At 50.9% G+C, this 70,653-nt stretch overlaps 1 protein-coding gene across 3 annotated transcripts; it reads left to right on the forward strand.

Annotated features, from left to right (window-relative positions):
- The first annotated feature begins 13,305 nt into the window (after positions 1 to 13,305).
- On the forward strand, positions 13,306 to 48,656 carry Znf831 (zinc finger protein 831). Of its 3 annotated transcripts, XM_069990089.1 has the most exons (3): positions 28,252 to 28,373; positions 45,029 to 45,172; positions 46,044 to 48,656. In XM_069990089.1, exon 3 carries the CDS (start codon positions 46,080 to 46,082, stop codon positions 48,573 to 48,575), a length of 2,496 nt encoding a protein of 831 aa, XP_069846190.1. In that variant the 5' UTR covers positions 28,252 to 28,373; positions 45,029 to 45,172; positions 46,044 to 46,079; the 3' UTR covers positions 48,576 to 48,656. The 3 variants fall into 3 exon arrangements, with proteins under 3 accessions (XP_069846192.1, XP_069846190.1, XP_069846191.1); XM_069990091.1 differs by lacking the exons at positions 28,252 to 28,373; positions 45,029 to 45,172 and adding an exon at positions 13,306 to 13,458; XM_069990090.1 differs by lacking the exon at positions 45,029 to 45,172.
- Positions 48,657 to 70,653: the final 21,997 nt, after the last annotated feature.

Consider the following 70,653-nt stretch of genomic DNA (forward strand, 5'->3'; position numbering starts at 1 on the left):
CTGTAGTCCACTCCCACTTGAGCCAGGTGAGCACCCCCCCTTCTTCCTCTCCCTCCCTATAACTGATCACGTTGAATCTGTGAATCTGTGAAGTCATACAGTATGCACGGCTGTCTTTTCCACTCTGTGTGAAGTCCTTGGCTTCATGTACTCCTCCGGGCACACCATCGCTTGTTCCTTCTTCCTTCTTATCCCTGTGATCAGGATGTCCCATGGTGAGCCTGTTCTCCCATGGGAAGATGTTGATACTTCTTCGCCTATTAGTCAAACTCAGACCTCCTACAGATAATGAGACGCCTGCCGTGTGGGGACCTAGCTATCGGCATTTGGGCTGGGAGTGTGGGTGGACAGCAAAATCAAACTTTGTGGGTCCTGTGTCCTCATCGGGTGCTGCTTGGCGCAGGGATCAGTGAGCTGGGAGGGGTCTGGCGCCAGGAAAGACGTCAACCACATTGCTATTATGAAACAGAAAGGGTCATTAAGGTGCCCAGGAAGTGAGGTGCCCAGGGCTCGTGAGAGACGCTGTGTTGGGGAAGCAATGTTTTTCCAACAGGCTGAGAACTGCTGTGGCTGGTGGGAGACGTGGGTTCTGGCGTGTGAAAGGCCCCTGGTTTCCAGGGTGTGCTGAACTTCTGCTGGTGTCCAGCCTGTTGCGCTGGGCACCCCGTCACCAGATGCACCTGCTTTCATCCTCTGCATTAGTAGGGTGAATGCCAGAAAGATATGTTTGGGGACTTTGGCTTCTTTCCTTTCTGTTGAGGAAGCCAGGTTTTAGATGGGAGGCCTGGGCTGCTGCTGTATGTGGGCTTTGAATGCCGCAGGTCCTCTCGAAACGCAAGCACACTCTCTTTGCCATGCACAGACAGCAACCTTGCTACTCCCAGTAGCTGCCTTCACCCACACCAAGTCTCAGAGATGATCACATGTCCCCAGCTCTCCATGTGTGGTGGCACCGGAGCCTTTGGGATGATCAGGGAATCTCGGGCGAGACACCCTGCGAGCTTGCGACTGCTCTAGTCTCCACTTCCAGAGCTCAGGGCTCTGCCTCTGAGTTGACCTCCCACTCTGCTGTGGACTGATTACGGGACTTGGGTGGTTGCTCCGTAATGCAGGCTCCGCTCTCCCCTCTGAACCGTGGGCTGGTGGCACCTCCGTTGCCGGTTGCTGCTCGGTTTAAACACTATGGCTGTGGATGTGCGGGACAGGTGTGGCAGTCATGAAGAGACCAGACCTCCTCCATCAGACAGCAGGTGAGAGAGCTCCCAGCACTGAGCCATCTGCCCTGGGTCGCGGGCAGGAGATGAAGCCCTGAGTTCCCCCCCGCCCCACCTTCAGAGCATCTCTCTGACCACCAACGCCAAAAGCTCCCTTTCTCAGCCTCCAGCTCCCTCTGAGAGTCCCTCGATGTCTTCTTGAGTGTGCACCAGCTCAGGAATCCTGGAGAACCACGAAGCAGCCTCCATAGACTTGTGTTCATGGAAGAGGGGGTCCATGCTTTGCCTACAGACACATGACCAACTGGTTTGGTTCCAGAAGCCTTGGCCTTGGGCATCTCACTGCCTTCTGTGCCCTGTCGCCTGTGGTGGCTGGGGCAGGGCGTCCCTCACAAGCAGGGGCTTGAAGGAAGGAGCGGACTCAGGGTGCAGCCACAGCGTGGTGTAAGACTTCCCGGCCTCTGGGCAGTCAGCCCTGCAGCGCCTGGGGCTCCTGGCCGGAAGGCAGGTTCGTCTTCCAGCCAGGCGTGGTGAGGGTCTGCAGAGCGCCGTGTTCTTCACGTCTCATCAAATCCCTCTCCTCATAAAATGGAAACTGTTCTTATCTTATCATGATCCATGATCATTGTAAAGAATTCACACCCTACGGAAGCATAAAGATGAACACTGACACCTTTTGGGTCTCTCCACATCAGGATAACTCCGGTGGCTTCTTTTTCAGCGTCTCACCGTGACCCGCCCGGGCCTGTTGAAGGAGCAATTTCCCACAAATGGGAACATCGTGGCAATTTTCCTGTTCAGTAATATGAGAGAGACATCCTTCTAAGTCAGCAGTATGATAGAGACATCTTTCCAAGACCCAAGAGGGCTCTATCGCCTGTCCCCCCACCTCTCCTTCCCTCTCCTTCTCTGTCCTCCTCTCTCCTTCCTGTCCTTTATTTCAACCTTTCCCTTTCCTTTCCTGCCAGTACCTTGCTCCAACGAACCATTCTGTATGTAAACATTGTGAAATTTTCGGATTATGTTCTCACGCACAACCTTCCTTGGTGAGAGGCTGGTACTGGTGGCTCATGCCTGTCACCCTAGCTGTTTAGGAGGCTGAGATCTGAGGAGTGTGGTCTGAAGGTAGTCTGGGTAGAAAAGTCTGTGAGACTCTCATTGCCAATTAACTGGCAAAACACCAGGGGTGGAGGTGTGGCTCAAGTGGTAGAGTGCTAGCCTTGAGTAAAAAAGCTCTGGAAGCACATGAGGCCCTGAGTTCAACCCAAGTACCATGCTGTCTCACCTGCTGGCTTTTGGTGGATGGAGAGGTGAAGGGTTTTCTCCAGTTGGACTCTTGGTCTTCTTGCACAGTGACTGGAAACTACCAGGTGGCTAAACTGGTGAATTAAGTTCTTGGCGAAACTTTAGCTTCACCTCTAGCATCCCTCAAGTGGAAGGAGTGCCGGCGGTGTTGCGGCTCCTTGGCCTGGCCTTGCTGGCCTCACCGAGTCCGATCGAGGGCCCGCTGGGCTGAGGCTCTGCCCTCAGCTGCCCCCTGGGGGCAGACAGGTGCCTCGTGAGTGCGCTGCCGCTCACAGCAGGGCTGTTAGGGCCCAGTCACCCTCGGGGTCCTGCTGACGCCGGGACGTGCCCACGGCCACTGCTGTGCTTGTTTCTCCAGTAGGAAAATTGACTTAAGACAACCTGTGCCAACGCACAGCAGTGAACACAGCACCTCTGAACACAGCACCTCTGAACACAGCACCTCATGCCGAGCCAGACAACCACGCGCACCTGCATTTGGTGGTTGCCAAGGAGAACACTGCACAGAAAGGACCAATTTATAGATGAAGACCAGCAGCCGAGGAAGGCGACGGCACAGACCAAGAATCGAGACTCCAGCACTCACCTCCTCTCTCATCACCGCTCAGGAAACAGAGCAGAGGAGGGAGGCAAGTCTGTTATGAGAACAAGAGCTGGAGGCTGGAGTCCAGCTTCCTCCTCCTCCCCCCTCCTCCTCCCTCCTCTTCCTTCCTCCTCTTCCTTCCTTCCCCCCTCCTTCTCCTCCTCCTCCTCCCTCCGCCTTTTCCCTCCTCCTCCCCCTTATCTTCCCTCCTTCTCCTCCTCCTCTCCCTCCTCCCGTTCAAGGCCAGTCACAGTGGCTAGTGACTTCCCATTCTTGCCCATTCTTGCCCTGTCCCCTGCCTCTCTCTTCTGCTCTGAAGGGTTAATATCACGATACAGATCACAGCGAATATCCAGAATAGTTTTCTGATCTTATAGCCGACTAGTTAGTAACCTTAATTCCGCTCACAAAAACCCTTTACGGCAGTATCTAGATTAAAGCTTAGTAGAAATCTTTGCCGGGGACTCTCGGGAATTCTGTCCTCCTGGATCACCGGGGCCGTGGGTGGCGGGCAGGACCCCAGCTCTCCCTGTGAGCCAGGAGGGCAGGGCGCCTTCTTGCTCTGACTCAGTGCCCTGCTGGGTTCACAGTTAAGCCTTCCAAGAGACTGCAGCTCCCTCTTGGTTTCCATCCAAAATTTCCTTCTTCCTCTGGCTTTTGTCCCAATCAGGCCGTGGCTCTCTAGGGTGAAATGTTGAATCAGGCCACTAGGATCTGGAACAATCTCCCCAGGATCCAAACAGTTGGAAGGCAAACCAGCATGGCCTACAAATTGTCTTCCAGCACCCCTCCCCCCCCACCCCCGTCTCTCTCTGGGGTTAGCTGTACAAATAGGTCGACTAGACATAAACTCCTTAACTTCTCTTGCAGCCAAGTGTGACCATTGGTTAAACTCAGGCTGAAGAACCGTGAGTTATCCCTTTTAGTGTCCAGTCTCTGAGAAGAAGGGTGAGCCCTCCTTCCACCACCCGTCCAGCCTAGGATGAGGCCTTACACTGGGTCATCTGGGAGTCCGTGGGGCTAGCGAGGGAGCGCGGATTGCTGGGAACAGCCCAGTCCTCTGTCCCGGACGAGCCTCTCCCAGGTGCTGTGGTGCTGTGTGCTCCCAGCACACCTCTCGTGGTGCTCAGAATGCACCAGCAAAGCGTTGCGTATGGGATTAGAAGAGCTCACACCTCCCGCCTCCTAGTATGTATTTAGTCCTTTTCTAGTTCTGTTCCCTGGTGAGGCCTGAGGAGAGAGCTACAAATGTGGCAGTGTTACTTGATCCCTCAAAAGGTGGTCAGCCTCTTCTCCCGAGAGCTCAGGCTGCCTAGGGAGGCTGTCAGGTGCGCTCCAGCCGCTCAGTTGTGCCGGGCTGGGATTCTTGGGCAGAGTCAGGGGTCTGACGCCGCAGTCGACCTCCATCGCCAGCTTCTGCATATCCGCAGCAGCCCCAGCACTCACCTGGAGGCAGGATCCCCAGGGGCCATCAACAGTGATCGGCACCAGCAGGGGGCTGGAAGCTGTCCCCGCACCTTCTCTGGGTTTGGTTCGATTATTCAAACTAACTTGAGCTTGCATTGCAAGCCTAGACCTTCGTTGACCTTTTCTTGTTGGGGCCCCAGGGTTGGCTAAGCAGCCGCTCTCCCACCCAAGCTGCGTCCCCAGCCCTTTTGGATTTAGTTATTTTTTCAGATGGCGGTCTCTTCTTTTTATGGACGGTGGCTAGACCGGCCTTGAGCCTCTGCCGAGACTCCTCAGCCTCCTCGCCTCTTCCTTTTAATGCCCGTGTCACTTCTGGCCCAACCCTAAATCCAAGATCCGCCTTCCCTCTTCTCTTACTCTCCCAGAGAAAAGCACAAAAGTCTTTCGGATTTCACCCTTTAGTTACTTGCTCTCAGAAGTGCTTTATTTCCAGAGTTCTGAGCACCAGGTTTTAAATGCACATCAATTACTGAACATATTTAATTGCAGGATTAATGCCGAGACACAGTAATGTATTTAAGGACACGTTACACACATTATTTTAAAACTGTGATTAACACCGATTTTGGAGCATTTCGGAACACTAATTAAACGATCGGAGAACCACATTCTGGCTTTGCAATGTTGGTTCAACAAAACCATTTGTGAGGATTAGGTGTAACTCAACCACCTCATTGCACGATTAGTTGTTTAATTCTATCTGCAGGCATTTGGCGTCTCCGTTAGGACGGGGGCTTCTCTAGCTGGTGGCCTTCCTTCCCTGTGCCTGTCACCACACTGCTGGCACTTGGCGGCTCCTCTCTCTTCTCCTCTTGCGGCCAGCGAGGTCATCATTGCTGCTGTGCTCTAAGTATCTTTGTTTCTTCTCCCAGCACGAGGTGGGTTGCACCTCACTCTCGTACCCTCCCGAGCTGGATATCCCTAGTAACTAATGTGTTGTGGGCAGAGGGAACACGTGTCTCCAGAACCTCGTGGAATCTACTCCTTTCTCTTCACCATGGCAACTGGAGTCTTCCCAGACAGTGGTGCTTGTGTCCCACTCAGTCTTGATGTGGAGAAGATGCTCTGGATGTGGAGTGTATGTTAGAGACAAGCCTGTATTGTTTTAAGCCTATGTTGCTTTAAGGTTTTTTGTTTTTTTGTTTTTTGTTTTTTGTCGGTTGTGGGGCTTGAACTCTGGGCCTGGGCGCTGTCCCTCAGCTCTTCAGCTCAAGGCTAGCGCCCTACCACTTGAGCCACAGGGCCACTTCCAGCTTTTTCTGCTTATGTGGTGCTGAGGAATCGAACCCAGGGCCTCATGCATGCGAGGCAAGCGCTCTACCACTGAGCCACCTTCCCAGCCCCTGAGCTGGTATTGTGTTAAGCTGTTTTTTTTTTCTGGTGAAGACAGCCAGGGACACCTTGGGCTGATACATTGAGCCAGGGTGGTCAGCTGATTGTCCACTCATCAGATGGGCCCCTCTGCCCACCCACCCACAGCCCTCCTTCCCTGGATGTCCTGCTTCATTTTCTTCACAGCGCTCTTCATTCAATATTGTATCATTGATCCATCTCCCCTGCACTTCATTAACTCTAAGAGAGACCTTTTCCCCGTTTGTATTCATCACTCTGCTAGGCCAGGGTGTGTTCTTAAGGCTGTGGTACAGCTGGATTCCTGTGCACATGTGGACACTCAGAGGACCAGTGTCCAAACCTGAACAGGTCACTGATATGTGATGAGCCAATCCCAGTACATGGAAGAAGAATGAAGCTCTGTCTGTGGGAGCCTTCCTTTAACAAACCCTACGTGTACCCTGTGTGGAGGGCAGGCTGGTGTAATGGGCAGATGACAGGTCTAGCCATGTTGTTGAAAGGGGACCCAGGGCAGAATAAAACAAATTATAATGTTAAAGTTTCCTTCAGATTCCAGCACTCTTCTAGATTCCATCCCCAGTGCTGGAAAACAGAACACAAACAAAACCACCTCCAGACTCATAACTCTCAGTTCTGATGCCGATTTCCTGACATCATGCCAGGCCAGGCCACGTCATGTCACAAAACGGGACTGAAGAGGCCGAGAAAGGGAGCACCCTCTACTTGATGCGTCTGAGCTCAGCAGTGCTTTGTCTGAGTCAGACTCAAGAAGGTAGTTTGAGGAGTAACGGTCAATTATTTCACTTGTGCTTTTCATTTGAACGTGTGCACCATAGGAATAGGCGATAAAAATCCGTCTAATTAAGTCTCAAAGAACTCTTTCAATATGTAAAATTTAAAATCCTCTGATAAGGAAGCCTTGCACCATGGTTTAATTGGCGGCGTACTTTCTTTCCTGAGGACTGAGGCGCCGTGGTGTTTTGTCTGAGTCTGTCCTAACACAATGACATCTGCTGTGTCACCACGCATGACATGTCTGCTGTGCAGAAGCCCTCACTGCTTGGAAAGTTGGCTCATTTGTACTTAGAGGCTCCTGGGACTTGAGCATCGACTGACCTGGGCTGGAGAAGGGCTACCGCCCTGCCTCGCTAGCCACGGGTGCCGGAGCCTCTGCTGCCCAGAGCTCTGGGTTTTGAGCCGGGCCTGGTCCCTTGGCACCCAGAAGAGACTTCTTCCCAGATGTCACTTGTGTCTGTGTCATCACCACATTGTTTTTCTGTGTTCACTACTCAGCAAAAGTATTTAATACCCCCCCCCTTTTTAATATAAGTCCTGGGGCTTGAACTCTGGGCCTGGGCACTGTCTCTGAACTATTTTACTCAAGGCTAGCGTTCTACCACGTGAGCTACAGTGCCACTTCTGGCTTTTTCTGAGTTGTTTATTGGAGATCAGAGAGTCTCATGGACTTTTCTGTCCAGGTTGGCTTCGAAATGTGATCCTTTGATCTCAGCCTCCTGAGTAGCTAGGATGAAAGGCATGAGCTGCCAGTGTCTGGCTTTTACAAGCCTCTCTTTCTGGGAAAGTTTTTAGTTTTGAATAATCAGAGGCCCAGGGGACATTGTGAAGATACAACAGAGACAGTCCATGGACCTGTGCCTAATACTAGGCGCCTTGGAAACTACAGTACAATGTCAAGGTAGACAACTTAGACAGGCAAAGCACAAACATGATGCCACAGATCTTATTCAGATTTTATTAGGTGTGCCTTCACGCCCTTGGGTGGGCGTGTGTGTGCCGTTCTATGCCATTTCTCCCTAGAGGGTAGGTTCCTGTGACCCTGAATGGGGTTGCCTAACTGAACTGTGCTGTCCTTCTACATCCCCCTCCTTCCCCACGCCTCCGCAGTCCAGCGCCCACCAAGTGTTGACCCTTGCTACGATTTTGTCATTTAGAGAAGATACACACATTAAGTCACACACTATACATAATTGTTCTCTCTACAGAGCTGTTGAGGTTTGTTCTGTTTGTTGAGTGTATAACAGCTGGTTCCTTTATGCTGGTGAACAGTATTCCAATATCCATTACTCATTTGTCCAAGAATATATATATATATATATATATATATATATAGTGATATACACATATATATGACTTTTGTCCAGCTGTAAGGAATAATATTATAATTATGTATTACATATTAACATAATTGTTACTGTATTTGAATATTATAATAGCATTATATCATTGACAGGAAATGGAAAGACCTTAGAAAAATCATCTTGGGGGGGGACAATAAATGGAGAGAGGAATGGAGGGATAGTGGGTGAATGAAGTGGTGATCGTCAATGTACAAATGTAAAGATGGAATCGGGAAACTTGAGGAATGGGTGGGGACAGGGTTGTGGGGAAAAATGGTGGAAGGGCTGTGGCTGTTTAAGACGCATTGTACTCATAAGTGGGCGTGTTAAACCCCTTTTATAATGATGTTTGAAGATAGTAAAAAAGGAAAATTTATTTCCTTCTCTCATTAGAGAGGACAGTAACAGGTCAGTATCATGTGCCCACATGAGGGAAGAGCACTACCAAAGAATAAGTAAAAGTAAACTCAAATCAAAGCCAAACCAAAACAGCTTCTAGCCAGGCATGGGTAATCAGCTTATCCTCAGCTTTGTGGTTGGTTTTCTTACCCAGCCTTCTTGATAGGAGTTCTGTGATTACCCCTGGTGATGCGCATTGTATTCCCCAAGGGTTTAGTGGTGCAGAAACTTCCTTCGTGTGCTTACACCACCTGCCTATTGTCTTTGGGGAAGGGCTGTTGGTGTGTGTGGGGCTCTGTAATTGGACTCTGTGTTTACTGTTCAGTTTTGAGAATTCTTTATATATTCTGGATACTATCTTTGGTCAGATATGTGGTTTGCAAATATTTTATTCTGATTGAAGTTTTTCTTTCATCTTCTTAACAGGATCTTTTGCAGAGCAAAATGTTTTTAGTTTTAAGGAAGTCTAATTTGATTAGTTTTTCCCTCCCTCCCTCCCTCCCTCCCTCCTTGCCTCCCTCCCTCCCTCCCTCCCTCCCTCCTTCCTTCCTTCCTTCCTTCCTTCCTTCCTTCCTTCCTTCCTTCCTTCCTTCCTTCCTTCCTTCTTTCCTTCTTTCCTAATTTTTTAAGATAGTCTTGTCTGGTAACCCAGACTGGTCTGGAACTTGCTATGTAACCCAGTATGGCCTCAAACTTGTGATCTTTCTGCTTCAGTCTCTTGAGTGCTGAGATTATAGGTGTACATGACTATGTGTGGCATGATTGTTTCCTTTTACTGATTGTCTTTTTGGTGTACCATCTAAGAACTCTTTGCCTTACTGGAAGCTTTTCTCTTGTTTTTCCTCAAAAACACTGTGGTTTTACATTGAAATCTGTGGTCCACTTAGAGTTACTTTTAGGATCCTCTCCGTCTGTCTTTCTGTCTGTCTGTCTTATGGAGTCCACTTGCTCCAGCTCCATGAGTTGCTTCCATACCTTCATCATAGTCAGTCTAGCTCAGCCGTGGGTAGCTGGCCTTCACTCTGCCCTATCAGCTCAGCTGTTTATCTCCAGCAACCCCACATGGTCTTGGCTGCAGTGGCTATAGAGCGAGTCTTGGAATTAGCTAGTGCAATTCTCCCAGTTCCAGTCTGCTTTTACAAAACGATTTTTAGCTCTTCTAGTTCCTTTGCCTTTCCACATAAATTATTATTTTTCTTTAAATTGATGGTTAGATCTTTATTTGAAAGGGTAACACATGGGTTTGATGTATCAGAGTTGTGCTATCAAAGTCACATTCGGATGAACATAGAGCTATGAGGATGTTGAAAACGTACCTGTGAACTGTGCAGTGCACTCTGAATCCTCCCCTCCCAGAGCCCCCCACGTGTGAGAGCCCTTGGGAAGCCATGGGTCTCTTTGGGGGGAACTCACATGGCTCTGCCCACAGTTAAGGCTGGGGGGCCGCTGTGGCTCAGTTCTGCCAAGCAGGGCTGCTCCTCCCGCAGACAAAGGGGACCAGTTAGCAGTGGGAGGCGGTGAGGCCCGCAAGGAGCCCAGAGGAAAGCAGGGCTTGAAAACAGCAGCCGAAGCCAATGGGGAAAGGAATGGATTCCTCCGGATGGGAAGGTCAAGAACTACAGGAGTAGACCCAGGAGCTGTCCTAGGTTCTGAAGGACTTCCTTTCCTTCATGACAGCCATGGCTCCTGGCTGAGCTGGGAGTGTTCTTCAGCAGCCTCTTCTCCATGCTGAGGTGGTGTTCATCTGGCTCAGCATATACAGCCCAGGGGAGGGCAAGGTGATCTCAGAGGGCCCCGAATCTGTCACTGCTGAATGGAAAAAACGAGACCTTCCCCAAAGAGCTCAGCCGAGGTCAGCCGCCCTTACCAAAGATGGGTGACCTCACCTTCAGATCTTCCCCAGACCTGACATGAACAGCAAGGGCGATTTACCTAATTATGTTTTCCTCCTGGTATATGGTAGTGTTGGCCAATGTGCTATTGAGTTGGGTAATGATGATGATGATGATGATGATGATGATGGTGATTTAGAATTTGACTTTTGGCTTTGGATACCAACTGGCTATGAACTCTGTGAAGTAGACACTGTATTCCTTTTCTTTTTCTTCACCATTTTGTTCCTAGTGAAGAGTGGACTGAAGAGGTACCACATTCATAATCACTGCCTCTCTAGGTGATTGGAGGAAACAGAGGAAGGCAGAGCCAAATCCCTAGGCCGGCTCAGAAAGCTGATGGAACCTGCTAGAGTAGCCTTGCCCAGAGGCCATGTGGGGAACTTGGCCAATGGCCAATGGATCCTTAGTCCATGCACACATTTCTTTCCACATGCCTCCTTCCTCCCCTGCCTCCTTCCTTCCTTCTTGGGCTAACACTCACCCCCTCCTCTACCCTGCCTCCTCTGGTCTCACTGAGCTCCCACTGTCTACACTCCTTAATGTCCAGGGAGCAAACTCTTCCCTGGTTTGAACTCTGAGTTGGGGTCAGATGTGGTAGCTGGGGGGAGAAAGAGAGCACAGTGCAACCAGGCTTTCTCTCTGAGACTGGGCAGTAGCTGGAACACAGGTCTTGGCTCTGGCTTTGCCTTTTCCATTTGTTGGTCTCTAATTACTGACCTGCACTGATTGTGGTATTGTAATTCTGCAGTTTTCTTCCTTAAAAGAAAATCCCCGGCTGGGCCAGACACGTCAGGGTTGCCAGCACAACTGCTCATCTCCTTCAGAGTGAAGGTCAACAAATAATTTCCAGCTTTGTGTCAAGTCTCTTTAATGGAGTCTATGAAATGCTCTAATTAGGAACCATTATCTGCTGCAGCTCTTGCCAGCTTTTTAAATCTTTTCTACACCCGCTTTGCCTTGCTCACAGAGAGTTTAAAGTTGCCTGATGTATTTAAGCAAGGCGAGGTGGTTCCTTTTGTTTCATGTATATGATACAATTTGGAGTATTTACAAGGTAGGCAACTCTCTTTCTCCTTTTGGTCAGAAGCAGGGGAGTTTTACTCTACTTTCCATCTGTTTCTATCTTGTCATGCAACAAGAAGACATCTAAATGACATGGAACTCTCCTCTCACCAAATGTGACACAATCACCTCCCAGGACGCACAGAATTCCCAATAGTGGGGCTTCTTTGCCTTCTGTGACCCCCGGGGCTGGATTCTCGGCCGTGGGTCTGTCCCCTACACTGGGAGGGGTTTTACAGATTGCCCGGTCTCTACCCACAGATACCAAGTCTAGGTGTGACAATCAAATGTCTCTGGACATTGTCCAAGGACCCTAGGGGGGAAACACACTGTTGATGGAAGCTCATGTGAAGCAGGGTTTGCCCCAGGCTCACGGTGGTGGCTGTGGCTGGAGGGGTCAGTCTCTCACTTGTGCCGATGGCCATGGCTGACCGCAGGCCCAGGGAAGGCTCCATGCTCTCCTCTCCTGTCCTGCCTCGCTGCTATTTTCCTCATGAGTCCCTCTGAGCTCTGGCACCGGTTCTGGGCACTTCTACCTTTCTACCTTCTTTGAGGGCCGATGCTGACATCACTTTTGGTCTTTACAGTGGGAAGCTGGGTCTATGGTATGGAAGGCCTGTGAGTCTCTACCAAGTGGCCCTGGAAGCTGGTTCCTACACAGCTCTAGGCCGTTCCAAGTCCTGGAGTGGAGAAGAGGAATTGGGAGATGCATAGGCCGGGATCCACAGGTTGGAGAAATCGAATCATCCCCATCTCAGCCCTGTTCATGAGCCAGTCTCCGGTTCATCGGAGAGTCGATACCCAGACCAGGCTGTCCCGCGGGGCTGAGCCGTGAGGCCTGCCTCACTTCCAGTGTCTGTCTTTCCTTGCTCTGCCTTGCTAGAAGGTATAGTTCAAATCACTTTGAGGAGGGGAGTGGGAGGTGGTATGAACATGTGTGTGTGTGTGTGTGTGTGTGTGTGTGTGTGTGTGTGTGTGTGTGTGCGCACGCACGCGCACGTGTTGTTATGATTGATAAGATAGGGTCTCCTTCCATCTAAGGTTTTACACGTTTTGAAAATGTTGGTTTTCACAAAGTAAATCAAGATTCTTATCATTTCTTTTTAATTACAGGACTTCTCAGAGCCTTTAGCGGTTAAGTGTTCTGAGATTATTCCAGACACAGGTCTCCCAAAGTAATTTGACTATGGGGCTCTTAATTTTTTTCTTTTCTTTTCCTAGGGCCATCTCACTGCACTGTTTGCAGAATGTTGTTGTTGTTGTTGTTTTGGCAAAATATTATCTAGACATGGAAGCCCACCTCACTCTACTTCACACTGGTTTCTTTGAGGCCAGAAAGGAAGAGAGGTCTTCCAAAATGGAACCCAGGCCTTCTTTGGTCAGATGGTTCTCAGGGGCTGGATTCTGAGCAAGACCTGGAGGAGAGAAAAATCTTCCTCAAAGTCCTGACTTTTCTCCAGGCGTGGGCACGCATGTCTCGTGGTCCTGACCTACCTGTGTGCAAGGTGGTGTCCTCCAGGGTGGAGTGGCTGGTAGAGTCGGGGCCCCGGGGAGGGGGGGTACGGGGGCGGGGGTGCAGTGCCCACCCTCCCCTCTGCTCTGGCAGCCCTCGGAGGAGAGAGGAAGGAGGAGGGCAGAGAGACGGGGAAGCAGAAGTTTCCATTTGCTTTTTTATCTGTTTGCGAATGTTCAGTGTAATGGTTTGAATCCTAGCCGTGAGCGGCTGCCGCCCACACAGAGCTGCGTGGAGCTGAGCTCCAGAGCACAAGCGTCTTCCCGCGTCGGCCATTACCCCGAACCACACCAGGGCAGGCTGCTCACCGCCCCCCTGGTGTCCTTCTGCCGCCCCCCCCGCCCCCGTCCCCCACCGCTCCCACCACCCTCCACACACACATTCTGTCTCTCCTTACATCTCCAGCACTCGCTTCTCTCTAGAGGAGGCATGAGGAGAAGGCAGAGATGCTCCTAGCCCTACCTCACCGGAGCCAGCAGCTGGCGGGAGAGCGCGGCAGGGCCCCTGCCTGTGGACTGACCACCCAAAGGTGAGAGGAGACTTTGTCATTTCTTTACGCACCTGGAGGTCTGGGAGGCGAGGCCGGGTGAAGGGGGCTTCCTCCTCAGGCCCGATCCGGTGCCTCTGAGAGGCTCCACGGAGCTGGCACCATGATGGCTCCCTCCCAACACACGCCGTTCTCTCCGACATCAGCCCCCACCCGGGGCCCCGCCCGAGGTCCAGACCCCAGGGGCTTCTGACCCCCTCTCCTCCACCCCCAGCACGGACTCCAGACCCCAGGTGTGGAGGAAGAGCCTGCCTCGGGCTTGACCTGTTGATTTCCACCCAAGGCTGCTGGCCCTTCCTCCCTGGAGAGAGAGTGGGGCTCAGTGACCCATACTCTGGGGGCCATGTGGAATGTGCTCCATCCAAGGGGCTTTGAGAAACCTGCTTCCCCAGTGGCCCGGTGCCCAGTCATCAGAAGCAAGCAGACCCAGCTGCCCAGCTAATCTGTACGAGGTAGGCTTCCTTCCGTGTAGAAATCAACACAGTTTAAAATAGATGGGACTGCAATCGGAAACGAAGCTATGGAGGTCTATGTGTGATGTAACAGGCAGAGACGCCCGCACGGACGCTATTCAGCACAAATTACATGACTTCCAACCACGGCAGCCAGGAAAAGACCTGATTTCCTTGCTTATGAAGCGTGTTTGGGGGTCAGAGGGCAGCCGAGTGGGGCCATCCCTTCCGGAAGGCTGAAACCTTTCAACAAGAAAGAGAGAAAGCAAAAGAAGAACAACAAAGATGGAGGGAGAGAGAGAGAAAGAAGGGGGGAAGGACCATAATATAACGTACATTTAGAAGAGGAGAGGAAAAAGGACTCCGAATTCAGTGTAGTCAGGGGATGAATCAGTTGGCAAGGCTCTATTTTTAGTTTCCAAGAGCTGCTGCTACATTTTGCCTGGCATGAATTAATGTCACAGGCATGTTCCTGGCATGAATTAATGTCACAGACATGTTCCATACTAGGGTTCTGAGGGCTCTGGAGTGCCATTCCAGCTTGGAAGCATGGATTCTCAATAAGGACTGTCCACCGTCCTTTAGGATCTGGTTTTGATACAAACAAGTGTCCAGAATGTTCTGCTCTCTGACCTTGTCCTCTCTGGCTGTATCTGTTCATCTCTTGGCTTCGGTCCTTGGATGTCTGGCCCTTGGCCAAGGGAGAATTGCAATTGTCATGTTTTATTTTTCAAAAAGGAGAGGTAGACAAGCTGAAGAGGTGGACAAGGGAAGTAAAAAGATATAGGGTCATGGCTTGGAATAAAAAAAAATGTCTTTGGGGGACAGCTTCCTACCCATCATGGGAAGAGGAATGTGCCTTTCAGCCTCCACACAAAGCTGGCTCAGAACCAGGGGCCATCTTCTGCTAGAGACTAGAAGGAGTAGAGTAGTCTAGCTGGGACTCCTGAAGCAATGGGGTCGTTCGGATGGAAGCCCACGGTACCTAAAAGGTGTGTTCATACCCCAGAGGGGAGGCCATCCTCCCTCTGGCCTGTGGGGCCAGAGCGGGTGCTAGCATGCACTTGGTGCCTTGCTCTCTGAGGTGAGGACAGAGGATGGTGGCCAGCCTGAGTGGGAAGCAAAAGGAGAAGCAGAAGGCCAAGTAGTGTCCACCTCTGGGACGGCTCCTTTTATGAGTTGAAGCCACGATTAGTCAATGAGTCAGCATGGCTATGTCATGGCCCCTATTCGAAGAGCCCTCTCTACACTCTCTTAGGCGATAGAGAACATTCAACTACTTCAGAGTTGGCCTGGGCCAGTGATATTGATGGGTGTGTTAGAACTTCCTGTGGCGCCAGTGTCCTGTCTTCATCAGCACAGATGGAGTTTCCGGTTGGCTCATGCCAGCCGGGGATCTCTTCATAGCAGGCTGGGAGAGTTCCCACCATGCCTTGCGGCAGGGGACTGGCCCTATTGTTACTGTTGACTATAGAAACTCAAAGAGGAGCTCCAGTGGCTGGACAAAGTTGATTTTCAGGTCCTTGAGAACTTCCCACCCCGAGTCTCTGACATGCTTAAGAAGAGAGGTAGAACAGAGGATATGAGTCAGCAGGGCACTGACAGTGGGACTTGAGTCATGACGCTTAGCTCCAGCCTTGTACTTTGGCAGCGAGGTGAGGGATTCTGAGCCCACACATCTCACAGCCAAGGGCCTGGGTTGAGGTCCACCTGCCTGACCGGTCCCCCATTCCCCACCTCCGTCTCCAGAGCATTTACAGCTGGGAGAAGGGTACAGCTGGGGAGATGTGGGTGAAGAACCCTCGTGTCCACATGTCCCCAGGGGTGGGCTGTTTTCATTGTCCAGGACCGGCCTTCTGGCATGGCTCCATCTGTAGCCACAGATCTATAGGCTGGGCTCCCACCTGGGCCGGTTAGACAGGCGAGGGGCTTTTAGACTGCTGGTCCTCTGGAATCTAACCATCACCGGCCACTGGAAAGCCAATAGAAACTGCACCTCTCCCCCCCACTTCTCTGGGTGGGTCACTAGTGTTTCTTGCACGCAAGGTCAGGACACACCAGACTGGATGTCCTCATCACTGGGTTGGCTTCAGTGGAAATCAGAATTCCCAGGAAAGGAAGGCCTATGGTGGCCTTTGGCTGGCTGGTGCCTTCTGGGGCGAAGCTGTCCTAGCACCACTTTACAGAGCAAGAAGTGGAGGCTTACATGTTTTAATTTTGTGTTTTACCTCAAAATATGCACAAAATGTTATAGTACACTCCCTAATATGGCCACTGATTCTACTATCAGATTTAACTCCCTAAACTTCTGGAGGAAAAAAACCATGGAAGAGGCTTGCTTCCTGACAGCACCCAGGGACCGCGGCCCTCCGCCCGCAGGCCAGGCTCCCTTGCCCAGTGTGCAGAGCTCAGGCCGGGCAGAGTTCTTCCTACAATCTCCCGAGGCTCTCCCGACCCTCCAAGGCTCTCTCCTGAGCCTGGCACTGACTATCACCCGTTTGTGAATGGCACGGCGGGGCTTGAGACCGGAGGCTGAGCTGCGTTCCACCCTGCAAGGTCCCCAGCTCAGGTAAAGAGTCTGGCCGGGCTGTTGTCCTATTGCCTTCCGCCATTGCAGGCCAGATGAGTGGCAATCCATCCATGGTTGGATGAGTGGCAGTAATGTGCTGGTAGAACTGGCTGGGCCTTTGGGCCGCGCCTGCTGCTGTGGTTTCCCACCCAGGGCCGGTGGGGTTTTCAGGCTCACAGTGGCCAGGCTTTCTATGAGGTCCTCAAAGCCAGAGTCCCCCTCCCACTTCAGTAGCGAACTAGGCTGGGTCACAGGGCCCCCTGCCACGGTCTGCCTTTTCCTCTTGATCCACTGTGGGCCTCACATCCTGACAGAAGCCCTAGAAACGGGCTGTGTTGATGAAAACACACATGCCCTTTGCCACAGGAAGCCAGGCCTCACGTTTGTAGCGATAACCACGGAGCTCCTCACAGAAACCAGAGGAACAGCGTTGAGACTCGCACCTAACTTAGGAAGCCCAGGGTCGCTGTCCCTCTCCCTTCCCCCAGTGACGATCACATGTGCCTCCTGTCCTTCCTGGACATTTAGGAAAAAGACAGACCGTACTCTTGAGGTGAGGAAGAGCCATGAGGAAACAGGGTATTAGTAATGGCAGTGGGTCTCGGAGGGTCGCGAGGAGGGTGGTCAGACCAAGGACAGAACTCCCAGGGAACATTTAAATTTCAGTTTGACCATGATGCTTCATCGACATAAAAAGATGAAGCAGGACATCAGGACATATTTGTCCTAAAGTATTATTACTTGCTTCTCTCTGGAAGCTCAAATTTCACCAGACGTCCTCTATTTTTTATACATCAGAATGCCTAATGGCTGCGGCCTGCAGGGTTCCATCTCCACCCAACCCTTTAATGAGAATCAACAGCCCACAATGCGCCAGCCATGTGCAGCCCTGGCCACAGGCTAACATTCAATACGTGAGGAGTTGGTCAATGGAGGCGCTGTGTTACTTGTTGTCTAGAGGAGAAACTGAGGCCCGGGGTGAGGTTGGTGTGAATAGCTAGACTGCTCTGCCAGCTCCTGGCCTGCCCCCTGGCATAGTACTCGCTGGCAGTGGGTGGCACAGCAGTGAGACCTACAGAGGAACATTAATAACAGGTTAGCTTGGAAGAGCTCCGTGCAGAGATGGGGAGGGCTGTGTCACACATGCAAATTATATGCAAATATACTTGTCCCACCTGGCAGGCTCACCTACTGGGTGGGAGACCCCCAAGGTTAGCCTCCAGCCGTCTGTGGGGTTCTAGCAGGGGTGTGGGGCGTAGGCTGAATGCTTCTGGGCCCTGGGAGGCCCGAGTTCCGCTGCACGTGGGCTGGGGAGAAGGCACACATGCGTTCTCTCGGTGTGGATGCCGACGTGAAGGGCGGGTGTGGAGGTGGGTGCATGAGGGGGCGGGGCGTGCTGGTGTGTGCGTGACTGCCACCGTGATCGTGGGATCAGCAGGCCACGTGGCTCCCATCTCCCAGGATAACCTCCCCCTCCATCCAGCCCTTCTCTCAGCACCCCCTTTTTCTGGGTGTGCTCCCTGTGGAGAGTCTCAAGGACTGGAGATGTTTTAGAATAGTCTCACCACAGCACTGTGCTGCTAGAATTGACTGGGTGCTTGTGACAGACCTAGCCCTGGGTGAGCCGCGTGAGCTCCTTTCTGCGAGTCGAGTTTGCGCTGCCCTGATGTACAGACTGCATGCTGGGCCTCGCCGAGGTGAAGTCACCTGCCCACCAACTACCGAGACGCTGAACGGAAGCCATGGCCAGCCCCGTGGTGTGGTTGGGCAAACATTGTAGTGGGGACTGAAGTGCAGTCCCGGAGCTTGGCCGTGGACTTCTTAAAGAGGGAGCCCTGTATTGGAAAGTTCTCTCTGGGGACGTGTAGCAGTTGTGATTGGGATGGCTTGGGATTTAGGCTTTTGGAATGAGCAGGTTTGGCCTCCATGGTGGGTGCAAGTGACATCACGTGCTGGGAGACGTTCCCTAAGGCAGGAGGGTGGGGTCACGGGGCAACACGGAGGGCGGCCACCCGGCCTTCCCGCCCAGTGGCGTGAGGACAGTGTCTGCTGACGGTGGCTTTGGTGCTCGGTTGAGCTCACTGGAGGAGAGCCTAGGCTCATGGCTGCCTGGCCGCTCCCTGCCTCCACTCTGGTCGGCTTCCTTTTCTCATCTGTGAAATGGTCTTCCCTCACATAACCCTTGGCCTTCCCATCGGCACAGAGCCAGGTGATAATAACGATTAGCACAGCCATTAAAAGTGGAGATAACTCTCACCCTTAACGGTCTTAGAGTTTAGTGAACTAAACTAGATCCATTGCATCAGAGAGATTATGTCACAAGGGTTCAGGCCTTGGGAGGGTGCTTCTAGCTGAGGAGTGGATTCTGGAGGCCTCTGTTGATGAGGCTGCCTCTTGGTTCATTCGCCGTGGGAAGTATGTAGGCTTAGCTATGTGGATCAAGGAAGAGGAGAAAGCTAGGCTAACAGGACAGATAAGCCAAGTGCACTGCTCAGTTTGGCTGGGAGACCATCCACCTACTCACTCACCCATCCATCCACCCACCTACCTAACATCTACCCATCCATTGTCCATGCATCTAATAGATGCACCCATTGGTCACGTCTGACCATGAACATGAATCCAGGTGAACAAGATAGAAAGTTTCTTGCCCTTATGGGAACAGCATTACTAACCAAGTGATGATTATATATATCCTAATTTAGCACTGTGATGGCTGGGTGGGGTCTGGGCAGTGCATCTGAGGAGCTTTGTTGATGAGCTGATGATGGAAAGGTCAGTAGGAGGCCATGTAGAGTGGACAGTGAAGTGTGGCCATGTGTGTGGCTCTCTGGGGACCCTGACATAGACAGGCGTTTGAGGTGCTGTGGTGCCAGGGTCTGGGTTCTGGATGACAAGAGGTGGGGCTGGGGAGGTGGGCAGGCATCTGCCTGCATTTGAGGTCCCGGGGAATCACTGGAACCTGGGGGCCAGATGTTCACTTTATCCCAAGAGCAACAGGGCTGTGGGCAGGTCGTGAGCGGAGTAGTACTTTGGTGGTTGTGAAGACCCCTTGGCGTTGGTGGAACGTGGTTTTGTGTGGTATGAGGGGCAAGGATGTACACTTTGACCAGAATCCCGTTGGCTACCTGTCCCATCCCCTGCCTCAGGTCCCCCGGAGCTTGGTAGACATGTCTCTGACAGTCCCTGGTTCTGAGCCCTGTGGCCTGCCTGGCTTCACACCACCCTTGCTTCAGAGAACATGTGCATGGGCTGCGGCCTCCAGGCTCCAAGCTCTTCACATCAGAGCCAATCCCTGAGGAGTGGACCCAAAGAGAACAAAAAGGAGTCCACAAGATAGTGTGCCTGAGACCCAGCGCCTTGCTTTCGAGAAGGTCAGGGCCTGATTTCTATCTGGCCCTCCTCGCTGGGCTGGACACCTCCTCATGAGGTGGACCCCGGGGGACAGCAAGCAGTGTGTTGCTCCACCGCCAAAGACTGGAGGCCAAGGCATCCAAGGTGAAGGGCGTAATTGTGTGGGACTGCCCGGGCCATCTGAGTCTCCCACAGCCAAGACCTGACTGCAAGGCTGCAAGTGCTCGCTTGACTGTCCCAGGGGGCATCAGCACACCCCAGGAAGGGAGAAGCTGCCGAGTGGACAGCAAGCTGAACTCCAGCAGGTCAAGGACAGGGTGTGAAGAGGTTTTGGCCAGCGTGGGCTTAGGGAAGGAGTGACCAGCACGCTGCTGCTTTGGTGCCGCAGTGAACTTGGTTTTTGAAAAAGCCACAAGCAGATTTGCTTCCCCAGCATAGCACTGACAATTGCTTACCAAGTCCCTGCTTGGTAGAGCTACACGAAGAAAGTTCGATTATTGTCTACTTTGTCGAGGAGTGCATGGCCTGGCGAGGAGACTACAGCACACACTAGTGTCTCCAGTGCATATCCTGTGGTCTCGAGGGGTGCGGAAGGTGTGGGACTCTGGGCCTGGAGATGCATGAGGCCCCCCCCACTTACAAAGGGTGGAACTTTTAGAGCAGGGCCGGATCTGGTTCCCCCGCCTGCCCCCACCCCACGCCAGGGCGAGGAAACAGATGCATCTAGAAACTGGCTTTTCTCCAAGGACACACACATACATTCCACACGTAGTGAATCCCATAGAACAAGGGCCTGACCCCAACAGAAACGGGCCTCCCAGGGGCCAGCTCTGCCTTTTTCTAAACAGCAGATTCAGAGGCAGCAAAGAGAAGCCATTTTATAACTCAGGTTCTTCACTTGTGAAATAGCATGGCCACACTCAGTAACCTCCTCCCCAAGTTCTTCCTCTCCTTCCTTCCTTCCTTCCTTCCTTCCTTCCTTCCTTCCTTCCTTCCTTCCTTCCTTCCTTGTTTTGTGTGTGTGTGTGTGTGTGTATGTGTGTGTGTGTGTGTATGTGTGTGTGTGTGTGTGTGTATGTGTCCACACGTGTACTCTCCAAATCTGGACCTTGAACTCAGGGCCTGGGGTGCCACCCCTGAGCTTTTTGTGTTCAAAGCTAGCACTGTACTACTTAGGCTACAGCTCTACTTTTGGCTTTTTGGGTATTTCGTTGGAGATAAGAATCTCATAGACTTTCCTTCCCTGGCTATCTAGAATTATAATTCTCAGATCACAGCTTCTTGAGTAGCTAGGATTACAGGTGGAGCTACTAACTCCTTTCTATACCCATCCATGTTTGTCTCATCATGCAACAACCCTAACATTCCTGTTCTTCAAACTCCAACCTCCTGTTTTGAGGCCTTCCTGGCAGGCCTTCCCCTGGGAGACAGCTTTTCCTCTGGTCTGAGAAGCCCTGTGTCCCTTGTGTCCCTTGTGTCTGCTGGCTTCGTGCTCAGCGGCCCTCCTTGCTGTACCCTGCAGGCTCCAGACCTCTGCCCTGCCTGCTCCGTGTGCCTGTTCCCTTTGTCCTCTGATGGGAAGAACCACGTGCCCTTCGACTCCCATCATGCATTACAGCTATTTTTCTTGCTTCAATCCAAAACAGTGTACCTCATGTCTGCCGTTGTGGAGCTGTGGGCCCGCACCACTGAGGCCCTGCCTGCTCTCCCTGGCCTAGGGCCTCAAGTGAAGCCTGGAACAGGTTGGTGCTTGAGCAACTTTGGTTGAGCCAATGAGTAACTGTTGAGTGCAATTTTCCCAACACCTGGAGAGCTCTTGCCGTCTTCTCTCATGGTTTCTTTTGGTTGGACTCTGCTTGTTTGGCCTTTGTCATTGTTTTCCTCTCCAATTGCCTCATTGTGCACCACACAAAAGATGATGGAACAGTCACACAAAGACAAAGCCTGCTCAGGCAGGAGGAAGGGAAGGACAGATTGGACAAAGCCAGAACCTTTTTTTAGCAGACAGGAAGGCAGGCGAAGCTTGGCACACGGAGCTGATGTTTCTGTCTTTGCACACCTGTGCAGATCGCCGCACTCGTGCATGTGTGCTCAGAACACGCTGACACGAGCAGCCGGGAAGCAGTGGTGTGGCCGACCGCAGGGGTCTGGCAGGAGGTGGGTCGGGGGCGACTTCCACCGTGCTCATCAGCAGGTCCACTTCCCTCATGGTGTGATCTCTAAAGGAAGGGGGTGGCAAATTGGTTTCAGTTCCTGGCTAAATCTTACTGGGAAGGACCGCCTGGCCAGTCTGGGCAGGGGGCTTTGGAAGCCCTGCTTGGGGGTGGGGGAGTGACAATAGTGGTAGGGACATGCGTGCTGGGGGCTGGGAGGGAGGGGCGCTGTGCTGTACTTGACCTCGCTTGACCAGGTGAACCCAAGTGCCACCGGCTCCTGAGTCCAGGAGCCTCTCATCCTCCGGAAACGGGAGGAGATGAATCCGGGATCCTGAAGGGAGGGAGAATTCCCTGAACGGGAATGTCTGGTCTTGGAGGATGCTGAAAGGCCTCCTGCTCCATGCTAAGTGACAGCTGACCAAGAAGAGAACCGGCAAGTTCTTCCCTCGCCCTGGTGCTCAACCGAGAGGAAAGCCCCAGTACCGAGTAGCAAGTCTGGCAAAAATCTGTCCATGCATGATACGCACAGCGGCACGCTTGCAAGATAAGTGCACACTCGTGAAACCTTCACTGCCACCAAGGCGGTTGGCATAGCTGTCACTTCCCAGCATTTCCTCTGGCCTCCGTTGTCATTTTTTAAAATTACTCGTGATACGAAAAGTTAGCTTAAGACCCCCTCCTCTGAGAACATTGTTTTGTTAGCAGTGGGCAGCATGCTGTGTACTAGACTTCCAGATTGTATTCATCTTGCAAAACTGAAACCTGATACCCACTGCCCACCACCTCCCCGCCACACCTTCCTGAGCCCTGCTTCTCAGGATCTGTTCTCTACTCAGCCTTTCTGTGCCTGGCCTACTTTGCTTACTGTGATGTCCATGTTATAGGAAAGGCAAATGTTTCTTCTGTTTTTTAAAGGCTGGGTAAATACGGTGGCCTAGGAAAATGGAAGAAGAAAATAGAAATAAAAACAAGTCCTAGTGGAGGCAGGCTGGAGATCCCTGGTACTCAGGAAAGAGTTGGACTGTTGTCACATGAGCTTATACTGTATCATGGGGATGCCATTTTGAACTCTGGCTTTGGGGTCAAATTGGGTGGCTTATGGTTTGAGCTCTGCCATCTGCCAAAGAGGATTTGAGGGGACTTAAGAGGACGAACACACTCAGAGGATAGACAGTTGGATATAAAGCCAGAGGAGAGACCAGAGGCCATTAAGAAAAAGAAAGGGTCAAAGCCCCAGGAAGGGCTAGGGTCTCCAAAGCCAGCTTGGATTCAAGGAACAGAGATCATTTGGTTTCACAAGGACAAACACATTCTTGACTTGGAGAAGCAGCTGGCAGATGCCAATATACAAATCTGTGTCTAATCTGTTTATTGAAATGTTTAAACATATTGTTTTTGTAAGTATATCCACCAGACCCTGGCTGGCCAGCACCCCTGGCCCCCAACCTCCCCTCAGGATGGGCGTGGCAAGGTCTCAGCCCTACACTCCCCATTCTGAGCGGCGGAGCCTTCTTGTAAGGCAAGGAGAAGTGAGCAGAAGCTTCATAGAGAGAAACTTTGGAGGAGGAAGAGGGGACAGCTAGCTTTTCTTGTTATAATTGAAATGTCAGACTTTTCCTTGGTGATGTAAAAAAAAAATTAATCTACAAAAACTGTAGGTGCTAGCAACCAACTCCGTTCAGGTGCTGGGAACAATTTCGGTTTTACACTATATGATTGAAAGTCCGAGAGCTGGGAACTCAGGAGCTCACCACAGCTTCTTGAATTGGGACACAAGATGCCAGTCCTTTCCCGGCCTTTCCTGCTGTCATGGGCCACGTGTGTGCCAGGCGGTGATGCCCGAGGGGTGGTTTGGGCAGAAGGCAATTTCCTTAGGAGAAGGCTGGTGGCTGGACACGGAGAGGCCATGGTCCTATCCCCCAGCGCACAATGACAGCCTGGTGGAAGCACTCCGTGGCTCGACAGCACCGCCTGGGTCAGCATGACAGGAATGGTTCCAGAAGGGTCCAGGGGACATGCGTTTCCAAACAGCCCTGGCCCCATGGGAGAAGGGACGAGGCAGCAGGTCAAGGGAGGTAGGGGGCAGCTGGGGGAAACTGGCTTGCCAGTCAGAAGGACATGGTCTTGGCACAGATGTGGCTGCTCTGTGCCCACTGAGCCACTGGTGACGGCCACACGGCCCCTCCGTCTTTCTTCTTCCCCTCTCAGCGGTCCCCAGAGGGCTTTGGCTGGGGACACCAACCCAGACACAGACGACTTCGTTGCTCAATGCAGCGGAATATTCAGCTCCGCAATGCCTGGCATTTCCCCGGGGCTGGTATGCAAGCCCCCGGGAGACCTCGGCGTGTTTATTTTCCTTCGTTCACTTTTTACCTTCTTTCTTTAAGAGGAACTGTGTGCTCTTGTTTTTCTTCTAATCAACTTTGAAAGCAATTTAGATCTATGGAGAGATTGGGAAATTAGCGCCAGAGTCTCCTCTGTCCCTTTTACCTGGTGACACGCAACGTGACTTTGACCACGCTTGGGAGACACATGGAGAATATTCCTCTAAGCCAAAACTTAGACTTTGGTGTGCCTTTTGTCAGCTGTCCTCAGCTGTCCCTGGATATTCCCAGATGTCCCCAGCTGTCCCCTTCTCTTCTCCAGCCAAGCTAGGATTACTGGAATTTTTTGATATAACTTTGTAGATGAAGTATAATATTTAGGAAGCAACTAATACATATAAAAACATGGGTATCCTATCAACTAGTATTGTAGCATGAGGTGGATTAGATCATAAAGCGTATCTATTTGAAAAAAAAAAACATGTCATAGATGTGAGTAAAGGTGGCATGCAGGACTGAGTGGTGTCACAGACCCACAGGGCAGTCAGGGCCTGCTAATACCGCCTGATGGCTGAGGAGCCCAGTCCTGGTGGGACAGGATGGGGATTCAGAGCCCCACACTCATCTGTGTTTCATGAGCACTTCTTTCCTGGTTTGGGAGCTGCAGAAGGAAGGAAAGAAGGAAGGAAGGAAGGAGGCGGAGAGAAGAGAAACTCTTAGTAGGAATAAAGTTTTCATTTCAATTATTCTGCTGATCCTTGACCCCCACTCCCAGGGATAATCAGAAGCTGGCTGGCTGCATCCTGTTTTAAATAAAATCACCGTTTAAGTGGCTCCGAGGACGTGCGGATAGATAATTGCACGGGGGCGCGTGTCCAATAACACATCAGGGGGAGGCATTTTGCTGTGTGCCAGAAACCAGCGAAACAGCCACCCACGCTGTCACACCTGTGGCTTGCTCCTCTCTGAAGGCCCCAGAGAGCGCAGCCGCACCTCTCAGCACGCAAGGACTGTAACTTCCCATCGTTAGGCAACGGGGGCGGGAGGGGGGGGGTTGGGGGAGCTCTGAGGAGACCAGCTTACAGTGAAGCCAGAGAGCCGGTGCTCCCAAGGCGGGCATTGCCGCCCCACAGCAAGGGCCTGCGTTCCCTGTGTCCCCCCACATTTCTGGTGGGATCCCCACTGCCTCTGACGGTAGACTGTGGGGTTTTCAGTCCTCAAGGCAGTCCCAACCAGCAAGTTCGAGCGTCTCCCTCTGCCAGGGCAGTGAGGCCAGTGGACCTCTGGCTGTTGTGAGGGTCTGCTTTGTGTGTGGCAGCGCACCAGGGACCCCACGGCTGAAGGTGTGGTGGTGGGTGAGCTGGGTGTGTGTGGGATGGACCACACCCATTGCAGATGGCGCAGGTGGCGGGTGACACAGATCTAGAGACACAAGCTGGGTGTCCACCTTGGGAACGGCTCCAGGAGAGAGAGATGACCACCTCTCCTGACTGGACCTAGAGTCCTTTCGTTCTTCAAAAATTGAGTTCCGTGGAATCTCCAAGAGTACTGAACTAAATGGGAACATTTGGTCATTACGTTCATTTTATTTAGCACATACATTTGGGGCCATGGACTCAGTCCTGGGATGGAAGTCAGGAAGGCTGGCAACAAGATGCAGTGACCACACCTGAGCCCAGGAGGAGCCCAGTGAGAGGACATGCGTCTTCTAGACACCCTTGATTTGACTCCCGAAGGCTCCCAGAAGGGCTGTTCAGGCTCTGTATTCCGAGACTGTATGGGGCGGGTCACTGGCCCGACCCTCTGCACACAGCCCCCGAAAGGCAGGAGGCCATGCTGAGTGCATACCCCACATGCTGGACTGAGGAAGGTCCTGGGGACAGAACTCCGGGTCCCCTCTCCCCAAAAAACAAGGGGAGCATTCTGTTCCTCCTAACCACAGCTTCCCACAGGCTGTAGGTCTAATGGTGGAGCCCACTCTGGCTTTCCCTGTGGGAACATGGGTTTTCCCACCTGGGAATCTTGAACAAACAGTGCGTGGCCCCTTCTGTTAGCTGCATGAGATAGTTTCCTCTTAAAGGATGATCTGCGTTGGTTGTAAGTTGCCAGTGTGTGGCTCTCGTCCAGAGAGTGACTTATGTCTTTTGTTTGTTTCCTTGGGATGAAAGGCTGAGAAAGCACATTATTGCTTTGAACATTATTATTACTATTATTATTACTATGACTATCATTTTAGTAGCTATTACTACATGTTCAACTCATTGGTCATCTGTTTTATGCTGCAGAGAACCAAAGTCTCTCATGGTGCTTAGAAAAATTAGTGATGAAGTGATTTATGTGCTTAACCTTGAGTGGAATTCATGGATCATACCACGCACCCTCTCACGGGTTCAGTGGGTATAGGGTATTTGTGGAGTTGGGCAACCATCGCTACAATCCACCCTCAAAATTCTCAACATCCCCAAAGAAATCCAGTGTGCCTGGTGGGCCATTCTTCTTCTCCCAGCTCTTGATACCTGCAGGTATCTTTCTGTCATCATGGATTTGCCTTCTGTGGACATCACGTGGACATGGAATCCTACAAAAGAGGACCCTGTTCATGTCTTCAAGGTTCACCTGTCGTATTCCAGTGGTTAGCATGTCACTCACTTTCATTCCCTAGGAAGGCTACATTTGTTTTCTTCGTTTATCAGTTGATAGTTTGAATGGTCTTTAATCCAAAGGGTTTTGTTTGCTTATTATTTTTTAACCAAGTAGTATTGTATGGAAGACCCTCTCATTCATTGATTCTAATAAGGTACTTTCTGACTATAACTTAGCAGTCTTTTAAGGATCAAGAGTCAAAGTCTTTCCTGAGGTATACTGGGTAAAGTTGGGGTGGGAATGGGGCAACTGACTTGGGCCTTTGGGGGCCAGTGGGCATGTCAGAGGTTTAGCAGACCCAGTCATCGTTTTCTGCTCTAGTCTCTATTCTTCATGACTCTCTGCTCCTGAGCTTTGGGATCTCTTCCCCACCCCTAAGAGAAAGTTTTACTTCTTCAGCTTAGATTCTGGGTGCCTCGTGGGCTGGTGTCAGTCCATACTTACAGATCCTTCAGGAGTATGAGAACACTCATGAACCTTCTAGGGCATCTTTGGAGCTCCTCAGCATGTCTCTTGCCGCCTCTCCTACTATGAAACTTTTATACATCCTGCAATGCCCAGCTCTGCTGCCATCTCTTCAGAAAGACTTTCCTAAGCACAATGGCTGACATGAGGCTGCTTCATTTCAATCAGCTCTGTGTCATGGCTATCCTGTTCTGAACGGTAAGGGAATGCAGATTCTGGGCCTTCCTGAGCCTTCAAGGTCACAGAGGAAGTTCTGCAAGCACTTGTGTCAACCTCATCTCCAGGAAGACATACACCTGGTGTCTCATTCTTACTCATTGGTACGGAACAGCCCCACATTTAATGCAATGTTTTTACACACAGACTTTCTGGACAGCTGCCTCTGGTGTAGGAAGATTTGGTAGATCAATAGACATAACTACTAAAGTTCTGGGCTGCGGTTGTCCTTTTCTTTGGGTCTTTGTTTTTGTCTCTTCCTGTTTTCTGAGGGTTGGTTCTATCATATTAACGCATAGAGAAGAATTTACTTCCTTTTTCTTGCCAGACCAAGCTTCTCTCAGCCCGAGTCTCTCCAGGTTGCTCAAAATGATACTTTTCTCAGTTAAGCATGGAGCTTTCTCACAGATCAAGCCCTGGGGGGCCCTCCACTTTTATTTTATTTTCTAAAGGGGCACAGGGCATCTCTCCTGTGCTCTGAGATGCCACCTGCAGAACAGGACTTGCTAGAGGACACCAGAGATGCTTCTCAGCAGAGAGAAGCAAGGGCTTACAAAGTATGTATGGGGGGGGGGGGGAGGGGGTGGAGTCTTGGGCCTGGTGCTCTCTGCTGGGGCTTGCACAGAGGTCCTGTCTGGATCTGTGGAGTTACCTCAGGATCGTGCCAGAGTACCAGGGTTTGAAGCAGAGGGAGGAAGACAACCCACTCTTCATAAAGGTATGTAAACACCCCATACACTGCATTTAGAAGATGCCAGCGTTTGTTTTCATCAACCAACTCTTGCCCTGTGCTCTGAATATTTGTCTTCAAGCATAAAGTTACAAAGAAAATGCTCCATAAAACTGGGTCTGACCCAGTTTAGAAATTCTCTCCACCACGATAGCATTTGTCAAAATATTTGCTACAACTCGTAATGGCTGTCAGAAACCAGGCCCACAAGCCACCTTCTGCTAAACATAAAAACATTAATAGGGAAATTTATTGCTGTATGAACCGTTTTATTCCCCAATAATGGGCTCAATTAAAGCAAAGACATGCGTTGTTTATATATATATATATATATATATATATATATATATATATACATATATATACATATATATATATATGCCCAAGAGTTTTCAATATGCACACACACAGTATAATCTAAGGATCAAAGTATTTGATAGAGATACTATTTATAACCGTTCTGATCACCCCCCGCCCCCCCCCGTGCATTCCTCAGTGAGATTTACCAGGGTCAATGGAATGGAACATGTATTTATGCATGTATTTGCCTTCCCTGTCTCTAAAATAATTAAGAGCTGGAGAGGGGATCTCCGATGAGCAAGGAAGGCAGGTTCAGAGAGGGAAGGAGCCACTCCCTTCCCTTCGCAAATCTTTCTGTGAGCGTGAAAGCAGAGTTGTTTATCTGCCGAAGTGCATGGAGGGACAGAGGCAACTCAGAACAGCGATGGGCTCAGTTGCTGGGGGAAAAGCAGACTCCATGTCAGGTCACTTTGAAATAATGTGCCTTTTAGCCCCCCTTTCTATCGCATGGCTAGCATGCACACTGGAGATCAGAGGGTGAGGCTAATCAGAGCAAACCCTTGGGCCGGGTGGCGGTTTCAGGGTCTGTGAAGTGACTCTTGAAGAGCAGGGAACGCAGGGTTGTTTCCTTAGTGGCCGTCGGCTGGGAATCAGGGGGGAAAAGGGCCGTCACAGAGAAGGGGTGTCATGTGGGCAGGGTGACCCCAAAGGTCCTGAGTGGGCTCCGCACAGCTGCCTACGGAAATGAGCTCACAGCAAGGGGCCAAGGGTTACCAGCCAGAGAGACGTTCTCCTGGCAGCCACCATAAACATCAGGCACACAGAGAACCAGACTGGAAAGGGGGCGGGGGCAGCTGCTGACCCCGGGATCCCAGTCACCTCGGCCATCCCATCCCATCCACCCAACAAAGGACTCCCAGCCTAGCCATGAGAGAAGCAAAACACAGCCGCAGAGGTGGAGTGCAGGGCTCAAGGTCACAGGGTTTGTAGGTGACAGACGTGCAAAGGAAAATCTTGCCTGGGATCTGGTAGCTGGCTCCCTCCTGCGTCCTGTGGGGGTGGTCTACAGAGGGCTGGGCCATGCTGGAAGGGAGCTGGGAGCGAGGCTCAGGAAGAGTTCTTGTCCCAACCACGGCAGGCCATCGGCACGGTCCTCACAGACCGCCCATTGCTTCGGTGGTCATTTCTTTGTGAGCGCTCGGACTTCAGGGCAGGCGGGTAACAAGGGTGGCCACATACATGTCCTCATAGGACGGAAGGGGGATGCCTGGGAAAGACAGTGAGTTGCAATCAAGAAACTTCATGGAGAAAATGTGGCCTGTGACAAGCCCGTGTTTCTGCAGGAGCCTCTGTGAGGCTCCCCGCAGGACAGTAGCTGTGCGCCTGATAATATGGACTTTGCACAGTCGCATGTCAATGCGAGACATAACACAGAGAACACCCACAATCCCCAGCCAGCCGCAATACCACATTGGGTGTCGACACTGACTGAGTATTTCAATCACGGCCAAGGCCTCTCTGTCCACACTCACTACATTTTGCTCTTCTCTGCCAGCCCTTCCAACCAATGGCAGCCACCAATCTATTCTCCAGTTCTAGGATTTGTCAAATTATCAGTTTCTTTTAGAGGATTGACCTAGTTTGTTCAGCACAGTTTCCTAGAGATTCATCCAAATTATTATTTTATGTGTTAATACTTTGTTCCTTATTTATTTATTTATTTATTTATTTATTTATTTATTTATTTATTTATTTATTGTCAGTCATGGAGTTTGAACTCTGGGCCTGGGCGCTGTCCCTCAGCTCTTCAGCTCAAGGCATGTGCTCTACCACTTGAGCCACAACACCACTTCCTGTTTTCTGGTGGTTTATTGGAGATAAGAGTCTCTTGGACTTTCCTGCCTGGGCTGGCTTTGAACTGTGATCCTCAGATCTCAGCCTCCCGAGTAGTTAGTATTACAGGTATGAGTGCCTGGCTAGTTTGTTCCTTTTGATTGCTGAGTACTATTCCTTGTTATGGTTAAATCACAGTTGGTTTAAGCAGTTATATGCTGAAGGATATTTGGGCTGATTTCTGGTTTGGGCCATCACCAATGAAGCTGCTACAAACATTTGTGTACCACTATTCATGAGGATGTGTTTTCGTTTGTGTGGATAATCTCCCAGACATACCATGGGTGGGTTAAATGGGAATTGCACACTTAATGTATTAAAGAATCTGACACACCTTTCTTTGCCATCTCATCCTCTGTGCATCTAGCATTTTTACATACTTGCCAGCACAGAGTGTTTTATTTTTTGTTGTTTTTCAGGATATGATAGGTCCTTGTAGTTCCAAGTTGCATTTCCTATGTGATATTAATGCATGTGTGCATATACACACACCATATGTACATATGTGTGTAGATGAATACATACATGCATGTGTATATTCACAAGATGTATTTATCCATCAGGGATGTCATTTTCAGGGAAATAGACCCTTACAAACATGAGGTTAAGTGAAGTAAGTCAGCCTCAGGGAGACAAAAGGCTCATTTTTTTCTCTCATACATGGAAGTGAGACCTAAATTACAGACATATATAAGAACACAGACAGGGCCATATGTACAACATGTGCACAAACAAATATGCCGAGGAGGAGTCCAATAGTGTAACCCTAATGAACAACAAACTTATGGTTTAACAAAATGAATAACAGGAAACTGGAACGTGTGTTTCAGGGTCTGGGTTGGGGTGAGGGTGGGTCGGGGGTGCCAAGGAGGAGTGGCAGACCAATGGGGACAGGAGGGATAGATGGATCCAGTCATAAAATGTAAGATGCATATACGAAAACGGAGCCAGGTAACTGGACAGGATGGGTGGGGTTAGCAGAGCTGAAGGAGCCCGAGGGAAGGCTGCCACAGATTAAGACGCAGTGTGCCAACACTGACTTGTGGGATTGAAACTTGAAGATAATAAAAAAGTTTTACATCTCCTCCTTGGCTAAAGTTGTCACATGCCTTTTGTGCACTGTTTTCATGTCAGTATATCTTCCTTGGTGACACACTTCTTACGTCTTTGCTCATTTCCTAATTGGATTTCTGTTGGATTTTTGTTTACTGTTCATTCGTCATAGCTCTTTATACATTCTAGATGAGTCCTTCAGCAGATACGTTGTTTGCAATGATTTTCCTCAGGTCAGGAGCTAACATTTCCATTCTTTTATTATAAGCAAGGGTTTTATAAACCAAGATAATTAAATTTTGGTGAGGCCCCATTATCAGTGTTTTTTGTTTTTTTGTATGGCTCATGCTATTTATATCAACTCTTTCTCATGCCCTCAATTTGGGACTATCTCCTGTGATTTTATTTTCCCCTGAAGCTTTATAGTTTTACATTTCCTGTTTAAGCCTCTCTTACATGTTGAGTTTGTTTTCGTGTAAGAACACTGTGAGCTTTAAGTGGATGTTTCTGGTTTGTGCTGGCCCCTGGGCATCTATTGTCTCCACGCCAGTTGATGGACAGCTGAACACTTTCTCTAGGGTTTTAGAGGTTACTTTGAACCATTGTCAAAGTCAATTGGAACCCTTTTGTACAACTATTTAACGTGAAGAAAAGTAGATCAACTATTCCTAGAAACAATCCAGTTGGGCATATTGTTCAAGTTGATCTCTCCTCTTCCTCCTCTTCCTCCTCCTCTTCTGTTCTACTGAGCTATATGTCTAATCCTCTCCTACTACAGTTTTGATTACTACAGCTGTGTAATACATTTTCAAATCTGGTAGGTGGATTCTCCCTCATTTATTATCCTTTGTCAAAATTATGGAGCATTCCCATTTCCTAATTATGTAAGTTCTAGATTTTTTAGAAAATCTCTCTGGACTGCTAGCAGGAATTGCATTAGTCTGTATATCAACTTAGAGAGCGTTGACATTTTTACTAGGTTGAGTCTTCCAAGCCATGAATGCAATGTTGTTTCTATATTCGTTGAGTTCTTTTATCTGTTTGGGGGATTTCAATATCTAAGTCTTATATAGTTTGTTAGAATTAAACCTAAGTGTGTTATTTTCTGAGCAAGTATAAATGTACCGCTTCTTAAATTTTGGTTTCCAATCACTCACAGCTAGCTATGTAAATATGATTGCTGTGTGTGTATGTATGTGTGTGCGTGTTGTGTGTGTGCGTGTTGTGTGTGTTGATCTTGTGTGTGTCTTCCTGAACTCACTTATGTGTTCTAAGAGAGTATTTTTATAGATTCTTGAGATTTTTCTCCTTAGACCATTGTGTCCTCTTCAAACGGGGACAGTTTTATTTCTTCCTTTGCTATCTCTGTACACCTTTCCTGTTCCGGTGTTTTGTATTTCTTTCCTGATGTATTGTACTGGCTGGAACCTGTTGGCTGTGAACAAGGAGCAGGGCTGAGGGTCCTTGTCCTGTTGTTGTCCTGGGGACAGGCATTTGGTTTTATCATCAAGTATAACATCAGCTTTACTATTTTGCAGGTGCACTTTAACACATTAAGATTTCTTTCTATTTCTTCTTTTCAGGGGGAGTTTTTCACAAGTGGGTGTTGGATTTGTCAAAAGCTTTTTCTACACTAATTGGTGTAATTATGTAATTTTCTTCTTTGTTAGTAGGGTGGATTACACTGTATGCATCTCTGGACCCCTTGGTCATAGAGTGTAATTCTTTTTACAGCATAGAATTCTACAGCTAACACTTTGCAAAAGGTTTTATATCAGGGATCTTGGACTGCAGTTGTCTTTTTTTTAATACTGTATTATGTCAGGTAATATCTGAATAGTATCTTGGTCCATAAACCTAGTTGGAAAGTGTTTTCTCCTCCTCTGTTTTCTGGAAGAGATTATACAGAGTTGGTGTTAATTCCACTTTGAAGGTTAATTCTCCACACCAGGGCCTGCAGACTTGTTATTTGAGAGTGTTAAAATCACAAACTCAATCTGATAATAGTTATCATGCTGTTGGAATTATTGATCTCGGATCGAGTGGCTCATGGCAGCTCACACTTTTCTGACGACTTGGTTGGATTCACCCCAGCGGTCCGATGTGTGTGGGTGGGGAGGCGTCTCCTGTGAGCCTCCAGGTCCACAGGCTCTGTAGTGATAGCCCCTAGTTCATTGCTGATATTGATTTTTGTCTTTTTGTGTTTTTCCTTCATAAGTCTTTGAAGAGATTCTAAATCAATTTTATTAATCTTGTCCAAGAACAAGGTTTTTTTTCCCTTCAATTGATTTTTCTTGTTATTTTTGTTTCCATTTTATTGATTTTCCCCTCTCTTTATTATTTCCTTCCTTCTGCTTGCTTTGGGCTTGCAATACTTTTTTTAAAAAAACTAGATTGAAGTAGGAGCTTAGAGAGTTGACTTGAAGCTCTGTCTTTTCTAATGTAAGCACTCAGTGCTATAAATTTCCCTCTCAGCACTGTTTTAGCTGTGTTCCACAGATTTTGAGATGTTTTATTTTCATTCATCAGTATATTTTTTTGTTACACTTGAGAATTCCCCTTCGACCTCAGAGATGATTGTAAAAGCATCTTGTTTGGGTTCTGAGAATGTGTAGTTTTCCTATCTGTTATCTTTCTGTTGCTGATCTCTGGGTTGATTGTACGGTGGCCTGAGAACTTGCTTGGTCTTAATGCAATGCTTTCATTCTGTTTCGGTTACTTTATGGTGTGGGATAGGGCCTACCTTGGTGTAGCTCTGGATCCAAACAAGGTGAAACAAGAGGCTTACTACAAGAATAATGAACTATACTAAAGAGGAACTGTAAAACACTGTAAGACACAAGGCGGTTTCCTGTGGAGGACCGAGAGGAACCTAAGGAAGGTGGATGTGGAAGGAGATCAGCCATCGTGGAGAGGAGGTGGTGCATCAGTGAGCAGACTGCAGGCTGGCAGTCTGCAGATATGTGCCCTAGGAGCCCAGGTTTCCCAAGCTCATGCATAGCATGATGGGAAGTGGGCTGTGCTTAGTGGACTCTAACCATGGGCAGAGTATTGTGCCAGCTGAGGAAACTCCAGGGGAGTAGCAGACCGGCCTGGGCCCCAGGTGGCGGCCTCAGGCTGGTCTCCTGCAGTGAGGGCTATGGACTGCTGACTTCCAGGCCAAGGCCATCTGGATGCCCAGGGAATGTGTTCTCAACCCGTGGCTAGGGTGGGTTCTGTGGCACGTCCCGCAGCACACGGATGACCCTCTCCTTGGAAAGTTCAGGAAGTCACTTCTTCCTGCAGTGTTCTGCTAGCAGTCTCTGTTGGGAAAACATGGCTTTGTGCCCACTTTAAGGTGAAAAGCTGTGTGGAATTTGCATTGTTTAACCAGATAGCACATCCTAGAGGCGTGTTGCCAACAGAGAGAGAGAACACAACGACAGAAACCCTGCTCCTCCTCCTCTCCTGCACCCTGCACCACAGCAGCTCTTCTGGCTCCCAAGAGACACGCACCTGTCCCACAAGGGACAGTCCTGACCCCACCCAGCCTCAGAACCAGCCGGCAGAGCCACCGCGTCCCGCCAGGGCCGTGTTTGTCACCCCTCACATACAGCCAAGGTCTCGTTGAATATTCTGCTCCCTAGAGATCAATTGTCACGCTCGCCTCCAATAACTCGTGTGTAAACCCTAAAAATAAGAAGCAGGAGAAAGAAGTGACAACCAAACATCTTCCATGTACTAATCATAGAAAGCATGCAACGCCACTGCGCAGCTTTGGCCATTGTGTGACTGGCTGTGAGGCTGTAGGACACCTCTGTGGCTTCCTCTTCAATGGCCGCCCCACATTTTCCTCTGCTCAGGTAGAACCTCACTGCTCTGGCATCTTCTTGGTAAGCCTGGCTTGCCCTGACATGTTTGAGTACTTACTTCTCTTCAAGACCACAGTCATTCTAGTGTGCGCCGTGGGGGCCTCTGAGGAGGGCCACGCGTGGTGGTAGGCTGGCAGCACCATCCCCTCTCAAGAGGACCCGGGTTTCCCCCCAGCAAGTGCCTGTAGCTCTACAAACTGACTTTGTTCCGAAAGCTGGGCAAAAGGCTGTGGGGCTTCGTTGGAGGGTCCAGTCGGATCTCTTGGTTTCTGCACTTAGGGGTTGTCTTTCTGTGTGGAGTGAGCACTATTCTGGAAGGCCGCTGCCTGTTTCACCCTGGGGATGCCGCTGTTAGCACTGCCGGCACTGGCCCCCGGGGCTCCTGAGCCTGCCTTATCGACTGACCATTCAGCGAGGCTGCTTGGCTCTGTGCTGTTCTGAGGTCTGAGGTCCCATTATCACCTGGCGATGAAGGGGCCGCCTCCAGGCAGTGTCCTCGGCAGCCCTCCCCTGCCCAAAGGAAGAAGCACCAAGAGAGCTTCGCAGGGACACTAGGGCCTTGGCAAGGGGCTTGCTGGTCTTCTTGAGGAACAGAGATGGGGATACAGGGAGCCAAATGCCCAGTGTTCCTACTGGCCTTCAGACTCCTTTCTCCCCTGCAAGGGAAGCCCTGGCATTTTAACTTAATCAGCGGTCGGTCACCTACCCATCTGGATTGGCATCAACCAGCAAGGAAACCTGGTACATGTTGGGACCTCTGAGTGTCTACTGGGTGGCACTCGCAGGGATGAGTTCAGTCCAGTCACGGGTGGTGTTTGTTTGCCTCCCCTCATCAGAAACGCCTTAGGTCTCTTTGCACACATTCCTGGCTTCTGGCTAGTGTGGAAGGGCTCCATGTCCTTGGGTGTGCAAGCCGTTTCTTCCCAGGCTGTAGTGAGTGCCTGTTCAGCGGCTGCGCTGGTGATTTCCCCGTGGCCGGTGGGGTAGGGGTGGTGGGTTCTGAGAATCGTGATCTCCACTGGTGTCTTCCTCCAAGGCACACCAACCCCAGCCAAGTGAGATGTTGCCTGGATGAGCAGCAGGATGCTGCTCTTCAGACTCTGGGGGCTCTGTGCAGCCTGGGGGGGTGGTCACAGCAGAGCACACACTACTGCCCTCCCACCTCACTCCAGAAGATATGCCCATCCCAACCTTAGGATCCAATGCTTTCGCCACCCCCTAAGCCCCACAGGAGAAACCTGGCGAGACTGAATCCCCTTGCCGCTTTAAGCCAGCGACGCACACCCGTGTATCCATCCTCTCTTTGATTTTCATCAAGGCCAGCCCTGCAGCTATGGGCAATCAGGGAGTTTTCGAGTCTGCTGTGGAAGCCATCTGACTCTCAGCCTGTGGCCTGAGGTGGGCGTTAACGGAGCCGAGCTTGTCATTTGCTGTCTGTGAAGCGCTCAAGGACGTTTGGAAAAATCCATTTCACACCACCGTCCTCTTGGCTGCTGCACACGGAACAGAGCCACTCGAGTTCCCAAGGCTCGGGCCTTGGGTGTCACTTCATCAAGCGTAGGTGGTGGTTTGATTAATTGTAAGACTGTGGGCTAAAGGCGTGGTATTTCTTATGGGCAAGGAACATCAACATCACTCAGCAAGTTCAAAGGCACGGCCACCCCACTCCCAAATCCTATGCTTAGGACCAGATCCTTTGTCCAGGACCAAATCAGTAGTGGTGGGTGTCCAATCAGGAGACAGAAACCACATAGAAGGCTACTTTGTGCCAGTGTAACCTAAGAACAATTAACTACAATCAAATAATAACTATATACAATGTGAGAGAGCCAGTAGAATCCTGGGGGGGAGAGAAAGAGAGATGGAGAGATAGAGGAGGGAGGGAGAGAAGGAGGGAGGGAGGGAGAAGAAGAGGGAAAGGGAGAGGGAGGGAGATAGAGGGAAAGGGAGGTGGGGGGAGATACGGGAAGGATGAGCTTGGCTAAGGACCATGCTTCTCCAGTTTAAACCACCAGTGGAGGAGTTGGCTGACTTAGCCAGACTGGAACAGGTCTGCAGGGTCTGGGTTGAGGGCCACCAGCTTCTAGAAGGTAGTAGGAAAGCGAGCATTCGGTAACTGGGGACGTGGGAATGCATCTGCGAGTCTGGACACCAGTGGGGTTTGGACCTTGTGGGTCACAGAGAGGGCTGACTCCTTGCCCTCTTGCTCTGGGGTCAAAGATTCCCAATGTCCACCTGTTGAATGCCAGCCTGCCGCTTCTTGAGGTTCATTTAGTGTACACGCCGAGTCTGTGGGAAGAGGCCACCGCGTCCGCCGCCCGGGAGATGAGCCACCTGGAGGAGCCAGCTCTTCTGGGGCTGGGAATTACATCAGCAGTGGAGACTCCTTCCCCTACCTTCGTTTGAACTCAGAGTTGCATCTGTTTGCCATTTGCCTGGATAATTATTGTAATTACATAAAACAACCGTCATCACTGATGATAGAATATTCTGAATTACATTATTTCACATCATAAACAAATCTGTTTATAGCCTGGGAAGCAATTGTAGGTCTCATGGCCATGTAGAGTTTTATTTTATGCGTGGTAAGCCGCGGGGAATGGTGACAAAGCTCGGGCAGGGGCTGACCTGGGCTGAGATCTGGACTCGGGCCGCGTGACCAGCAGCTGAGGTCACGCGCAGTTGGCATTTACCAGAGGAAGGCGGCCAGTCTTGGTGATGGTTTTCTCTCTCACACATGCCCGCCTATCTCTAGACTTTACTGTATTCGAGGAGAAGTAGTCACTCTATAATCTAAACAGGTCTCTTCCTTCTCCTTGTCGTTTAACCAAGCCTGGTACCTCTAGTATCAATCATTTCAGCCCCTTTCGAAGCTACACATAGTCCTCCTCACTTTGCAGATGAGGAAACAAAGTCTTAGAGGAACAAAAGATTTGGCTAGAAAGAATCACAAGCCTGTTGAGCAAGCCAGCACCTGCGATGCAGTTCCTTCGATGCTGAGGGTTCTACCTCAAGCATTCACGCACACGCCTACCTGAGGGTCTGCAGTAGTCTCTGTGGTGGTGCCTGAAACTGTCTTCTCAGCTGCTGGGCTCAGCCCTTTCCAGGTTCCTATGGATGCTATGTAACCCATCCTTTGGAACTGCAGTCCTCGCTTCCTTCCTGCCTCTCTTCCTGTCTGCCCCGCCATAGGCTCTTACCTTCCCTCACCTGCTCTATCATCTGCATGTATATTTTCCAGCTTGCCACACAAGCTATTTTTAAAAGCTCTTTCATGTCTGTTTTCACAACGGAACACGAGTTCCATAATACCTACAAGCTCTTTTATCCACGGGCATCCGTCACCCAGAGGAAGATCCCATGCCCCCTGGAAGTGCCATCTTTAAGATGGAAGTCCTGCCTTCTGGTCGCTTCCTTGGTCCCAGGAAAACAGGACGCACTCACCCTCAACCCACAACACAGCCCTGCCTCGTAGTGAGTGCTCAGTGACCATTAGAAGAGACCCATCAATGAACTTGACAAGAGGTGGAAACTAAACTAGAATCATTGGCTTGTTTTTATAATAGCCATATTCCTCGCTAATGCCATCTTGAAGAGTCGGAATTCATTCTACCACTTTTAGTTTGAAATATTTTACGAAATCAAACCCAATGCTTTATTTACTCTGTTCCAAGCATTGGAACACAGGTCCTGGACCCAGCTTGGCCAGCCGGGCTGTATTATCTAGGCACTCTTATCCACTGTGAGTTCTAGTATGGATCTATGATCTTGTAGACTCTCACTGTCTCTCCACCAAAAAAGCACTTGAGCTAAAATGAGTGTCAAAATGTACACGTGTTTGAGCTGCAATAGCTCAAGAAACAATAGAAGGTAATTTTTTCTGTATATTAAATAAAACTCAAATTAGGAGACTGCATAGGCCTTTCATAGAATGGGATGAGAAAAATCGGATGAAGGTAGCGGCACCCAGCTGCCCGTGGTGGCCATGAGGCCGCACACTGGCCACAGGCTCCAGTGGGGAAGCATCTGTGGTGAGTCCAAACATTGGAATAGCTGAGGAAATGTCACGTGACCGTCATTTGCCCCGGGGGTCTCGTGAATGGTGGCTCCAGTGTCAGCTTCGCATCCTTGGAAAAGTGGGTGCTAGCCTAGAAAGCTGGTGGTAAGGCAAACAATCCCCACTGGGTAAGAGGACCTTTGACATTCTTCAGGCAACCAACAGGCAGAAGTTACCCCAGGCAGCTGTCTAACCAACACCCCCAAAATAGTGGCTTCCGATGATAACTGTTCATCTAGCTCATGAATCCGTGGGTCAGAGGTCAGTTAGCTTCTCTGGGTGTCTCTTCTCATCTCAGCTGGGCTTACAGCTGGGTGCTGGGACTAGCTGGACCAGGAGGGTGTCCCAATGGGACCCCTTGGGCCTCTCCTCAGCCAGTGGGCTAGCCTCGGCTTGTTCTAGAGACCCAGGCAGCCCAGCTCCAGTGCTGCGTGGTCTCCCAGGTCTCCGTGGGAGAAACAGCAAAGCCCCTTGCAATGGAGGTGGGGTACTGGATCAAGGCCAGTGTCCATGCTCTAAGAATGAACAGTATTTCCCGGGACCCCTGGCTCAGCCAGTCTGTCCTTCCGTGTGGGAGTTTCTCTTCTGTCCTAGTGTGGTCTGTAGATGTAGGCGGGGTGTAGTTGGTATACATTATGAGCCCAGGCCCAGAGTCTCGTTTCCTGCTGCCATTTCCCCACCAGCCCAGTACTAGGGGCATGGCCAGGTGAGAGAAATCTCAATTTATTTCTGTATTTGGTTCAACCTGTGAGGTTGACTCTACCTTAGAAAGCCCTGGGAGTTTCTAGAAAACCAAGAGGAGTCACACATGGCTCTGCTCCAGCTGAGTGACGTCCATCCACCTCACACTGGTGGAGATCAGAAAAAGAAAACAAGGAAGGGACAGAACTCATTTCCCGCAGCTCGCTCTCGCTCCTTCTTTGCTGGGATGCATACATGTAGAGAGCACCTGTTGAATCCTTGCATTCCCTGTGTGTGTGCCAGGTGAGAGTCTTAGAGATTTGGACCTGAGACCCCCTCCCCCAGGCCCTCACCAGCCGAAGGCAGCCTGACCTTGGCCTTTCTCCTCCACACATCTGCCCACCACTGCCCGTGGACGGGTAAGGAAGCTGGGCCATTTGTGTATGAAAATGAGGCGACTGCACGGGATGCCTGTGAGCTTGGACTTGCTCAAGCTCTCTGCACGTTGTGTCTTTGCAAACTCCCTTCTGGCCTGTTCGCTTATCTTAATTTGTTTAAGCAAAACATAATTTCATCACCAAACAAAATTAATTTGGGTGAATCACAGTTGGCGCAATTGTTGTGAAGAGAGCCTTGCTGTTGCCCCGGTGAGCGCAGGGCCGCCTTGGGGATGGAGTTCTGCTCTAGGAGTGGGGTGCGGCCCCCATCCAGGAACCCCCACCCCTCATGCAGACTCTAGGCCCTTCTTGACTGTGTCAGAGGTTTGGGGTGCTGCTGTACTGTGGGAAAATTCACCACACGTAATATTTAAGTTGTCACTTCGGGTTGGATCCCCGCAGGCTAGATGGAGCCAGCACCTGAGGGGATGTTGACAGGGCTGTTCATGGAGTGGGTGAGGTTAGGGCGTGGAGGCTCCCAGGGCTACTACCACCTCAGAGCCACAGCTGGGACTTCAGGGGACCTCCTGGCAAATGGGCAGCCATAAGTAGGGGACTGAGGGGAGCAGAGCCACCGCCCACCCCCTCTTCTCCTTTTGGTCCCAGTGTCTCCCAATGAGCAATGCCAGTTGGGGGACCAGAATAGAGAGAAGATCAGTCCCTCTGGGAGGTCTAAACTAGGGGTACCCAGGTAGAGATCTTAGAGAGTACTTCCTGAAGGTGTGAGACCACGTATAGTGTCCCTGATATCTGTTCTGAAATGTTAATGGATGTATACTTATTTTAATTGTCCTTGGAGAAACACAACCTTTCCTTTTTAGCAATGATTTTATACCTTCCTCTCCCCCTGCCCCATGCACTCTAAGTATTTGCTTTGGTCTCTCCCCACCTCGCAAAGGCCAGACATGCAGCATCACGTCTGGGCCTTGTGTGTCTCTGCTGGTGAGGATCAACATCTTTCTATATCCTCCCGCTCTCTTTAGAATTGGTTGGGTTTTTAAAATGTTTTCAGAATCGACCATTTTTAGAGCGGTTTTAGCTACTCAGGAAGCTGAGATCTGAGGATCATAGTTCTAAGTCAACCTAGACCCAAAATGTCTATGAGACTCATCTCCAATTAACCACCAAAAATCTGGAAGTGGAGCTGTGGCTCAAGTGGCACTTCACCAGGTGAAAAAACCAAGCCAAGAGCACAAAGTCCTGAGCTCAAGTCCCAGTACCAGCACATACACACACACACACTACACACCACACACAGAGAAAAGTGCCCACTTAAATCCCTTATTACTAGCTCTAGTCTTTCAGTTACTGAGCTGTCTCACTGGTGGTAACTTCACCACAGTGGGTGAGAACGTAGGCAACTAGCTGAGGTCCATGTTTTACATCAAGGTCCGCTCTCTTGCGGTACGTTCCTTGTGTGGGGTTTGAGAAAAGTATGGGTATGTGGCCCCCATGACCCTCACGCAGAATGTGCCCCAAACGCCTCCCTGTTATTTGTCATCCCATGGCAACCACACTTTGTGCTCTGTCTCCACTGTTCCAGCTTTTCCAGAAGGTCATAGAGTTGGGTTCATCCATCGTGCAGATTTTCAGATTGCCTTCTGTCTCTTAGCAGCATGCATTTGAAGTCCCTATGTGTCTTTTTGTGGCTTGATGGCTCATTTCTTTTTATGGCTGAATAATACACCATTGTAGCGTGTACTGAAGTATGTTTATCTGGTCACTGACTGAAGGACACCTTGGATGGTTCCATGGCTTTTTTGCAGTTATGAATAAAGTTGCTATAAACATCCACATACAGGTGTTTGTGCAAATGTGAGCCTTCTACTTGTGTAATCATAGCATTGGTCCTTTCTCTTTTTAACCTATTTATTGTATTTTATGTTCTTGTGCTGGTCCCAGGATTTGATCTCAGGGCCAGGGTTCTGTCCTTTAGCTTTTTTACTCAAGGCTGGCACTCTATTACTTGATCCACAGCACCATTTCTGGCTTTTTTTTCTGGTTAAATTGAAGATAAGAGTCTCATGGACTTTCCTGCCAGAGCTGGCTTTGAACCATGATCCTCCTATCTCAGCCTCCTGTGTAGTTGGAATTTCAGGCATGAGCCACTGGTGCCCAGCTCTTTTTTTTTTAATTGTGTAGAGAACACGCACCATGACATCTACCTTTCGACTGTTTTGAAGTGTGCCATTCCGGCATTAGGGCATTGAGCAACGTAGTGTGGTGGTATTCCATGCAGGTTTAACGGTACTCACCTGGCACTTGGGATGGAGAAACTTACAGCTGGCTCTGGACCCGTTCGGTTCAGAAGCCTCCATCAAGGTAACATGCTGAGTGTGTTTCTCCATTGCTTCCTCTCCCAGGAGTCTGAAGCTATAAATGCATCTGAGATTTTCATGTTTTCTTTTGGTTCAGGGCTGTTTGGGGTCAAGAAAGCTTTGGTCATTGTCATTTCTTTCCTTCTGTTTTCCCTACCTCTCCAACCACCTCTTGTCCAGAAATCTACCCATTTATATCAAAGAATATGACCAGTCTGGGGAGCCAGGGGAGGTAGGAAAGCTGCTCAGCTGGCAGGTGGAAGGGTAACGGGGCTTCTGTGTGGTAGGCTCTAGAGGGCAACAGAGCGAGCACTTGAAATGGAGTCTCAGTGGTCATTCCCAACCCTAGTTTGTCTTCTCAAACCCTGTCCTCAGTTTGTCCATGAGTTCAACAGGAACGGCACAACATGTACCCTCTCCAAAAGAGCAAAAGAGCTGTCTGCCTGCAGGAAGGGGCCAGTGCCTCCCAATCGGCCTTGGAGGGGATTTCAGTGAGGCCACACGGATCGTGGGGGTGGGTCAGGGATGCCCTTCCTCCTCGTTCCCACCCCGGGGCAGCCATTCTTGGTCTTTTCCTCCCATCCTTCCCTTTTCCCCTCACTCGCTCAGATGCTGGGCTTCCTTTCTCCTCCAGGGTCACGTGGTATCCAGGTAGGATGTAACTGGGGCTCCAGTGGGGCACACGTCCCTCTGTCCTTGATTCCTGGGCAGGTGCTCTCGAGATCCTTCTGGAGCAGGCCACTCTGGGCTGCCTCCATTCCTCCTGCCAGGACCCAGGCAGGACTGGGTCTCTGCTGTGGGAGGGGTGGCTGGGACTGTCCCGGGGGAGGGCGTGTGGGCGCTTGGGCTCTCCCTTCCATGTCTTCCTTGCCCGCACTACCCTCCCCCCAGCAGAGCCCAGGGCTAGAAGCGCCGATTCTTCGCCTCAGTCCTCCTCCTTTGGGTGGGATTTGCTCCTATTCTGCCCCAGGAGCCCCTGCCCACCACTTCAGAGCCCACTGGGGGCCACGTGGCCTGCCAGGGGTCCTGGGCCCTGGGGCCTGAGGTGGCATTCATGTGCCCCGTTGGAATGAGTGTTCCCCGAGAGCAGTCAAGGCGGTGGTTTCTGGTGTCTCCAATGGAATCAGCTCAGTGGTGCAGTGACCCCGGCATCGTCTCTGCCTGTCTTCCCAGTACCCCCCCCCCCCCGTGTCTCTGGGGACAGCCTCCTGCAGAAGATGGGCCTCTCCAAGATTCTTCCCTTCCCACAGGGCTGAACAGAGACTGCCATTGCCGGGAGAGACAAGGGTGGGATGGAGAGACAGAGGGAGTTCAGAAATATGAGGGTGACCATTGAAAGCTCAGATCAGTGCAGTGCTGGGCTGGGCTGGCAGAGAACTGGGGGTTTAACGTAGCTTAATTCTGCCAAGTGCTGGGCAACTCCAACCTAATGATGCTGTTCTCAGAGCAGAGGAAACCAAGGGTCATGGCTGCCAGGAAGTCAGTTCTGCCATTCCCAGAAAGAGGAAACCCTTCTCCTTCCCCTCCTTCATCTTCCTTTCCTTCAGTTCGCATGAGCTCTGGGAGATTTCTATTTGTACATCTTCTCTTCAAAAAAAAAAAGTGCTGGGCTTTTGCAGGTGGTTGGTGGTGTGTGTACCATTCCTGAGGTTTGAACTCAGGGCTTGGGTGCTATCCCTGAGCTGCTTTTGCTCAAGACTAGCTCTCTCCCATTTGGGCCACAGTGTGCCACTTCTGGCTTTTTGTATAGTTAATTGGAGGTAACAGTCTCACAAACTTGGCTGCCTGGCTTGACTTTGAACCTTGAGATTCAAATCTCAGCCTCCTGAGTAGCCAGGATTATAGGTGTAAGTCACCAGGGCTCAGCTTTGATAATTTTGAACTAAATTTTGCATATGGAATGAGGAGGGAGCCAACTTTATTCTTTTGCATGTAAATATCAGGTATGCCATCTTTGCGCTGAACTTCATTTATTTGTAAGCTAATATATATTTGGAGACAAAAATCTCATGCTGCCCAGGCTGGCTTCAGCCTTGTGATCTTCCTCCCTCAGCTCCCCAATTGTTCAGAGTAAAGGTGTACACCACCACCACGACCAGCGTGGTTTAGCGCTGTGTTGAGCGGGTGGCTGGCAAGGTTCCTGCCAACGTAGCAGCGGCTTTCTCAAGTGCGGGCTGAAGGAACTGAGCAGGAGGAGGTGAGTGTGCTGTGGAGCTCAGAGGTGCTGTGGTGGTGGGGTTGTGGGGCGGTGGATGGCTGAGGCCTGTCTGGCCACCAGCCTAACCAGTATTTCCCTGCTGTTCCTGTCCCTCCGGGCTCTGGATGGGTTTTGAGTTGAGCAGAGACCCAAGTACATGCTGAGATTGGAAACACACTCTTTCTCCTGGTAGTGTCGTCAGATCAAATACAGGGTGCCCAAGTAACTCCAGCCTTGCAGATAAGCAATGCACAATATTTTAGTATAAGCATGACCCGTGAGAGATTTGGGATAGACCTGTAATAGAAGTAACCTTTGGGCAACATTTGGGCCACACTCAGGATCAGACATGAAATTTTAATTTAGTAAGTCTTTATTCTATCTTACTAAATGCAGCAAGTGTGCTCTCTGGTCAGTTTTTATTCTTTATGACCTCCATCCTTAGGTGAAATCCCAAGTTTTCGGGATAGAATGGGGTCCCGGTCCATGTCCATTTCCCAGCTGAGCAGCAGAGGTCCTGGGAAGGCAGGAACTTTCCCTGACTATATAGAATCACTCTGGGCTCCGAGGACTGCCATGAGCCACTCAACTCTTGTTGTCATGAAATCAGTGCATTTCCTGAGGGTCTCCTTTGGGTGGGCCTGGTAGCAGGGGATGCTGGTGACAGGCTAGCTCTGAGCTCTGCTCCTGACGGAGCAGGAGCTGCTCTTGGGGACACTAAGAAACACTCAGGGAGGCCGGGTCTGGGTCCTGATTTGCTGAGGATCCACTGCCCAGCAGGCTGATTTCTGAACGTGGGTACTTGGAGACCGTCCCTGGGGTTCAATGAGGGTGAGAGAAGGTGGTAAAGTGTGGGTTTTGTCACCCGTAGGCCGCCTGACATCCTGGGCTGCCCAGGCAATGTGGAATGGAGACCCCAGAACCCAGCTGCCCGGGCCCCTCTGCCAAGGACAAGCCAATCCCGGTGGTTGGCCTCCCAGGGGCCTCAAGTGGCCAGGCCTCCCCGCGCCTGACCCTGGGCCCGGTCATCCTGCCACAAGAGCAAGGCCTGCACTCTGCCGTGTTCCTGAAGGCCCTGCCCATCCCTTTATACCACACGGTGCCTCCCGGGGGTCTCCAGCCGCGCGCGCCCCTGGTGACAGGCAGCGTGGACGCGGGCGGTGTGCCCTTCATCCTCAGCCCCTTGCTGCAGCCCGAGGGGCCTGGCCCTTCCCAGGGGGGCAAGCCGGGTGCCCCAACACTGACGGTGAACATCGTGGGGGCCCTGCCAGTCCTGTCTCCGGGCCTGGGGCCCACGCTGGGGAGCCCAGGCAAGGCGAAGAACGCTGGCAAGTACCTGTGTCCCCACTGCAGCCGGGACTGCCTGAAACCCAGCGTCCTGGAGAAGCACATCCGCTCACACACGGGCGAGAGGCCCTTCCCCTGCGCCACCTGCGGCATCGCCTTCAAGACCCAGAGCAACCTGTACAAGCACCGGCGCACACAGACGCACCTCAACAACTCCCGGCTGTCCCTGGAGTCAGAGGCGGGCAGGAGCAGCCTGGGGGAGGAGGAGAGCCGGGTTCGAGAGCCCCCCACAGCAGAGAGCGGAAGCCAGGGGGCAGAAAGAGCCCTCTCCCCAGGCCTCCATCTGTCTCCTGCTGCCCAGAGCCTAGAAATGAAGACGGAAGCTGCCCCCTGCCCGGGGGCGACCCCTGCCCACCGAGAGGCCCCCGCCGACTGCACCCAGATGGCCTCGCCTGGGCTTCCCCTGGCCAGCCCGCAGCCTCGCCGGAAGATTCTGGAACCCAAGCCCTGCTCCCTGCCCCGGCAGCAGGAGACGACCTCGGAGAAGCCCTGGGACGCCAAGGCCTCGGAGGGCCGGCTGAGGAAGTGTGAGAGCACAGACTCGGGGTACCTGTCCCGCTCGGACAGCGCCGAGCAGCCGCCCGTCACCTCCAGCCCCCTCCACAGCCTGTCGGAGCGCAGCGTGGAGTCGGAGGGGGAAGGAGGCCCCGGGCCCGGGCTGGGGGGTGTGGAGGCCGAGGCGGGGGCCCCGGGGTCCAGCCTGGAGCTGGAGAGGAAGCAGCTAGAGGAACGCATCGCCCGGCTCATCTCGCACAACCAGGCCGTGGTGGACGACCCTCAGCTGGACCACGTGCGGCCCCGCAAGACGGTGCTGTCCAAGCAGGGCAGCATCGACCTGCCCATGCCCTACACCTACAAGGACTCCTTCCACTTCGACATCCGGGCCCTGGAGCCGGGCCGCAGGAGGGCCGTGCACAGCCCTGCCCCTTCCACCTTCCCCCCACTGGACAAGTCCCGGCCCCTCTTCTTCCACTCGGTCCCCACCCAGCTCTCCACCACTGTGGAGTGCGTCCCTGTCACCAGGAGCAACTCGCTGCCCTTTGTGGAAGGCTCCAGGACGTGGCCGGAGCCGCGGGACCTGGGGGACATCTTCCCTAGGATGCAGAAGTCCCCGAGCCCCAGGCTTCCTCCGGCCCGCCTGGGCTGCCGCTCCAGGATGACCTTGGCTGATGTCCCCAGCGGCCACCCCCGGGCTCTGGTGCGGCAGGCTGCCGTGGAGGAGGTGCTGTGTGTGTCCGGCGGGGACACCTCCGCCCCGGCCGAGGACCTGGACGGGTCCGTCTGCAAAGGCCACGTGGCCAGCAGGAAGGGCCGCCCCAGGAAGGGGCAGAGGTTCTCCCAGGAGAAGTGGCAGGTGTATGGGCACGAGACATTTGAGAGAATCTACCAGAAGATGAAGAGCAGCCACCAGGGGGGCCAGAAGTCCAGGGAGGTGAGAGGGGAACAGGGGACCGAACCCCATCTCGCCCCCCAGGAAGAGGCAACCGGGGCGGACAGCGCAGCTCCGGCCCAGGACCCCAGCACCTCTGTCCACACAGCCGCTTCTGCAGAGACCCGGTGGGGGACTGGGGGCAATCTGCCCACCCCGGAGAACTCCTCGGAGGCTCAGCCCGCTCCACGGGGGAAGGCGGCGGCGGGGGCGGGAGGCAGCAACCGGCCCCGGCAGGCCACGATGGCGTCCCCCTCGCCCCTCGGCAGTGGGGTCCCCCCCCCCTCTGGGCACCAGGAGCGCTCTGCTTCCTCCGGATGGGAGGCCAGAGCCCCTGGCAGGGGAGGGCCCACGGACTTCTGGGCCAGCTGTTCCCGACGCCACCAACGCCAGGCCGGAAGCCGACGGGGAGGCTGTGAAGATCAGTCCCTGGGCCCAGGCCGCACCCAGGCGGCTCAGCGGCAGCTCCCGGGAGCCCCCGTCTGCAGAAGACAAGCTCCCATCGGAAAGGAAGAAGCTGAGGGTGGACGGGACAGGCCTGCAGGAGCAGTTAGGGCCCCCGGGAGTGGACACCCCCGGCGGCCCTGTGCGGGTGGCCTCCCTGCCGTCCCAGACGCAGGACAGTGACCCACAGGGGGGTTCAGAGAGGCCTGGGGAGGGTACCGAGTGCCCCGCGGACCCCCTGGCCCACCTGGGACAGACAGGGCCCCGGGGGGAGGAGCCCACACCATGTCCAGTCCCCAGGGTCTCCGGACCCCACCTCCAGCTGGCGCCCCACCCCGGGACTCCAGAGGCCCCAGTGGCCCTGACCCACAGCACCTTCCCCCCCAAGTACCTCCTCAGGTTACCTCAGGGAGAGACCCACCCCCTGCCGCCCATCCCCCCGCTGCCAGGGCAGCACCCAGACTCCCCTTGCTCAAGTGGGCAGCTCAAAGGACAGGCATCTGCTGTTGGGTCAGTACCAGGGTCAGCCCAGCCTCCTGACCCAGCCTTAGGCCCAACCCCAGGGGAAGCAGAGGGGCTTCTAGAGGACCTCAGCAGGCCCAGGCCAAGGGACAGAGGAGAAGAGGCACAGGCAGGAAGTGAAAAGGGAGACAGGGCCAGAGCCAAGGTCCCCGACACCAGGGATTCTCCCAGCCTTGCCCCTGGGCTCCCCTGGGAACCGGCCCCCTTCCCCCCCACACCCACAGGCCACGGTCCCCTGACCAGTGACTCCACCATTCACCTCAGCCAAAACAGTATGTCAGCAGAGGCCCAGGGCCCTGGGGGTCTTCTGAATTCCTGGGTACCCCCCCAGGAGCCCTTGCAGCCTCACAAGAATGCCCCAGAAGACTCTGTTCCGGAGCCCCTGGCCGAACTCCGTCCCTGCTGCCCCTCCCAGTCCAGCTCCTCCTGCACAACCCTCACAAGGCCACAGGGCTGGGCCCCGAGCCTGCCAGAACCATGCCTGCCGGGCGGCAGGGCCCAGAGCCCCTTCCCCTCCCTGAAGGCCGAGCCACGGCTCACGTGGTGTTGCCTGAGCCGCAGCCTGCCTCTGCCTGCCGAGCAGAAGGAGAGAGCGGCGTCGGTGTACTCCACTTGGTTCTGCCCTGGAGGCCACCTGCAGGCCGAGGGTCCCCAGGCCCTGCCCACCGGCACTAGAGGATGGATCAGGACGAGCCCTGGAGCGGGAAAGCCAGCACCACAGACGCCAGAGGTAATCGCAGCTTTGTCTTGGGCCCGGGATGCTGAGAGTAAAAATTCTTAGCAGGCCGGACTCAAGTGACGGGGGACGGACACTGCCCCTCATTGTGTCTTCTCAGCCCTGCTCTCAGGGGAGATGGAGGTTACCATATGCAGAATGAGAGAAACTGAAGGCCCACGTCCAACAAACCTAAAAAAAAAGTCATGACAGTAAATTTCACATAAAGAACAATGCATTAGAGCATCTGGGTTAAGATAGTATTCATAACGACTCATAAAACTGAGCTACAAGCTTCCTAGACATAGAAGCAAAAAAAGGAACATGTCCAGAAAAAAATTCTCTGAGTAAACTAAGATTATAAACTAGAAACTGTAATTGAGAGATAAAACTCTGGGCCCGAGACCAAACCAAACCCAAACTAAAAGTAAACAACAACAAAAATCTGATCAAAGCAAAACAAAAGAACAAAACCAATCAAAATTCCCAAAAGGAGAGAGTCATGACACGAGGGACTCTGAAGCAATAATTGCTATAATCAGACCAGACCCACCTGGGGGCTCCCAGAGGCAGAGGCAAGAAAGGAAATAGGGCAATATGGGGTATTGGGGGCAGGGGTGGTGTTCAGGGAAGTCCAGTTCTCCTTGGTAATTAGATGGTAATGGCCACATGTAGAGAGCAAATCACCCATGAATCAAAGGCTTGGTCCTGCTGTAGGATTCTTGGACCTGGGCTCTTGGGCTGGGTAACCCTTGTAGTACAAGGACAATGCTGCAGTCTGGGTCTTGTGAGTGACCTTACTTCCCTTGGGGTGGGGATTGGGGGGGGAGGGGTGGGGTTCCTGAAGCTGGGTGGGCATGGACTTCCTCTGCATGTGGCCAGTGAATAAGAAAGGTGCTGAGTTCAGGTGAGCCCTCCTTCCTCCAAGGCCGGAGAAGGACTTAGGGGTGGAGACAGAGCTCTGATGTCTATAGCCTCTAGACTCCATCACAGGGGTCCAGAAGGTTCCATCAGGCCTGCTATGCAGGGCTCAGGACTTGGTGGGTGCAGAGTGGCCATCTTTTGCTCTGCATAGATGGGGCCTTATCTGTGGAGAGGACCTCCAGCGTGAGCCCTGCCTGGAGGACTGAGCAATGCAATGCCAACATGCCTGGTATTTTCAGCTCTGCTACCCAGCAGTCCAGGGGATGAGGTGCCGGGGCCTGGTGTCAGACCCAGAGTGGAAGAAGGGACCGTGGCGCAGGAGGGTGAAGGCATCTCGTGGGAACGGCAAACAGAAGAAACCGAGGCTCCATCCCAAAAGGTAGGTCACGCGGCGGCCTTGGCCCTTTCATGTGGGCTTGGGTTCAGAACATGCAAAGTAGGACTTAGCTAAGCCTCGGCAAGACCAAACATGAGAGTCAGATGATGTCTGTGAGCCGGGGCGGGGTGGGGGTGGGATTCTGTTCCGTAGGGTCCCGACTGCATCTGTTCCCCCAGCAGCTCACCCTGCATGACTCCACTGTCCTGGGGTTTGCAATGGCACCTTTCCACAGTCAGGAATCCAGCAAATATTTGCAATAACTGGGTTGAAAACACATCCATCCAATTAAAGTCCTGAAGAGAGATCTTGTTAATTATTTACAGCTTTTATTGCTTTTTTAATTATGCAAGCAATGTATGTCCTTTGCAGAATAATTAGGAGATACAGATGAATGAGGGAAGACAATAAAATCTCCCAGTAATTCTAGCCCTGGGAGAAAAACCACAGGAACATTTGGAGCACTATCTTCCAGCTTTCTGTCTGAGACACCTGTGCCCATAACGGCCCAGGGAGAAGCACACAGTTTCCGGTCACTCCTGGGTCACTTCTTTGTTCAAAACCCTCTAGCCGCCATGGCATACAAGTTAAAAATTCTAGAATTCTAGAGTCTAGCCTGGCATCAGTGGCTCACTCTGGTAATCCTAACTATTCAGGAGGCTGAGATCTTGAGGATCACAGTTAAGAGCCACCCTGGGCAGGAAACTCTGTGAGTTTTTAATTTCTTTTGCCGGTCATGGGGCTTGAACTCTGGGCCTGGGTGCTGTTCCTCAGCTCTTCAGCTCAAGGTTAGTGCTCTACCCCTTGAGCCCCAGCACCACTTCTGGCTTTTTCTGTGTATGTGGTACTGAGGAATCAAACCCAGAGCTTCATGCATGCTAGGCAAGCACCCTACCACTGAGCCATATTCTCAGCCCTCCATTCCATTTTCTACAATGTCCTTCTCTTCCACCTCACATTACTTGTTCCATTCTCCCCTTCTAAGAACAATTGTGACAGGCTTCATTGTTCTATTTTCTATATACACATATGAGGTACTTGGATCCTACTCACTCCATCTTCTTTTGTGTTCTCCACTTCTGCTAGCACTTACCACCCAGCTCCAACCCTTTACTTACCCATCATTCAGTTTTTAAAGCCTCGATTCCACAAGCATCAAGTTTAAAGCTTCTTGTTTTCTATGAGAGGAAAAAGTGTGCTATTTGTCTTTTTCAACCGGAGTTAATTTACTTAACACGAATCTTATCCATTTTCCTGCATATGACATAATTTCCTCTTCCTTGAGTGTCTGTGCCACATTTTCTTCATGCACTCATGGTACTTGGGCCACTGTAAATAGTGCTGCTGTAAACAGGTGTGCAGGTGCCTCCCTTGAGCGATGCCTTGTGTTCCTGTGGACATATGCCCAGAAGTGGTACAGCAGGATCATAAGAGTGCTCTATTTTAGCTTTCTGAGGAACCTCCATACTGATTTCCATAGTGTCTGTGCTAATTTCCATGCCCACCAACAGCACATACGGGACTCCCGCAGCCCCCATCTCCCACACACCCCTATATTTTTACCAGAGTTTGTTGCTTGTTTTCTTGATGATGGTCATTCTGATTGGGGTGAGACAGAAGCTCAGGGTCATCTTGTGACCCTTTGAGAATTGCTCAATACACTGGCTCACTTATTCATTGAACTGCTTGTGCTTTTGGTGTTTAATTGTTGGTAACTCCATTTTTCCTGCTGAAGAGATTGAGACACGGAGATGGACAGCGCTCCTCAAGGGTCTAGGTTTGAAAGTAAGTTTGAAAGCAAGTCTTGCATGGTAGTCTCTGTGTCAGGCTGTGACTTTTCCTTTTACCTTGCTGGGCCTGCAGGACCCCTGGAGTTTCAGAGAGGCTCCATTTACACCTGAACAAACAGGGACAGGGAAGTAGAAGTGGACTGGTCAAGGCCGCCCAGCTGTGTAGGTCGGAGGTAAGAAGAGGCTCAGGCGCTGAGCTGGCACAGGACTCGGCTCAGGGGTTTCGGCAAGGTCAGACAGGAGGAGCTCCAGGACCATGCATGGCATGCAGTGACAGCCCTGTGTATAACGACCGTGTGTCAGTCTGTGTTTACAAGGCCGAGTCTCATGTGGATCAGCAGGATCCTGTGCAAGAAGGGAAAGCAGGCCAAAGTCCCCAGGAACCCAATTCTGGGTTCCCACTCCTCGAAGTGTCCTTTCCAGTACAGGTGGTGAGCAGCTCTAAATCTGGCACCTGAGGCCTGGGGGGGAAAGGGGTCAGGAGCCAGGAAGAAGGAATGTTCTCTGAGCTCAGCGGGGAAGGGGTGATTGCTAGGGAAGCACAAATGCCATTTCCAGGGCCAGTGAGACCCTGGGGGCAGCTGGGGGCCCCACACCCCTGGGGTGCCATCAGCAAGCTGAGTGGACCTCTGGCTTCCTCGAGGAAGCAGAGGAAACAGGGCCAACTTGAGGTCTTTCTTTCAACAATTCTTAACGTTTCCACCAGATTTTTACAAGATTTCTTGTTTACAATCCCGAAACTGTTTCCCTGGCATGGAGATTTTCATTATCCATTTTATAGATAAGGGAGTCTTAGTTCAGAGAACTTCGACTGTGGGTTCCTTTTTCTTTTTTTTTCTCTTTCTTTTTTAATGACAAATGACAAATGGGCACATTGTGGCTGAGAACAATGCTCATTTATTATCCCACAGTTTGGGGAGGTCAGAAGTCTGGCCACATATATATCCAGGCTCTTGCTTAAGTCCCATAGGCTGAAATAAAGGTGTTGACTGAGCTCTGTTGTCACCAGATGCCCAAGGGGGCGGGGAGGGGGTAATAGAGTAGGGGAAGAATGACCTACAAACCCTCTCAGGTTGTTACCAGAATAAATTGTTCCTAGACATGGAATTCAGGCAGCTTGTTTTAAAATGGTGGAAAGAGCATCTTGTGCCTTAAACCTCTGTCTTCAAAGCCCACTTTCAAATAGCTCATCTGATGGGGTAAGGCACACCAGGCTAATCTGCCTTTGGATTAGGGACTTTCAACTGCATCATCAGCTTTGCCCTCTTTTCCTAGTTAGAGCCAAGTCACATTTTCTCCTTACACTCAGAGGAGCTTGCACAGAGGATCATGTCTGTCATAACCCAGCTAGTAGAAATAGGCTCATTCCCAAAGTCTTCCAAGCAGCAACCACAAGCAATTGCTTCTACTGTCTGATGGGCTGTGTCTGTGAAGGGAGTCGATCTCTGACAAGAAGCGGGGTTTCTCCCAAAGGAAGCCACCGGGTCTGGACTGTTCGACTCAGAGACTGTGCGGGCTCCACATTTCCTTTGGCCCTCAAGGAATGATCCATATTTTGGTGGTAGAGTCATGTGGCTAGAGACTATGGGAGAATGTCACTCCATCTTGTCTCCATACTTGGTCCATCCATAGATAGACAGGATGGCACCATGTGGAAGGGGGTCTATCTTCTCCTTCTAAGAGTGCTTCGTGTTTAGTGCTCTTCAAGGGACCACGCACCGAAGCTTCTATTTTCTCTTCGAAAGGACTGTCATAGTGAATGAATGAAGCCCATCTATTTTGCACACAGTAATTTATGACTGATTTTTAATGGAAGCAGAGGGGAATGTAGGATTGTTTGACACGTGTTGACTGTGCAGAAGACTGGGCAGCGTGTTTCTGTTGGGTGGAGTGAGGTGCGTTGGTGTGTGTTCTTCGTAGCGCTGTAACAGACCATCAAGTGTAGGCTAATCTTTTAGACAACACGCCCTTAGTTACTGTTTTATAGGACTCTGGTTGGAAGTCCCAATATGGTTCTGTTTGGACCAAGGTCTCTGTGTCACAGCCTGAGCTCTTCACACACTAAGAATCTCCATACACTTCAAATCTCTCCCCCCTCTGCCTCACTCTCTTCTGTGAACACTGTCATCTGACCTCATACAGTTCGACTGGGCCCTGTGAAACCCAGCCTGGCCTCATCCCTGTGCAGTCAAGATCCTAAATCACACCTGCCAACTCCTTTTGTCATGCGAGGTCGTATGTTCACTGTCTTTGGGGACTGGAACCCAGCCATCAGACTCAGTCACTGAGGTCAGCTGTCTTGCTCTACCATGTATATATGCATGTATGTATGTATGTATATATGCATGCATGTGTCTCTTAGTCCATCTACTTCTCTCTCCTCTCCTCTCTTAATAACTCATCCAGCTACCAACCATCTACCTATCTTCTTCATCTACTATCATGTATCAATCATCTGTGTATCAATTTATATATCAGTTGTCTGTTGATCTAATATCTAATGTCACGTTTCTGTCACTATCAATTTAGATAGTGACCATCCTTTGACCTCTCACCTGTTGATGTATCTATCATGTTGGTGATCTGAGCCCTGTGGACTCCTGTGTTTTGATTCACTTTCTCATTTTCTTCTCAGCTGTCTTAATTTCGGTAGAAGGTGAAATCTTGAAGTAGAGATTTCCCTAGGGCCTCAGCTCATGAGTAATAAAATTCATCTATTGGAGTATCTGTTTTGTATCTCCCCCCCTCCTTTTTGGGGGAAAGAAATATTAAAAGCATAAGGATATGGAGAAAAAGAAATATATGTGACCAACTCCTGACAGGATGCAACAAAATTAACAAATATTAATATTTTGTCACATTTGCCTGGGAATCTTAAAAACAAGCAACACACGGCTTTATGTATTATATATCACACACAGAAAATAAAAACGAGATTGAAAAGAGAATTATGTAGCTCTCTGTATTAGACACAAATCCTTTTCAATCTATGTTGTCCTATTTTGACTACAAGTCTCTGTATCCTCAGTCATACTGTAAGAATGTCTTGTGTCTTTACAAATATACAAATATGCCAAATTTATCATTCTCCTGAGCTTTCGGCTCAACGTTATTATGTTGTTGAGGATGGGTCACACTGGGGAAGTTCAGGCCTGCTTCCTAGCCCTGAGGGGGGGAGGGGCAGGGCTGTGTGCTGTGGGCGGGGCCCTTCCTCTGCTTACCACATTCCTTGTTATCAGAGTTTCAGCGATGGAAACCATTTATAGGTCCTGTGTATATCCTAGGTTGAATAGACTCAGCCTCTCATAAACACTATAAATACTGTTCCACGCTGCTGTTTGTCTTTGGGAGCCGTTTATTTACATTTCCCCCACACCCTCGCCACCGCCTACCTACCTCATCATTCTTTTCTTTTGTTCTTTTGCATTTCAGTCCTTCCTTCCGGGAGTTTTTCCTTCTGCCTAAAACATATTGTTTAGAATTTCCTGGAGAGAAGAAAGCTCTCCATTTTATGAGTGGGAAAATGTCTTTATGTCAATCGTGGCTGCTGAAAGGTATTTTTGTTGGGTGCCACTCGGGCTTGATGGCTTTTCCACAACACATCAAAGCTCCCCTGGCTCCTCTGTGGTTTCCATTTTGTGGCGTCCGCCATCAGTCCTCTTCTCTGGCTCTGGGAACTCTTTTATCTATGGCCACTGTTAAGATCTTCTTTAATCTTTGGCGTTCCCTGGCTTTACTTTGATATATGGAGTGGTGCATTACTTTTCATTATTCCACTAGAAATCCATTGGGCTTTTATGATCTGTGGACTGACTGATGTCCCTAGAAAATTCTCAGCCATCATTTTTCCAGCCTTACCTCCTAGGATGCCCCCTCTCTCTCCTTCTGGAACAGTGAAGTGATGTGCTTTAGGCGTGTTCCGCCTTCGGTGCTTTCTCTTTGCTTCTGTTGAGACAGTTTTTCTGTATCTCCCATGCTGGCCTCAAACTCACTTTGTACTCTAGACTGGCTTTGAACTTGTGATCCCCCTGCCTCAGCTCCCAAGTGCGGAGATTACAGGTGTGGACTACTAGGCCCAGCTCCCATCTTTGACTTAACACACATTCGTTTCTCTCTGCTATGAGCTGGATACTTCGTTCAGATGTATCTTTGATTTTTTTCTTAACCCATTTGGTATTTTGGTTAAGCCTTATTGAAATATAACTGAGTTTTAACATATTTAAAGCATATGATTTGATGAGGTTTGTTGTATGTATACCAACAGTAGAATCAAGATCAAGAACATGTCCATAACTGTCAAAAGGTTCTCCATCCCTGTGTAGCTCCTTCATGTTATCTGTCTGTCCACCTACCTATTCATCCATCTATCTACCTATCTATCACCTGGTGGTCTGTCCCTCTGTTTATCTATCTGTCTAGCTACCTACCTATCCATCCATCTATCTACCTATCTATCATCTGTCTGTCTGTCCCTCTATTTATCCATCTATTTATCTGTCTGTCTGTCTGCCTGCCTGTCTATCTATCATCTATCTCTGTCAGTCTCAGCATGATTTTATCTTATTCATTTATTTGTGCTGGACCTGGGGCTTGAACTCAGGGCCTGGGCACTGTGCTGGAGCTTTTTTCCTCAAGGTTAGCACACCCACCACTTAATTCACAGTTCTACTTCTAGCTTTTTGGTGGCTCATTGGAGATGAGTGTCTCATGAACTTTTCTACCCGAACTGGCTTTGAATCATGAACTTTAGATCTCAGCCTCCTAAACAGCTAGGAATATAGGTGTGAGCCACTGGTGCCCGACTTCAGCATAATTATTTTCCACTGCTTTGTAGTGTACCACTGGGTGGCTATGTCCTGATTTTTCACTTGTTGATAAACATTCGATTTGTTTCGGTTTGGATTGCTATGAAGAAAACTGCTATGAATGTTCATGTCCACATCTGTGTGTGAAATGTGGTTGGAGGTGTCTGAGGTGAATATCTATGAGTAGGTACTGGGGCTTGAACACAGGACCCAGGCACTGTAAAGATCTTCATTATACCCCTGCTTCCACTAGTCGACTGAAATGTAGATTTTGTTGTTAATAGATATTATTTTTTTTCTTTTTTTTTGTCAGTTGTGGGGCCTGAACTTGGTCTGGGCGCTGTCCCTCAGCTCTTCAGCTATAGACTAGCGCTTTACCACTTGAGCCACAGCACCACTTCTGGCTTTTTCTGCTTATGTGGTGCTGAGGAATCAAACAGAAGGCCTCATGCATGCAAGGCAAGCACTCTACCACTGAGCCACCTTCCCAGCCCCTAGACATTAGATTTTATTTCTGAAATGCTTCATATTGTTCTCTGAAACTAGTGCTTTTATATTCTCTTGCTCTTTATTCTTATTGCCAAGCTTTTAAAAACATGCTTTATGTTTTGTATTTCATAAGCTAACATACAGAGTCTTGGCCTGTCTGCTCTGTTTTGTGTGTTAGCATTTAGGATAACTGGTTTCTTGTGTCTGTTAGAATTTTTAACTGTGAGTTAATGCTTTTGGAACTTTGAGGGTTGGGTTGAGAATGGATTTCTTCAGGAAATAGTTGTGTTTTTGTTTTTGTTTGCTGTGTTCTTACTCAAGAGCAGTTAAGATGGAATTCTTGGCTTTCGATTGTTCTTTGTCTCAGTGTTGTGTGTCTCATGGTCATAAACTAGAAGTCTGTCTTATCACAATGGAATTGACAGCAGGACCTTCATCCCCATCTCTCAGCCTGCTCAGGGGTGGCCCTCGGAGTCCTCAACCCTCCTCCCCGGACTCTTACCTGAGTGCATGCTGGCCTTTTGAGTCCTGTCCTATCAGAGCAAGGAAACAGATTCTCAAGCTCACCTGTTTTGGCAAATACCTTCAGTCTCCATTTTCTCTCATTTTCTGGCTTTCCTTTATTTCTTATCTTCTACTTAGAACATCAGTACATTTAAACACATTTTTATAACTTAATCTGCACGATGAGTTGTTTTCAGAGTAGGGAAGAATTTTGTGGTGGCCAGTCCAAATATTTTGCTTGCTCTCCTATTGGAGAGAGGATTCCTACTTCACCCTTGCCTGGGGTGCTTTCATCATGTAGAAAATGTATTTTTTTTTTGTTTCATTGATTGATCAATTGGTTTTTCAGTACCGCTTGACTCACAGCCTCAATCCCTGTGCTTTTATTTTTTCAGACAGAGTCTCAAATTTTTGCTCAAGCTGATCTCTGACTGCAATCTTCCTACTTCTTCCTACCTTTCCCAAGTAGCTAGAACTATTGGTAAGCCTAGAACCAGTGTACTTCGATGTACTCACGGTAGTTCCTTTTTGGTCTTGCCCATGAAACCCTTCCTTCCTCTCCATCTTCCACCGTCATGATATATAAAGGTACCCTCTTACGTTTCCTTCTTACATGGATAAATGTATATTTATAAAATAGGAGAACTTGTTTTTATTTTTGTTATATAGATAGCTTCACAGATATGACTTTGATTTGTTTGAGTTTGAGTAGTCTGATAAGTGAGGCATGCTTTTGTAATTTTTTTTTTTTTTGGTTGGTCGTGGGGCTTGAACTCTGGGCCTGGGCGCTGTCCCTCAGCTCTTCAGCTCAAGGCAAGCGCTCTACCACATGAGCCACAGCGCCACTTCTGGCTTTTCTGCTTCTGTGGTGCTGAGGAATTGAACCCAGGGCCTCATGCATGCAAGGCAGGCACTCTGCCACTGAGCCACCCCCCCCAGCCCCCTGCTTTTGTATTTTCAAACATTCATGCCCATGCATGTGGGTGTGGGTTGGAGATGGCAGGAGGTCTGTGAGCCATTTGTCTGAGACTTGCTTTCAAAGCCTGAAGATGCCCGCAGACCCGCCCTGCGCATGCGCTGCGCTCTGGCTCATCATGCTGACGTGCACTTTGTTCCAGGGCCTTCCAGTCTGTTGCTCGCAACGTTTGGTGTTTTTGCCAACTTCAAATACCACACAGTTGTTTTTTCATTAAGGAAACTACCCAAGTTAAAGGGGAGAGATTAGAAAACTCAGGATCCATTTTCCCAGCGGTAATGGGACAGCACAGAAAAATCCATTTTGGGATGCCTAAGGGCTCCCCGATGTTGACCAGAGGCCTGGAGATCCAGAGTACTGGGGAAATGCGCCGGCCAAGACCCCGCGAGCACTGGACCGTGGGATTGGGTTCTGCTGATTAATTGGTGGCCGCAGGCTGCGCTGTGCAGAGCATGGAACACACCATCTTCCAGGAAGCTTCTGACAGATGTAACCATGAATAGTGCCCTCCAAGAGGAGGGCGTCCGTGAGGAGGACAGAGGGACATGCGGGAGGAGGGCTGCCTGCACACATTGGTCACTGCAGGGCACTCTGGCATGGGGGTTGTCTTAGTAATGGCGGCTTTCCTTGAGAAGTGGGTGCTCATCTCTGCCCTTGGGCCTGTGTTTTGGCTTCCAATATAATTGACTTATCCAGTGAGAGCAGACCCTTAGATGAGATAAAGACGGACATGTGTCCCTGAGCTCGTGTGGTCTTTGATGCATGCAGCCCCCACCACGCGTGGCCAAGGCCCCCATGTCCAGCTGGGCACAGTCCCAGGTACTGCTTTGTACCCAGCTCAGCAGGCACCAAGGCCCCGCTGCACATCTGTCCTCTCTGCTTCTCTTTGCTTTGCTCTGCTGTGGGTGGAGGGAGCATACGAGAGGAGCTTGGGGACAGAGGAATCTTCCAGGCTTAGAGTGAGGGAGACAAGCCATCTTGAGGGTGGGCTGGAGTAGCAGGGTGGTCCACAGATTTCAGTCATGGACAAGGCTCATGACATAATCCTCATTCTGAGCTTCCTGGAGCCTCTAGTCTGAGCTGAGGTCCCCGAGTGCTAGACCTTGCGTGCCCAGCCTCTAAACGTTTCTGCTGGGCTGCTGGAGGACAAGTTTGAGGGATCCTGGTGGGGATCCATGAGACCTGGAAACAAAGTCTGCAGGCTGCTGGGCCCAGTGGATAAAGACCCGAGGGATGGAGGAGAAGAAGCACAGAGCTGGGGCTCAGGTTTCAGAGACAGATCCTTCAAATGGCATCTCTTTAAAAAGTGGGCTTACAGGAAGCCCGAGGAGGAAGCCAGGGAAAGAAAAGAGGGGCAGAGAGAAGCCTAGGGACAGGAGAAGTTGGGGCCCTGCTCTGCCTCGCAGGCACTGAGAAGTGTGAATTGGGCCTGCTCAGAGGCAAATGGCCAACCCAGTCAATGGCTAGTGGTCTGCCACAGGTGGGGAGGGTCCTAGAATCTCCCCCATGGTGTTTCCAGGCAGCACCAGCTCCCCCAGGCCAAGCCTGGTCCTCTTGAGAAGGGCTAAGCATGTCTCCCGTGCCTGGGTGGATGTGTGACCCAGGGAAGGCCGGCTGACAGGGGCCCACAGTGCAGAATCTGCCTTCCCAGGACGTGTGCTGGGAGGAGTCAGGAGAGCAAGGAACAGTTCTTGTCCATGGCTAGGCAGAGGACTGCTTTGAAAACATGACCCCAGGCCCACGTGGGTTCTCTCCCCAAGGGAACAGGGTACAGACTCCACCTTGATGAGCTCTGTACTCGGCAAGAAGAGGCCGAGACTCTTCCCCACAGTCTCCTCATTACTTTGATTGAGTGGAGCCCACAGGGTTCAAGCCGCGCCGTTCTTCACACCGGCTAGTGAGTGCCCCTCACCCGCTGGTGTGGGGCCAAAGGTGGCCTGCAGCAAGCAGGAGAAACAATTCCCACCTCAGCCCCCCCCTTCCTCCCTTTGTCTCTGTACTTTGAAATCACTCTCTCCCAGGGCCCTGCAGGAGTCCCGGCTGGCACAGGAGTGTGTGATTAGAGGAACAGCAGCCTGTGGCTTTCCACCCTGACTTGGAGAGTTCTTTCAGGAACCTGAAGTCTCCACAAGCAGAGACAATTGGCTTTAAAAACCAAGGCAGCCCCTTTTCCCTGCCTGCCCCCTCCCACTCCTGCGGGGAGAGGGGCCAGAACGCCTGTCCCAGGATGGGGAGAAGAGTTTCTCCCAAACATGGACACCAGCAGAGCTGAACAACAACAATTAAAAAACCCCCACATCCTCATCATTGCTGCCAGGAAAAATCAGTGCCCAGGAGAATGCCGCATGCTGCAGCGATCATTTAAAATTCTGCAAGTAGTCTGGCGATTAGGTTCTGCGGCTAGCTTTTGGCAGCGGCTCAGGCAAATCTGGAGGAAAATGGACCTGCAGGTTGCCTCCCGTCCTCTCCTCCTCTGGTTCTCATCCCCTCTGTGGGGTTGGAGTTTGTGTAAATGGAGGCTCCTGTGGAGAAGGTCCTGGGCTTGGTCACGCATCAGCAGGGTAAAGGCCATTTAAGGAACGCAGGACACAAGGCAGCTGGCCATGTCACCGCTCACACACCTGCAAAGTGCAACCCGGCCCACAGTGCTGGGCCCAGTGGTTGTGCAGTACATTTCTATCCATAAACCATTGTGAGCCTGCATCCTAACTCATGCGGACGTCCCGCTCTACCGATGGACGGTGTACATGAGCAAAGGACGTTTGCCAATAGGGATGACAAGGTTTCCATGAGAATGAATACCAGCAGTGCACTAACATTTCCCCTTCTTTCCCCTGTCACTCCCTCCCTTTGGCCTGTGGGGCTTTGTTTTGGGGGACCGTTAGACCAGGTGATCTAGAAGGACCCCTCCAGAAGGGAAGTCTGCCATGACCTCAAGACACTCAGGGCCTACTGTGGCCACTGCCCTTTGTGGCTATGTAAATTCACTTCAATGACATAGACTTTAAAGTGCCATTTCTTAGCGATACTAGCTACGTTTTTGAACGCTCAATGGCCACAAAGGCTAGTGGCTGATGAATGAGTCAGTCCGGATTATAGAATGCTTTCCATCATGGAAGAAAGTTCTGCTGGGCCATCTGTTTAGCAATGAGTGAAGACTGTCTAGTTCAGTATTTAATTGGAGCAACCAACTTGCAGTGAGTTTGGCTGGTCAGAAGGAGAGATGTTTGAAAACATCTCTCATTCAGCCCCTGCTGCAACTTCCAGTGTAAGGAGTTGCTGTTATGGGGGTGGGGTGGGGTTGGGTGGTGCTCGGGGGTCACCAGCCAGGTCAAGTCCAGCCCAGACCCCACCCAGGACCCCTCCGATCGGGCCCACACTCTTTGGGTGGACTGCTGCAATGCGTTTCTCTGGCCCACAGGTGCGAAGGAAGTTTCTGGCAGAGCCCCGCTCAGCTGAGAGCCAGCAGACTTCACAAGCCACCCCGGGGACCCCGCGGCCGCTGCCTTCCTCCCCTGCTCAAGGGACAAGAGCCACGCGGGCCTCTCAGGCGAGCTTCGTCGGCAATGGCAGGTAACACTTTCTTCGGCGGTGGGGCCAGCTGGGCATCCAGGTGAAGGCCCCAGGCCCTGGCATCCAGGCTGGGAAGCCATGGCCAGAGCCGTTGGCACCTGACCTTCTCCATGCCTCCCCAGCTCTGGGAAGGGTGTTCGTGTCTGTTGTGCGTGGATGTGGTGGCGGGAGGCACACACAGGCAGACAGGTGGCCGAGAGGCTCTGGGGGAGCCTGGGCCCATGGCCTCGCTGGGCAGCTGTAAGGGACTTGCTCTTCACCAGGCCCAGAGAGAAACGAAGCCTGAGCTCACAGTGGCTGCTTCTTGGAAAAGAGCTATTTTGGGCCACCACTGGGCCACCAGGGTGAATCACTTAACTTCTCTGGACCTCTGTGCATCTTCCTCTTCCCCCTCTCCCCAGCAGTAACGAGCCCAGCCTTGGCTTCACTTGTGGAGGGTTGACGGGGAAGAGCGAAGACCGTCTGAGAGGCCCCATCTGGCCAGCTGTGACAGAATTACCACCCTTTTCTGGTGGATTGGTTTCTGATAGCTCAGTGGCTGGCCCTGGGCTCTGTCATATACCTGAGATTGCTGGTCCTAGGGGACCAAATGCAGGGCATCTCCCTGTCCACCTTTGTGTACCTCCAGTGCCCCCTGCAGGCAAATAGCACCTGCTTTTTCCTACTCCCCACCCTGCTCTCACGCTCCCAACCCCCTCCGGTAGGGGAGAGTACTGGCGAATGTTGTGTTACTTAGAATTGGAACCACAGTTGCATGGCTGGTGGTAGTGGCGAAAGGATGTTTTCACCGAGGGATGTTAAGGCTCCGGATCCAGGGGCGACGGCAGGGGAGACACAGGGAAACCAGCTCTCTGTCTGGGTTCTGTGGTTCTCACCCATTTGCACCAAGTGGGGTTACCCCAGCCTGAGTGTGGTGACGCAGCCGGTAGGAGGATCTCAGTGCTGGTCTGCAGGCCAGAGGCAGTCATGCAGCCTGCTTTGTCAGTAGGCCTTTCCTGTCACAGACTCTGCCTTCAGCGTTCCCTCTGCTTCTCACACACAATGTGCCTGCGCCCCTCCTTGGCTCCTTTAGAGTTTCTCTAAGAGACAGCCCATCCCTGGGCATCCAGGTCAGCTCAGTACTCTGTGGAGTGTGGAGCACAACTAAGAGCACTGTGGCGGTGAAGAATTGGGGTGAGGAACGCTGAGTGTGAGGGAAAGCCGTGTGGGAAGGATGGCCCTTGCTGGCTGCCTGCCGGGTCCTGGTTTCTTCATTCCTACCAAGTCTAGTTCTTGGATTTCTCTCTTCTGTGGTTATGGTGCTCTGATGGTAGCCTTGGTGGGATCCTGCACGGGCACAGAGCGGGTGGCCACAGCTCCTGGGGGGCTGGCTACTGGTGGAACACAGCAGGGCCAACCAGAACTCTCCCTCTTGACCCAAATGATGTGCATCTCTCACCAGCTGTGTCCCCAGCTGCTTCTGAATTCCGAGCTCAGCCTGTGATCATGGCCTCAGGCTGTGTGCTGTACCTTGAGGACCCACAAAGAAAATCCTTGCCCTGTCCAGCTGCGGTGCAGGGAAAGCTGGAGGAGGGACTCACGGCCCACCTTTGCCCAGTTTCACTGAGAACGGCGGGGGTGGCCAGTTGGCTCCTGCGGATTGTATGGTGAGGATTGTGATGCTCCATCTCATGAACTCAACTCTGTAGGAAAGCCGCAGCCCTACTCTGCAAGTCGTTGTTCTCTGAGTATCATAAACACACGTGCACAGCATTGGCAGATGCCAAGTGCCAAACGAGGGTGAGACTCATGGTCCAAGTGCTCCTGATGTCCGGCAGGGGATGAAGGCATGCTGGTTTGTGTTGAGGGGGACCCCAGGGGGAGGGGGGAGGTCTCTCTGGAGACAAGAGGCTTCTGGGAAGTTGGGAGTGGGAAGGACAAAGCTTTCTGGATGGGGATCAGATGAATGAAGAGTCAGCCAAGAAAAAGAAATCTGAGGTGTGGCTCAGGCCCTATAGAAGGGGTGGACAGCCATCTGACATCTCTATAGATACCAGAAATTTGTACATTTCCCCGGGAGAGGCTAAGAATGACCACAAACTCTGTGGCTTGAAACAATTAAAACTATATTCTTGCATACAATCCTGGCATCTCGGGCTCCACTAAAGGCTGCCTTTCATCGCTTCCAGCTACTGGTGGCTCTGGGTGTTCTTGAGCTTGTGGCCACCTCCTAGCCACCTCTAGCCCATCTTCACTCCTCCCCCAAGTCATCATGAGCCAAACTCCCCTTACAAGGACACCTGCCTCTGGTCACTGCCATTTAGCCCAGGTTTATCTCATTTTGAGAACCTTGAACTAGTTAGTTCTGAAAACACCCTGGTGCCAAGGCCCTACCTTTGGTTCTGTGGGCTAGGGCTTGGGGGTTCCGTTTGACCACCTTCATAATTCCCACAGTTTCTGAACCAACAGAAGAGATTCCCATGTACGTTTTGGTGTGTAGCTCTCTACCTTGTCTGGGCTCCCATTGATTATGAGCAGCATTTGCAGAAAATTCCATCACAGCCTATACCATAAACACACAAGCATCCTGCTCCCCCTCCCCGTTTGCTCCTCTTGAGGGGAAGAGTTGGTTGGCTGGTTAGGACATACGCATAGCTGTGGCTGTGTAGATTGTGGGGGCTGGAGCTGACACCCAGACGCTGGTTGGGAGAACCAGCCCCAACCTCAGGCCTCGGGGCTGTGTGAGCTCAGGTGTGGATACCTGCTTTCTCTGCTCCTCCTTAGATTGTCTTTCCATACCACCTATTCACCATGCATATATGTGGCCTGCTCATGGTGACCTGGGGACTGTATGGGAAGCAGAGAGACTTCCAGAAAGCGTCCGCATTGTCCTTGTCACCCCCTCCCCCATGGAAAGAGGAGGGTCATGCAGCTCCCTCACAGGACACGTGGAGGAGGCGCCCCTGAGGTCCCCAGGTCCTCTCTGTCTGGAGAGAATTGGCTTTGTCACCGCAGAGGCAAAGCTCCCCTCCCCCCCCAGTAATGAGAAAGAACATGGAGCATGCGTGCTGCGGGACAGGTTTGAGTCTGAAGGATGCGATTGAGGCATTGGCCCTGGGAGGTTCCATCACTGCCAGTCCTTATTGAAGTGGCAGAGAGGGGCCAGGGAAGGCTGGCAGGGCAGCCCAGTGAGCTGGGTGGACAGATCTTGATGGGGACACCAAGCCGAAGGACGGATGAGAGAATCCATCGAGGTAAATCCCACCTGGAAATCAAAGGGAAATGGGGCTCAATTGCCTCTCCTTGCCAGTGTCAATATGGCATAGCGAGAGAAGGACGGGCCTTCTGAGACTGTTGTGTATTTGAAGACCAATACTGTAGCTTCAAAGGAATCCAAGCTGCGTCTTTGTTGTCCACCATTTACAAATGACTTTGTTGAGTCTCCTTTGACTTGGTCATCCTGAAGGCAGGGTCAGAGCTGGCTCTGTGAGCGAGACAGTGTGTGTGCATGGGTATGAGCGCACATGTGAACGTGTGTGTCTGTATGTGTCTGTTGTGTTCATGTGTGTGTGTGCGTGCATATGAATGTGTGCGTGTACACGAGTGAAGGAGAAGGCTTATATCCCAAGGCAGGACAATTATGGGGTAGGTTCTCTTGGATGTTGGAGGGGCTGTAACTTGGGGTGATAATGGAATCCAATGAAGAAACTGAGAATTTGGAGAGAGGGCTTTGCAGACGGAAAAGGACAGAAACCATAAACATTTGTGTTGGTAGCTCAGCAAGAATCAGGAAGATGTTTTCACATACTGATCAGGAATACCTGTGTCCAGGAACTGAAATGTAGCTGGTATTTTTGTCATCTTTATTTTTTAGAGATGCTTCCTGTCAATAACTTAGGAGAAGGAGGAGGAGGAGAGAGGATGTTTTTTAAAAAATATTTTTAAAAAGATATTTAATTTCTCTTTCCTCTAAATGATTCCAATAGCTTGGTACTTATCATTCCAACTAACAGATGGCTTGGTGGTGAAGTCATCTCTGAGCAGAAGGCCAGAGGAGTTAGGAAGGATAAAGACCTAATTTATAAGATTTTACATTGATTAAAATTTGTGAGCTGATCCTGAGAATGGAGTCTTTTTTTTTTCTTTCTGAAACCTAAACCCAGTAGTTTGTGCCAGCCAAGTTTCCAGCAAAGAAAGGGAGGGGACACTAGAACTTTCTAGAGCGTAACCGTCTTCCAGAACATTCTTCCTTGGCCAAAATCACTTTAAGACCTCTGTGTGTGTGTGTGTGTGTGTGTGTGTGTGTGTGTGTGTGTGTGTGTGAATGGACTGGTTCATAGCATTCAGGTCATTGAGTATCTTAAGAGAGCAAGCGTCTACCTGATAACCCAAATGATGTGCATGGGACAGCCGAGGCAGGAGCGTGGCTGGTTAAGCGAGAAAGGCTTCGGTGATAGCTGATCTCTCCACTCTCCTCTTCCCTTTCTCCTCTCATTTTCATCTCATCATTCTCTTCTTTCTCATTTTCTCTCTTCCCTCTCTCCTTCTCCATTTATCTCCTTTCCTCTCCTTTCTTCTTTATCCTCTCTGCTTTCTCTCCTCTCATTTTCTCTCTCCTCTTTCCTTTCTCTCTCTTTTCCTCTCTCTCCCCTCCTATCCTGTCTCTATCTCCATCTCTACTTGCTTCCTTAGCAGGTGCACAGTTAACTTTCAGTTGAATAGGTGATCATCTCCTTTCAGTCCCACTTTAGTTACCCACTATCAATGGTGCCAATCTGAAAACACTAAGTGGAAAATTCTAGAAACGAGCAGTTCCTAAGTTTTAAATACCTTCTGGCTTAGGGTATTGTTGCAGGTACTCTATGATCATTATTTTGTGGACCCATAAGTTAAATTTACCATAGTGGGTGGAGCGTATGCTCTGCCATCTCGGGCCTCGCTGGGGTCCTGGGCCCCGTGGATGGCGGGGCTGTCGATGGCTATGTGGATATTGTGTTCAAGCCATGGAGCATCATGAACTGTATAGACCTGACTGCTGGACGATTGCTTAACTCACACGGGCAGAGCCAGATGAGGTGGACCGGGAACTAGGGAAGCTGACCAAAGGTGACCGGGAGAGGGATAAGGAAGTCCAGGGCCAGGAGAGGCCTCTGGAGATGTTCATAGTGCTCTACGGTGTGTTTTTTTTTTTTGGGGGGGGAGGAAACCCACAGCAAACCAAACCAAACATCCTGCTGCGAAAGTGAATGGGAAGCCAATGGTCCACACTGCGACTGTGTGTGACAATGTATTCTAACTTGCCCACCAGTTGTTGGTTAACTTCTGTTTTTTTTTGGGGGGGGGGTCTGGTCGTGGGGCCTGAACTCTGGGCCTGGGCGCTGTCCCTCAGCTCTTCAGCTCAAGGCTAGCCTCTATCACTTGAGCCACAGCACCACTTCTGGCTTTTTTTCTTTTTGCTTATGTGGTGCTGAGGAATCGAACCCAGGGCCTCAGGCATGCAAGGCAAGCGCTCTACCACTGAGCCACCTTCCCAGCCCAACTTCTGTTGTTTTTAACAGCTCAGTTTGCCATTCTAACCTCCACACTGCAGGTTGATTATTTAGTCTTTGTGGGCCTAAGATCTTATTTTCACTTTTTTTTTTTTTATTAAAGTAATGAATTCCATCCCCCTGACTGTGAAATTTTGGCCAGCTCAGTAGTGAGGGCTCAGTGCTTGTTGGGCAAAACAACAGAACGAATGTAAGTCTCTTTACTTCTTTGAGGCTGAGCCTCACAAATGCACAGTGAGCGGTGCTGCACATCTGCCATCCCACACTGAGGAGGCGCCGGCTCTGAGTCTGTGGCCAACCCGGGTTAGACTGGGAGATAGGATCTCAAAACAAAACCAAACAGCTGGGAAAAGAAGCAGAAAGAAAAAAGAAGGAAGGAAGAGCATGGAATTTGGAAGTTTGCTTCTGCTTTGTGCCAACCCTGGGAAAACCCACAGTGTTGAGCGTGGGTGACAGGGCCCAGACCTGGGGAGGGGGGCCTCAGTTCTGCAGAATTGGCCCTGCCATGTGTGACCTCGGGTTTACAGACCGGTGTCACTTCCATCCCTTTTAGTCAGAAGTCCACCGTGGTGAAACTGTTTATTAAAGGGCAAAAATCACCTATAGTCAAAATCATCTTTGAAAACCCTGGCGTCAGTCCATCCTGAGGACAGGATTTGTACCCAGGCCTCTAAGCTGGGATATTCCGCACAATACAATGAAGGCCATCCATCCACACATCCACCCACCCACCCACCCACCCATCCATCCACCCGGCTGCTTTGAAGATAAACAGCAAATCCTCCCATGGAACAGAGGTGCTGCACGGTCTCCAGCGTCCCCGCGCCTCTGTGTGATGTGCGCCGGTCGGGGTTAGCACTGAGCCTCCAGGGCTGCTGGACATCTTAATAGATTGGTTTTTCTGTCATGGGGATTAGGGAAGATAATGAAGTTGAGTCTTCCTGCGTTGGGGAAGGGGAGCCTCAAAAGTCAGGGTGTCAGTCCCATGCAGGTGTGACTGGGCCAGGGGAGATATCTCCTTTCACCTGAACACCTGTCTTCCCCCACCAACCAGCCTAGGAGCCAGGAACAGTGTTCCAGAAAGTGTTATTTAGAGCTGGCTGGTGCCAGCCAGCTAAGAACCAGCCTTTCTAGCCCAGCAAATCTAGGCCTGAAAGTGATCCCCGTTTTTTGCTCCCCAAGTCAGGGTTCCCCTGAAGAAGGGCAGCTGCACAGGTTGTGTGTGTGTGTGTGTGTGTGTGTGTGTGTATTTGTGCGCGTGTGCCCTCTCATACTCTGACATTATTTTTTCATGAGGGAAAGCGGTCATCCCCCCCCCGGGGTCCACGCTAAAGACTTAGACCAAAGTTTCTCCTGTGTGGTGGCCACACAGCGCCTAGCACAGCTTTTCTGATGAGGTTGCTGCTCTTGAGTACTTTCTTGTTCCAAATGCCACATCATTGAAATATGTTTTTATTTCAAGTGGAACATTCTCTTCCCAGGCGCTGAAAGCCCACCTGTACCCAGCCTTTTTACTGTTCCGCCAACATCACCATCATTGACCTGGTCTGCCCAAAGAGGCTCTTAATTAGGCTTGTCCTGTTTCTGTGTTTATCTGTGCAGCTCTTTCTGCCGATGACACATCAGCTTTTTATTATTATTACTATTGAAACCCCTTGTGTTAAAAGGACCTGTTCCATTAACTGAGGCCAGTTCTATTTTCTCTGATGCCAGGAACATTAAAACCCGCGTGGCTTAACGAGTGCTCTTCTAGATTTCCTCAGAAATGGACTTTCCGGAAGTGAACAGGGAACATTGATGCAGTTAGGATTCATTATTTCAGCTTCGGCCAGGCACTCTGGAAATCATGCCACTTCCCCTGGTACATCGACTGAAATGGGAACACTGGAGAGGGCCCTACGCAGTCCTGCATCTGATGACACATCCAAAGCTATGTTGATTGAGAGATGTGTTATTGAACTAGAAGAACTGCATTGACTTCATCATTTTGAAATTTCCTGAAGCTGACATGGCTTCTATCAGTAAACAAAGTGGGCTACAGTTCCAAGGAAGATTCTAG

The sequence above is a fragment of the Dipodomys merriami genome, unplaced genomic scaffold (assembly GCF_024711535.1).
Source record: "Dipodomys merriami isolate MVZ:Mamm:240054 unplaced genomic scaffold, mDipMer1.0.p SCAF_39, whole genome shotgun sequence".
Classification (NCBI taxonomy): domain Eukaryota; kingdom Metazoa; phylum Chordata; class Mammalia; order Rodentia; family Heteromyidae; genus Dipodomys; species Dipodomys merriami.

Excerpts from the sequence above, each read along its gene's own strand:
- Znf831 (XM_069990091.1), top strand. The coding sequence starts at position 46,080 with ATGGAGACCCCAGAACCCAGCTGCCCGGGCCCCTCTGCCAAGGACAAG.